The 71,595-nt window shown below is 40.4% G+C and overlaps 3 protein-coding genes across 7 annotated transcripts; 1 reads left to right on the top strand and 2 right to left on the bottom strand.

Annotated features, from left to right (window-relative positions):
* The first annotated feature begins 11,603 nt into the window (after positions 1-11,603).
* LOC114573730 (reticulon-4-interacting protein 1 homolog, mitochondrial) lies at positions 11,604-21,558 on the top strand. Of its 2 annotated transcripts, XR_003694932.1 has the most exons (10): positions 11,604-12,232; positions 12,318-12,475; positions 14,222-14,290; positions 14,548-14,672; positions 15,125-15,173; positions 15,298-15,434; positions 15,960-16,143; positions 17,819-17,914; positions 18,390-18,567; positions 19,004-19,090. XR_003694932.1 is itself a non-coding variant. In XM_028606052.1 (9 exons), the coding sequence occupies exons 1-9, from the start codon at positions 11,935-11,937 to the stop codon at positions 19,205-19,207; spliced, it is 1,320 nt and encodes a 439-aa protein (XP_028461853.1). In that variant the 5' UTR covers positions 11,604-11,934; the 3' UTR covers positions 19,208-21,558. The 2 variants fall into 2 exon arrangements, 1 of the variants encoding a protein (XP_028461853.1); XM_028606052.1 differs by lacking the exon at positions 18,390-18,567 and having other exon boundaries at positions 19,004-21,558.
* On the bottom strand, positions 21,477-56,188 carry LOC114573729 (beta/gamma crystallin domain-containing protein 1). 4 transcript variants are annotated; one of them, XM_028606047.1, is made up of 23 exons: positions 53,407-53,585; positions 53,170-53,241; positions 51,462-52,882; positions 47,538-50,976; positions 47,055-47,234; positions 45,922-45,960; positions 45,064-45,182; positions 43,882-44,038; positions 43,491-43,630; positions 41,883-42,009; positions 40,582-40,617; positions 39,753-39,910; positions 39,453-39,576; positions 38,228-38,373; positions 36,857-36,983; positions 35,358-35,387; positions 35,116-35,228; positions 27,385-27,517; positions 26,530-26,669; positions 24,546-24,669; positions 23,772-23,930; positions 22,905-23,067; positions 21,477-22,093 (listed from the first exon to the last, which is right to left on the bottom strand). In XM_028606047.1, exons 2-23 carry the CDS (start codon positions 53,215-53,217, stop codon positions 22,005-22,007), a joined length of 7,212 nt encoding a protein of 2,403 aa, XP_028461848.1. In that variant the 5' UTR covers positions 53,218-53,241; positions 53,407-53,585; the 3' UTR covers positions 21,477-22,004. The 4 variants fall into 4 exon arrangements, with proteins under 4 accessions (XP_028461848.1, XP_028461849.1, XP_028461851.1 ...); XM_028606048.1 differs by lacking the exons at positions 53,170-53,241; positions 53,407-53,585 and adding an exon at positions 55,838-56,188; XM_028606050.1 differs by lacking the exon at positions 47,055-47,234.
* A 4,689-nt stretch (positions 56,189-60,877) lies between these two features.
* LOC114573731 (melanocortin-2 receptor accessory protein 2A) lies at positions 60,878-63,660 on the bottom strand. The gene is made up of 5 exons (XM_028606053.1): positions 63,583-63,660; positions 63,430-63,463; positions 63,204-63,341; positions 62,794-62,893; positions 60,878-62,198 (listed from the first exon to the last, which is right to left on the bottom strand). Exons 1-5 carry the CDS (start codon positions 63,583-63,585, stop codon positions 61,718-61,720), a joined length of 756 nt encoding a protein of 251 aa, XP_028461854.1. The 5' UTR covers positions 63,586-63,660; the 3' UTR covers positions 60,878-61,717.
* Between the last annotated feature and the right edge of the window lie 7,935 nt (positions 63,661-71,595).

The raw sequence follows: 71,595 nt of genomic DNA, 5'->3' as shown, positions 1-71,595 counted from the left end.
TTCCCTTTTGGCTTGCGTTTCCATAGTTACATCATCACATTTTGGAGATGCTCAGGGCTGTGGTTCTCATGTCTCATGTCTTAATTGAAATGTGGACCACTTGAGTGTACAGAGGTTCTTTTTGTGGCACCTGGCAATCAATATCAGAATGGTTTTTGTCTGTTAAGTTAAGTTTGGCACATACAGTAGGGGATTTAAAATGCAAAAAGTGTAAGCCAGATGACATTTAGTTGGGTTCTTTCATAATTTGGTTCTCCAGTCTTTTTATTAGAAATGTCAAAGAGATGTATGTAGCAAATACGTTGGCACAACACTTGTGTCAGTTTTGCCTTGTAATTTTTAAAGAGTTGTGGTCTTTTACAATGAGGGTTTGATTTACACCTTTCCCCTCTTCATACATGGGTTAGACCCAGGAAATGACTGTATGTGTAACCATATGGGAAGGCTTGATGTTAGATTTATATTTCCCCCTTATAGTTTATATTTTGTATAAATGGAAATGTTGTACTGTTTATTGGGTATAATGGAAGAAATGACAATGTACAATAAATTATGAAAAATTATGACAACTGTAATTGTTTCTTTGATTCCCATTTTGTTAAACTTGTGCTTAAATGTTTCTTTTCTGTGGAAGCGGCACTTACATTTTAGTATTTAATCTTTGATACATTTACACTCGGAATTTGCATGCATTAATTGATTTAAAGGGTGTGGTGATGTTGAATTCATCATTACTGAGCTGCCAGGCAGTCTAGACGGGCAGCTGCTGAGCCACAAGCCAGAGATAGACTCAGCATTCCCTGATGCCCCCACTGATCTCCTCTGGATTAGTGCCAGAGCAGCACTGACTGGATATAAAACAGTATCAGCCTCTATGGTATTCTAGTGATGTACAAAGTCTAAACAATCATGCGTACAACATAGATTATGATTCTTCATTTTGAGTCGAGAGGTAAAAGGTGTTAGCTTTCAAAAACCTGTTATTTCAGTCAAGATTTTGAATAGCATTATGTAGCCTTTATCCCTTGACTGGAAGAATAAATATTAGTTTAAAGAAACCCTCAGGGAATGCAATGCCATATTCAATTAGGTGGTTAAACAAGTTTGGCTTTTCGCTGTTACTCAAGACTGTCTAATCCTGTCTGTCTTCCAATAGCTGCAGAGCATGTGAAATATCTGTAGAAACAAACACCAATAGCATTAGGTTTAGTATGAATTTTAAATGAAATAACTTTGAAATATACATACTGGGAGAAGAGTTCATCTTAAAATGGAATTTGCCCCATTAGGAAAAAGTTTTATGTAGTAATTTGCCAGTATGAAAGTATGATATGTATTATAAAAAAAGCCAACTATTTTAAGATTTTTACATGTAGAGTAATACAGCGGAATGAGTTTTGCGCAGTACTCAGTTCATTCAACAGATTTTGTAGCATTTTGGAACAAATTTCTTCCCATTTATACCTTCACAGGGCACACATTTTAAACATTACTTTATTTATTTTTTTACCACTGATATGGCAAGCAGTCAAGTTAAAGTATCTAAACTATTCAACAGAAGCAAAACTACCAAAAACACTACTGTACGTGTGTTTTGGGTGATCACTGTGATAGCAGAGTGAGCATAGCATGCAGCTCGGAAATGCCTCAGCACCAGTAAAGCCAGACTCATGACTCATTAGCCCAGCCTATTGTCTCTCAATCCTCTCTGCACTGTTAACCTCTCCCCACACAACGCCATCTCTCCACCATCTCCCCACCATCTCCCTGCCATCTCCCCTCCCTTTTAACATCCCTTTTCCAGATCTATCCATTTACTATTCTCCATCAGTCTGGTCTGCAGGGACTGTATAGATATGGGTTCTCAAAAATGACAAAGGGTTTTCTTTTCCTAAGCCCTGTTGAAAAAAAAATGTTGTTGCAAGTATCTCACTTTTATGAGAAAACTATTGTGTAGTAGGTTTAATTACAACCTTTAATACACACTGATGCTCCTGGCCTTCTTTTTTAAACAGTTGCGGAGCTTACAGACATTGAGAAAAACACAAATATATTTGCATAACTGAAAACACTCTACAATCACCAATTCAACATAATTAATTACAACATTATGCAAAGGCAGTGCTTCAGGTCATGATGCCATTTACTCCAGGTATATAGAGCACAAAATCTAAAAGCAGCCTTTCCTGCATTACTGCCAACCTGACAAATCTGGAGCACCAGCCAGTCCTGGGAGAGGTCTGGTAAAACTTCAATTCCATTCAAAAAGAAACTCAAATTCAAATTTTCTTTGCGGAATTACTTCACTAAAACCCCTTTCTTTATACTTCATGAATAAAAATGGTCAGTCAACTCACTCTGTGGTATACAATGGATTGGACAAATGCAACATTTCTGGTAATACAGTAAGTCTCTAAAAACAGTCAACATGACATTTAGGGGCTTAAGTGCGTAGGTGGCTGCATGTGTACATCAAACAGAAGGAAAGGCTTCTTTGTTCAGCACTCAGTGTACAGAACGTACTGAAATAGCTTTAATACCATTTATATGAAATGCAAATGGGTGATACAGCATGTTTGCTCAGAGTTTCTCTTGCTATGAGCTGACATTTAGAGAGGTAATATTTGAGTCCTTTCAATTATTGGGAGATGGGCATGCACACCTACACACTATATTACATGCCTGATTCTATCAGATAATTCTTGATTGAAGTCTATTGCAGTTTTTGAAGCCATTACAAGTAGTGGTGTTGTTTTATTGCATTGTAGCTGCCCATGGTCCATTGTTCCCTGTAAATACAGTACAGTACATAGCTGAGTCTTTTCTATGGAACAGACTCAGCTATGTACTGTACTGTAGTGTACTGTACTGTATTCTGAGAGTCAAAATGACAAGTAAAACATCTTTTATTAAACTTTCATCCACAAGATTCTCAGTTTATCAGTTTTGATCACAGATTGCTGAAACCTCCACTTAAAGCACTTCCCATCAGTTGAAAGATGTTGATGAAGTTGTAAAGCGCTTGTCTTTTTCTGTTTATCTAATGCATGTATACCCTTTTGATAGTTCTGAATAAGCCAGAGTTGCTGCTTCCACTAACATTAGAAGCAATACTTCCTGTTTGCCAGAGTTTTTTTTTTTCCTGGAAAGGCCCATTAGACACAGGCTGTTAGCAAGGACAGCAACCATGTAAGCTTTCATTATGTAGGTACGGGTTAAGTCGCTATTATGTAACATCAACTAACAATAAAAAGTCAAAAAACTGGAACAAGTATATCAAACAATAAGTGGAATGTTTCACACTATGTGATCAATAATGGAAGTTAACTAGCGTTTATTGAAAGAAAAAAGGAAAAGACTATCTTATACTATTTCCCAGTATATTTCCCTGTAAGTTTGACTTACTTTCTCTTCTACTATATCTTGACTGTCAGTCTACCTCAACATCCATATATGTCCATAATCCTGATGACAAACAGTGACCTCTATTCTAGTGTGATGTGTGACACCCAGCAGACCTTTAATCATTGATTGGCTTTATGAATTATTCAGACAGCCGCCAGTGTTGCAGGGGACAACGTCACACGGACATGTAATGCTCTACTCCCAACCCACATGGACACTGCTCTCGTCAGGGCCTTTCATACATTTCTTTGTGTAAATGCAAGTGGTGTGATTAAATGGTCATTATTCATACATCGTGCTGTGAAATGGGAGAGAAGTATGTGCGTATTCACCATCGCTCTGTGAATGTTTTAACCTGTTTGTGTGGCAGTAACGTAACTGATACAAGATACAGTATTCACGTTTCTTTCATTAAGGGCCCCCCTGGCTTGTGTCAAGTTTCAGGACTATAGTAAGACAACTCACTAGAGGGTTGCTTAGGAACAATAAAGTAGCTTTTTAGATAACAAATCTATATGTTTCACCAATATGTGCTCTAAACTCCACTTGCAAATTTAGCTTTTGTTACCCTTGATGTCCGCTGTATGGGAAAGTTTATAGCTTCCATTCTATCCAAAAAATACTGAGTCCTGCTGTGTACTGTACACACAGGAGCTTTAGTGCCTCAGAGTACATCATTATATAATGGCACCACTTTATCTTTTGTCATTCTTTACAGAGCGTTTATAAGTTGTAACTAATGGTTTTAATAGTTAAATTATGATCTACTAATTCCTTATAGAATAACATTTCTAAGTCACTAATAAGAACAACATTTGGGTTGCCAGGTTGTGAAAATATCCTCTGGATCAATTTGGTTCTGATTTGCTTAAAAAAAATGCTCATGTGTTTCTGGCAGTTTATGGGAATACAGTAAATTGAATTCTGTTGAAGAATAAAAAAAAAAGCTCAAAACCTACATACAACATGGAGAACTCAAGGAGGTGAAGTGAAGGTGTTTTAATATAAAACCAAAAGCCCTTCAAATCCCAGTCTAAGTCCTGCTGCTGAAGAACCAAATATGTTAGCAACCAACAGCGTATCACACACCCAAGAAAGGACCTTCTTATGCTTACCCGTGGACCAAGACAATTTACACAAATTTACATTCTTGCAAACCTCTCTCAAGGTTTCCATTTCATGAACATGGACTTTAATAAAGTTTAAGCAACCTAAATATGTTACTGTCAAATAAACAATTAATTGAAAAGTAGATTGTAATTCTAGTTGTGTTTTTCTGATTAGGAACTATGCACTTTTGTGTAAACCACACATCAAAAGTAAATGCATTTAGTGAATATGATGATGGAAAAAGAAGCTGAATATTTGAAATGTAATGTTAAATTAGGTGGAGCTCTGACACATTTATTAAAAGCTTTCTGTAAAAGCTGGAAGTAACCTAACCTTAATATTTATTGTGACTATTTGGGTAAACACATGCCTACCCACATCATTATACACATACTGTCCATCAATCAATCATTACATTTGCTCTAAACCGATTTTCATTGAAATGCTCTGTGGTTTTCAGGGCTCTAACAGTGATATATTCTGTGGTGATTAAATTGTCTTCTACCCTGTTTATGCAAATCATCTCTTCCTGTCAGCATTTGACTTTCACGATTAGAACAAGCTGTTGCCGTTCATGTCTGTGAGGACATTTTCTCATCTGTCTAGTCTCTCTACAGACAGCTTCAAAAAGAGAAAGCTATTTACAGCCAGTGAGTCCATAGAAATTACATTTCTTTGATTTATTGTCCTTACCAATAAACTGTTTAAACAAGTACAAATTAGTTTCCTTGGTTATTAATCTTAAAATTGCTAGGTTAGGCTGACTAGGCTGCAATCGACCATTAATTACATAAACTATATTTTGTAATATTTCCTTGTTGTAAAGTCTGTATGTTTGAACAGTAGAATTTGTCTCGATTTACAGAAAGGCTTAAGACTGTGGTGATTAATCAATCACTTGCAAAAAACACAAAGCCAACCTTAGTAAGTTACACAATAAAACACAATAATAGAGACATTTCTCAGCAAAAACTACAACACAACGAATTGTCACATCATTCAGATGGAACAACATTAGTTGATAGAAGAGACAAGCATTAAACAGCTAAAGATAGATAGAGTAATTGAAGTGATCTCATCACTGCAATACACACAGCTTGTGCTAATGGGTGAATTAGATTTTAAATGTATTTTTATTGCAGCACCAGACTCATCCCTGACCATGGATGACATAAACCGCTGCGCTGCTTCCTTCTTCACCGCCTCTGTGGAAGCTTTCTGTTGTTCCTCAACCCTAAGAGTAACCTTCTTACCCAAAACTCTTCATTTTCATTTCTTTTTATTGATTGAGCTGCCAAACAGGACCCAAGTGCAGAGGGACAAAACTGGCTCAGTGTAAATCTGTAATAAAACAAGGTCGTCACTTTTGTCTTCAGAATTAATTTTTCAACAAAATAACATCCGTCATGACTAATAGTTTACACATAATCACAATTTTATTGCCTTCATTTGAAAATGTTTTAATACAGCTTTTAACAATTCTGCTGCTACATTGTTGACTGATTGGTGCCTGCGGTTATTTATTTGATTAATGCTGATTAAAGCGTCGCTGGAAACCATGCTGTGTACACAACATTGAAATGTCAAAAACTAAACAGCAGAAAACATTGCTTTCAAAAAAATGTTCTCTGATGTTTAAAATGAGAATCAATTGTAAATTAATCTTAAAAAGGACTACAGGAACATTTCAGTAACATTATGCCCTTAATGACTTGAACAGAGGAAGGAAAAAGGAAAAGGCTGTAAACCCGCTGAAAGGTCCTTCCTGCCAGATGGTCAGCTGTACACTTCTTTCTGCCCTACCCCAGTTAGGAAGCTTGTTGCTTTTTAGACACAATGAGGCTACCCATTTGCTGTACCAACAGAGAGCTAAAGTGGATCAATTAGCAAAGAGGGAGACAGACCTCTATAAAGCTGTTTGGTTTCTCCCATTTTCCCTAATCACATGTAGCTTGTCAATTAGGTGCATAAATGGATCCTCTGTTGCTGTCTGCAGTTTCAGTGGTTCATATCCAGAGGGTGCGGTCGTCATGGAAACCAAACATCAGAAAGATGTTTGACACCAATCCAGGAAAACTGTTCTGCTGGGTAAATGTGCACTTGCTAAGTCAGACCCAGATGAAGAGTATTTGTCATTTCTCTTTGCTTTAACAACGCTTGACACACTCAATGGTCTCTGTGTGATCAGACAGGTGGGGCTTTAATTGAGTACACTTCACATGCAATCTGACAACATAAATTAACATTCACTCTGCTGTCATGCAAAGTTTTATCTTTTTGTGAGTCTTGCATGTGATCTGTTTAGCATGACATGAGTGAAGCGCCCACAGAGCTTACCTAATTTCCTATTCAAGCAAATGAGGTTGTATCCCACATTTACAGCACCACTGTCCCTGCTGTCGCTTCCCACTAAACTCAGAATGTCCTCTGAGAGCAGCTCTGATCTAACTAACTGTATGCCTACAGTATATCTAGGGCAAACTCCCCTCTCTGTCTAACCTTTTGGAAGGATACCTGATGCCACATGATGCCACCTGTTTTCTGGGAATAGCTTACACCCACTCTGTGTGGAAAGGAGGCTATACGAGAAGCCCCAGCCAGAAACCTACAATGTACACGCACTAATCCTGCACACAATGACTGTTGAATACACTGATGCGTGAGAGTCTGCATGTCTCAGTACCATCTGGTCTATGAGGCAACAGATAATCAATGTGTTTTCTTTAAGTTACACTCGCCTGTCAGAAACAGCCAGGAATCTCTGATGGAGTCTGATGTTTTATTGTTTAATGTTTGTCAAATTTAGATGTTTAGGCTTTTTGAATTTCAGCTGTGTGTAGCTGAGAAAAAAATTGACCACCACATATGTTTAAAGACCAATGCCAACAGCTTTTAAATTTGAACATTTTGACCAAAGCTCAGAATTTAGAGCTATTCATTTCAATCATGTTGGCAGAATCTAAGTAAAAACAAATATGCAGCAACTTTTGGCCAATTATTTTTACGAAAGTCATACCAATGGAGGATTTATTTGTAGCAAAGTGATTTACAAGATCCTCTGACATATATTCTATATGTTAAACTGCCACCCACAGTGCGTTATTCATCCTCTTTTCTTCAACTTCATTAGTTATGGTCAACTTCACTCAGCGCTGCACCACCATGTGATATCTGAAGTAAAGTGACATCCCCTGAACAAGAAACAAAGGGAATCTTTTCCATAACAGCTATGTCCAAATGTCCAAAGCAGAGGCCAACAGGAAAATTTGGCAAAAGAGCTGCTGACTCTGCTGTTGGATGAAGTGATGATGTTCACTTCCCACAAAGCTTGTTTATTTGATATTGAACATCTATTAACTCTTTCGTACATTTTATTTTTTTTACGGTCAGCATTTTATTATGGTCAGATTTGCACAGAAAACGTGAAACTGTTGATCACTTAATTGATTCAAGTTCATTTTACAATGTCTCAAACCAGGATGCATCCCGTCTCTGATGTGTACCTTGAATGTATACTTCACTGGATACACAACTAGTTGAGCTTAGAGCTGATCAAGACTTTTCTTTTATATCTTAAACCCTTTAGACTTATTCAGGTGTGTGCCCTGCAAGGTCCTGCTAATTTTTCTTTTAAAATGTTTGATGTAATGGCAGCTTTTAAAATTGGTTTCATGGGTTTAAAGGAATAGTTTGACATGTTGGGAAAAACACTTTCTACGTTTTCTCGTCAAAAGTTAAATGAGAAGATCGATATCACTCTCCAGACAGAGTTACTCATCTATCTCTCTGCAAGAAAGTATACCTGTATATCCAAAATAAAGACCTATTGCGGTCTAAAGATTACAGTGTATACTTACCAACTGCTATTAAATATATAAGATATTGTATATATCCTTAGGCCACAAAAGCACAGTGTGACAAGCGGCTAATGTGTGGTGCTTTCCACAAATGTTTTTCTACTCAGCTTGTGTGTCACTATTGAGTTACACATCATGTTTACATGAATATATTCTCTGCCATGCTTTTTAGCCAAGGTAAATGCTGTTGAAAACATTTTGTCACAGTGATCTATTCTTTTCTGACAATAACAAAAAAATTTCAGCTTAAAATGGATATCAGATAAGGCCTTACTTTCTGTTCCCAAAAACATATCACACCGACCGCTGCATTGCAAATGTAATGAATGTCATGAGTGAATTTGAATAGCAAAATGAATGAAATATTTAAACATTGTTGAAATGTTTTTGTGAAGGATAGAGGTTGACCCTGTTCAACATGAAAATCTGCTGAAGATATGTAATGATGATGATGGAAATGGTTTACAGTTAAAAAAAAACATAACTCCGCAGTGTGCCTCATTATATCATACTCCCAACTACTATGTTAGAAATTGGGCCTCTTAGTTGCCTGGTATCTCATTAGCAGCCTGTCAGCTTGACTCACAGCCCCTCCGCACCTCCCAGCGCTCTCTTCTTCCTACACTCCAACAGCAGGCACTGACATTTGTATAATGAATGTGGTTTATTTCATCAGACGGTTTCCCAATTAGGTGTTAGACACCATGGACTGTGGAGAAACTTTAATTGTATTTGTGTAAGTGCAATGTTCTCTTGCAAAAGACCTGTCTGGATTACATTTAGTCCCTGCAGGTGTAAAGTATGTTGAAATAATTCATTTGTGAACCAGACTGAATAAACCATGTATGCGTGCATGCGTGTGTAGACACCTTAAGAATATAGGACATAGTCATACAGTATGTTGCGTCATTTTTTTTTTTTTATTGGGAAGCCTGTGACCTGATAATATGATCTACAAAGTGCCACAAATGGCAACATAGCATTTATATATAAATTGTACATGTTAAAATCTTTTATTATGTATGTTTTAGTAATAGGTACAGACCTGCAGGTCTAGCTGATTAAACACACATTCTTCTGCTAACACAACAAGGATGTGTTTATCTCACAGGCCATTCATTTGACAACATTTTAGAATCATGTAAAACCATATATAAAATAGCATAAAGAAGCCTTTCTCTACACCACAGTCAGCATCCACCGTACTTGTGTCTGACCTATTCAAGAAAAAAATGGGGCAGTTACCAAGGAGAGAAACCAATCGTTCATTCTAAAAATATAATCTCAGAGCCCAGCTAGTGAGAGGTGCACACTGCACGGTCCTCCTCTCTTTCTCTCTGTGGTGGGTCACAAGAAGCTGTATATAATAAACAAGGCTTGTGTGATCATCTGAGCAGTGAGTGGCCATTCATGGCCAACCTCACCAGAGGTGTCAAGCTGTGTTGTGCCAAGCATCTGGAGATTTGTCTGCTAATTGGTTTGTTTGGCACTGGGAAGAACTTTAAAGAAGAGGGATAACTGGTAAAAGAAATATGAAAATGAACAGGTGGGAAAGATGCAAATACAAAAGAACTATCACTATGCCATGGCATATTTAATATTTTCTTAGCGCATGAGAAGTAGGTGACCTGATGGGCTGATGGGTTGAAGTCTCCTTAATCAGATGTTGACGGCCCTTTTTGACCACTAAATTAAATTAGATCAAAGCTGTATTTTTTATTAGAGCAGCCATGTGATTTGGGCCACAGGTCCCAAGATGGAAAGGATGCCTAAAAAAGCTACACATGGTGTTTCTGGAAAAGAATGACCCTCCTAAACACCTATTAAAGACAGATGCTGCTCTCACAGTCTGACCCATTCTTGTTTTGTGTAGCTGGTCAACTTTTTAAATAGTGGTTATTTTTATCACGGTGCTGCCTAAAAGATGACACACTCTACACTCAGCAACATAGAATTGAAGTTTTTTGGAGCCGCAGCCAGGGGTATAATTCATTAGACAGACCCACTGTAATGAGCCAGCATGGACAAAGCACCCAATTTCCAGTGTGCCCTCATTCCCCTGGGAGTTGTGATCATAATGACAGTGCTGTTTGTTGCCAGATTTCATGCTGAATCATTACACAGCCACAGGCCCCTCTTCTCTTCCTTTTCTCACTTCTCTCCCTTTCTGTCTCTTGAAAAGACAACATCGATTCATCTTGCTGTCATTTGTCATTTGCATGAGACAAGAGTGATTTGTTTTATTTAATTAATTCACCAGTCTATAATTAGAATAACATGAAGTGACTGAGCTGCTTCCTTAGCTTACTTTTCATGCCTCATGAGATCTTCTGATGGGAGGTCATATAGCTTTTGCAGCAGTGATCTATAATGGTCAACAGCAGAGCAGCTGTTTTGGTTTGTGACCACATTCCCCAAATGGATCTTTAAGACATGATACGCTAAAGCCATGTCATAACTGTAAAGCATCATGTAAACATTAAAACAAATGCAATCCCCTGTGTATTGTTCAGACATAAACAGATAATGTTTTCTGTCCATTTGCCTTTGGTTTTCTTCGCTGAAATTGTGCTACGCATGTATTTCAGCCCTTTGGCTCCAGCTGATGGCACACTCAGCAGTCACTTTACTGTTGAGTGAACCTCTCAAGCATATTGGGTTATAATTTTCTCATGTACACTTTTTTATGATAATAGGAAATTGTTGCAACATAATGGATTTTTGTGTTTGAGTGTTACTGGAGCCAGTGCAATTCAAGTCTTTCTCCTCTATTAGGGTTTAGGTGCGTTGATGCTTTTGGTTTGCTACTGTACAGCATGTCATTATACAAAGTGTTTATTATAATTTTCATATTATATCATATTACTGTATATATCAAATGTATCATTATAAAATGTATTATCATTGCTATTTTTTGTAAAAAACAAACTACAACAACATTACAGGCAATAGAATATATTATTACATTCATTACACCATTGCACCAGAAGTCTCTTCTATTTATAATAAAATTAAATACAAATAATAACTTAGGCTTTGCAAACAGAATGTAGGCCTATAGGGTTTACATACAAGACAAATCGTATATATACATATATGTATTAAAGTTATGTCATTTTACTTTCATTAGATCTCATAGATTATATTTGAGATTATTATTATTTTTATTATTATTATTATTTATACGTCAGAGTCATTCTCTTACTCTATTGGCCAGTGTTTTAGCTACAGAATTCTGATTGGCTATCGTTGTGAGTTCAAGGGTTAGCTTGTTATGTAGCTAGAGAGGAGTGTGCTATCTGCTGAATTAACAGTTGTTCTTACTTCAGTTTAATGTAACACTCGATAGCGTGCACAACGGCCTCGTCGCTTACTTATTTGACCTATAATGTACATTTATGCGTTTGCTTTGAGCGCTGACGACGTGGACATGCTAGCATTAGCTGAGTAGCTTAATGTTACCTAGCTAGCTAACGTTAGCTAAGGTAGTGACAAGTGCTCTTCCAAATCACTTATTGTTTCAAAAGCTGACCTTGTTAACACAGCCAGGTGAAAGACAAAAATGTCTTCTGTCAGAGCTATGGCATCAACCAGGTTTGTGTCGTTGTTCAACGCGAAAGCAGCAGACTCGACCAAAACATTGGCCAGGGCAGGTTGGAGTGTGTGCTTCAGGAGAAATTTCAGCACTGCACCTTCAAGACTGCAGAGCTGTATGTCAGCCTGGGTCATTGATCAGTATGGTACTAATGGGGTTTTGAAGTTCGCGGAAGAAATCACCGTCCCCACTGTCAATTCTCCCAGTGAGGTGATGATTAAAGTCCATGCGGCTAGTCTCAACCCTCTTGATATCTCTATGAGGGGTAAGTATTGGACAAAGGTTTGTGAACAACATGTTTAATGATATGTAAGTTTTTTTTCTAACCTGCTCGCTGTCTCCATTTCCAGGTGGTTATGGAGCTAAATTGCTTAAATTAAGAAGGGATCCAATGTCTGTGATGGACAACAACAATGATAGTGAGTTTCCTCTGATTCTTGGTCGTGATGTGTCTGGTGTAGTGGTTGACTGTGGATCGGAGGTTACCCATTTTGTTCCAGGAGATGAGGTAGGAGCTACACTGCACACCCATCTTTTAGAAGATGTAACACTGTATAACTGTACTTGTAATTTGCAATGTTTCATCTAGAAAATCAATTGGGAAACTATTTTTTTATTGATAAGATAACTAGACAGAAATGTATTTTTTGTGGTTAATCAAGCAAATTGAATGCCCATGAAATCAAGGCCCTGCTTCATATAGATAGATAGAAGTCATATACAAATCCATTGTTGACATGAAACAGTCCTGCTCATTGATTTGCAACACTGCTCACAATGGTCTTAGCCTAGATGTTCCTCTAATCATTGCTTTTTTTCTTATAATTGTACCTCCTCTTGACTCTAAAAACATTAAGCATAAAACAGGTGTAAAGAAATCTTGTGTCATCCTGGTCATATCCCCATGGACATAATGGAACCTTTAATGAGAGGTCATAAGTAGACATTGCTTCATTTTAATGGGTCACAATCCGAAAAGGTTGGGAACCACTGGTTGAACACACCAAATAGTGGGGCAGCTAGGTTGAAATATCCAAAACAATTGTGAATTTTTATGATAAAGGCAACACATTTGGCAAATATGGCGCTAAATATGCCTGAATGTTGCAGAAAAATTATTTTATGACTTGATGATTGCCAAGCTGATCAGATCAAATGTCAGAACTAACAAAGCTGGACACTGTCACACCCAGTGTAAGCGTGGAACATTGGGAGTGCACGTGCCTTTTCAGATCCAAGGCCCTTTGAAATATCATGTGCTGCAAGGTATCTGAAATCTTTGCATGTTCCGAATGCAAGCCAAAGTTCTGTCCCTTCTTTAAGACTTTGCACCACAGAAACCAAAAGCATTACAACATGTGAATCAACAGTACTAATCAATATCGTCTGATGGCCATGAAGTGACATGCTACTATCAGCCTCCTTATGGCTGCATCGAGCGAGAGAGGACTAATCCTGGAGTGGTGGCTATTAGTCAACCATTTTGAAAAATGGCTGCCATGTCCCTCAGGGGCCCAATACCTATATTTCATGACATATAAGCCTACCTCTGTGTTAAATGTGTTGCTTTCATCGCAAAAAATTGTTATGCTTAACTACCCAAGTACAAGTATGTTATAAAAATAGCCACAATAATATAACAGTATAATGATTCAGTCCTCACCATCAAGTACCAAACCAAAGACAATTTTCATTTTTTTTTTACACGCAAAAAAGTAGAGAAGGTATTTTATTTTCTATTCTGTCCATAATGTTAAAGCAAAACACACTCATATTGTCTCACAGAATACATCATAATATTGCCCACCTCTATGCAAGCAACTCCATAGTCAAGTCATCCACAGTAATATTCTTGGAAGAAAGATTAAACTTTTTCTGCTTGGTCATCACGTGAATACTAATCAGAGACATCTAGTGTGCTGCCTCCCACATATCCACATTACTTCCTTGCTGCAGATATAAATGTAATTATGCAGTCCAACTTAAAGTGAATGTGATTAAATAATAGAGCAACACTTTAACATTTTCCACATATATTATTTTAGTAATCTTGTTCAACACTTTAACATTTTCCACATATATTATTTTAGTAATCTTGTTCCAACAGTTTAAAAACTATTTTTAGAAAACGAATGATAAGAACTGGAACTGCTGACTAAGGGCTTAATAGCCAATTAAACAGATTCAGAGACCGAGCGCAGGTGGTTAAATTGAGTTGTGTTCAGCATGTTAAATGTCATATTTGTGTTCCCAGGTGTGGGCTGCTGTTCCCCCATGGAAACAAGGCAGTCTGGCAGAATTTGTGACTCTAACCGAGTATGAGGTAAGCTACAGAGCCAGTAGTCAAGTAGAACTTTATTCTTCCCCAGAGGGGCAATTGGTTGTACAGCAGTTACAACAGTAATAACACAAGATCAATTAACCGTGGCAGAGATGTAATTGGACTTTTGTTTTCTTGCTGTATTGTACTAGCTAGCTGCCCTCACTCTGATGAGTAGACTGAGCTTTTGAATTGATAATTGAAAATATTGTTGACATGTTGTAATATTTCTCACACTTGACATTGGCTGTTTTTTGCAGGTTTCCCATAAACCAAAATTATTGAGTCACACGGAGGCAGCATCCATCCCCTATGTAGCCAACACTGCTCTGTCTGCATTTGTTAATGCAGGTGGTCTTTGCAGAGACAGCTCTTCAAATAAAAGGCAAGCACCAGCCTGATCCTGGATAACCTTGTTCTGAACCCCTCTACCCCCTCCCCATTTATACACGCTACAGAAGTGTAAGAGAAGTGTAAATCACAGTATCAGGAAAAAATTAATAAGTCCCTGAATAATATTACAAAAGGCCATCAAACCTTGAATTAATTCTACAAGGTCTTGGAGTTTCTAAATGTGCTCTTTGTCTGTTAAATCAGTCTAGTCATGCTGACCTATACTTTGACAAGAGACATATTATATATTCATTTCAGTGGGGAAAGTAGTCTTCTATTTCATTCTAATTGGCATCAAAAGGGTTTTAAAATCCTGGCTTTAACCTGATGTGTAATATAATGGAAATTTCATTCTCTCTTGGATGTAATAGTTTCCAATCCTGCAAATCCCCCCTTGCCTAAATGAGTCACACAGTAATTGTTGCTGTTTTCTTTTCCTCCTAGAGTTTTGATCACTGGAGGATCAGGAGGTGTTGGAACATTCTCTATTCAGGTAGGGCAAAGTGTATTCCACTAGCTATACCGAATCTATGTTTGACTCTTTTAAATGCATGAGTGTAAGGCCATTTGCTGCGTCTATGTGTATATTTCTGTTTTTTTCACTTGTGTGCCGGCAGTTATTAAAGGCCTGGGGTGCCCACGTAACTGTTACCTGCTCTCAGAACGCCGAAGGCCTTATTAGAGGGCTGGGGGCCGACGAGGTGGTGGACTACACAGCAGGAGATGCGCATGAACAGCTAGGAATGATGGAAAAGTATGTGTTGTTGCTGTGAAAAGTGTTTTTAAAAGTAACCAGACCATCAAATCATATAGTACATTATGTGTAAGGTGGTGGCATTGTATTGTTTTTATTTAAAAAAACAGATCAGAGCATAATGTTCATCACTAGCCCCTGGCCCGGACTCTAATGAAGTATTATTAGATTCAGTGCCTGTCCAATCAAGCAAACCCAGCGTGGTAAACATCTTACTGTCAGCATGGCATAAGTGCTCACTGACTTGCTTTCTAGTTTCCATGGAAACCAGAGCTCAAGGCCAGAGTGGATGCTCTACCCGCCCCCTGAAACAAAATTGGTAAATCCTGGCTTTAGCTTAAAGACAAAACAGTTATCTTTTCTGAGCATACGCTTTAAATCAGGGCTCTAGCAATATGTGAGATACTGACTTGAGATGATAAAACATAACCACTAACTTGCTATAAAGTGTGTATGTTTTTAGTATTTTAAGCCTTTTTCTAACAGGGTCCCTCTTAGTTTGACTGTGTGGGTTTGCACCCTCAGGTTTGACGTGATTTTGGACGGCGTGGGTGGGGAAACGGAGCAGTGGGCCATAGGCCTGCTGAAGCCCTGGTCTGGGGCAAAGTACATCACACTGGTAACACCTTTACTCTTCAACACCGATTCCATGGGCCTGTTGGGTGGGATGTTTCAAACTGGATTCACCCTGCACAGCAAGGCCACACAGGTAAGTTGAGCAAAGCAACATTTGGATTTCAAAACTGAATAAAACCGTGCTGATGTGAAAGATTATACTGCCGTTTATGGTCTGACATGCACATCCACTCGCCTAGCAAAGAACTTTTATTACTGTCCTGTTGTTTATTTTTGGTTGGTGTTCCTCAAAGCCATTAGCGTGCGTATGAACCACAGGCGCTCCCAAACTGAAATGAAATACTTAATCATCAGTGGCATGGAAAGACAACATTGTGCAATGGGTGTAGACCTGTTCCAGCTAGAAGACGTTTTTGTTTTATTTCCATTCAGTTAGGGATGCACCAATTTATCGACAGGACATCGGCATTGGCTGATATTCGCCTGGTTGACTGCCATCGGCCTATCCGCAAATAAGATGGCATTCACCAATGGTAGTGGCCGATGTTTGTGTTGTTTTTTTGCAGTCAGACTTGGACAACAGTCCGCTAGCATATGCTGCTACTGCAACTGCTGACTTGGGAGAAGAAGCCACTGACTGCAACAATAAAACACCGGTATCGACCAAGTTGTTATTATAAACATCGGCATTGACCCAGAATTTCAAAATCGGTGCATCCCTGCATTTAGTTGATCAGATGAATTGATGTTCAGTTGAAATGGGGATGGAAAAATCATGTTATAATTTGACTTAGCTTAATAGCATATTCTCTCTTTGCAAATGTTTATACTTGATCTGTAGAAATAAATTATATTATTTTTATTATTATAAATTGGACTGTGTGCAGGTGAAGAGAGAGTTTGAGTCCCTGCATGGGTGTAACCCTCGTGTTACTGCATGTCCCTTCAGCTGCTTCATTAGTAGAGTGTAAGTGTAATGTGTAACGAGGGTAGTGGATGAATAGGAGAGGACAGGGTAGAGCTGCTCAAGGGACTGAATCAAGTTGTCCTGGCCATTGGAGACAGCACGGCTGGCAGTTGGAGTTGGAGTCGGGTGTGCGTGTGTGGATGGGACTGTGTGTGTGTGTGTGTGGCCGTTAGTCTATGTGCAATGTGTGTGTGCGTGTGCATGTGTTTGCTGCTGAACCAGCAGTATTTGGTATTTGTGCAGATTGTAGCCGGCTATCTCCCCCCAGCAAATACCAGTGTTGGTGTGTTTCTTGCCAAGCCTCCGGGCCCCTTTGTCCACGGTCACAGCCAGCTGGTCAGTTTGGCGGGGCTCAGCCGCCGCAGTCACACCCTCACTGACAGCACGTCCTTTTCATCTGGGAGATCACAGCACAACTGAGCACTCTAGTGTTCAACTTCTTGTCAGCACTGACTGATTAGGAAGAATCTGTTGTTTTGTTCAAGCAAGCAAGGATACATAGGCTAAAGGGGTGTGGCAAAGTCATGTTACATAATGTAATATTAGGATCAAATAGTAAGGGTCTAATTTCAAGATTAGTACATGGGAGTTTATTTCTTCTCTCCTCGTGTTTTAGATGCTTAGTGCACCTTTTTATTGGGATTGTGTCAGCAATATTGTAATGTAATCCATGCTGTTACTTCTCACAGTATGTAGTAGTAGTAGGACACCTTGGGACCTTTTTGTATATAGAGTTCCTAATATTGTCCTACCCAGATAACCACTCTGTGGTGTTTTATAACCAGTGATGTGCATACCTGCCTGACTTGTAATTGTTGCCTCTGCTCGGTTTGCCTCTTAGAACATTATATCAAGTGGAGTCTTCTATCGGTGGGGATTTTATGCGCCAGATGGGCCTGCCCTGGACGAAGTCAGCAAGCTGGTGGATGCAGGGAAGGTACTGTCACGCCTTCATTACTAATATTATACATGCTGGCATACTTGTCATTCAGAACCACGTATACTGACTGATGGAAATCCTCTCATTTGCACACCAATCACCTGATAGTGAATCAGCCTGACAGTGAAATTCATGCAGGGATGGAGATCATACAAATTAAATATGAACATATCCGGGATCCCTGTATTCAAGGCTCCCCTGGGCTTTGTTAAGGAGTGAGCATTGCATTCCCGCTGTGCACAGTTGGCTTCTGGGCGATTGAGTCAGGCGCCAGGAGACGGTGAATGGATTTTTAAACAGTGCTGAGCAGCCATTCGCAAAAGCGTGTGGGACCTCTGTCCTTTTGTCTCGGGGCTTACAGTGAGCGGCAAAATCAGATCAGTGGCGGGAAGCTACGGACATGCACAGCCCCCCCGCACAAAACACACACATGCACACACTCTCTCTCTCTCTCTGCATGTCCTATTCTCAGTCAGAAGTGTGGATGGTTTCCAGTGTGACGCCACTGCGCTCCCCATTCATTGTTAACTACAAGAGATGCTGACCAGAATAACAAGCCCGCTGGCTGCTCGTGTTGTGGGACTAGCACAGGATTGTCCAGCCTCATCACATTCTGAACCCCTCCCTCACTCACAGCTATGAAAGCAGAGGTGATGTAGCATCAGCTTGTGGATATTTGCTTGTCTAAATTGAGTAAATATAACTACTATATTTTCCCAGTGGTGTGCATTTGGGAAAACCCATCTGTTCAGCTTAGATCTTGATCTTGAAGTATTATTGGAGATAGAGAAGGTATTAATTTTGTCTGGTTTAGAGCACTTAATGTGTGGAGTTTATCCAATGAGCACATTAGAAAGCATATGAAAATATATGTAATTGACTTAATCGTCAAACTGTCAACACTAATTCTGCTGTCTAATAAAGCAGTCCACCCATCCATTTCCCCAAGCCATTAAAACGAAAACAAAATACTATTTATCCCATGTCTGATATGCTAAATGTTTAAATTGCTTAATTGTTTCCTGACTTACTTCCTGATTGATTTTAAGCTCATATTCATGATATTTTTCTCCTGGTTCACTGCAGATCTTGCCAGTTGTGGAGGCCCAGTTTCCATTTACCCAGGTGCCCCAGGCTTTTCAGAAGTTGGAGCAAGGCCACGCCAGAGGGAAGACTGTAGTCAGGGTGGCTGAAGAGGACGAGAGACAGGCCGAAGAGTTGGTGCAGAACAGGCGCAAAGAGACCGCGGAGTCAGAGCAAGAAGTTCAAGAAATGGCCAAACAAAACTAGACAGTAAGCAAAAATGCCAAGAGAATTTAGCTTTGGGATTCTTCTCACCTTTACAAGGCTACTCCTGACAGACTGTATTATTGTACTGTGGTGCTGCTGTGGTGCAGCAGACTACGAGCGTGACCTGAGCTTGTAATGGGAGCGGGCCAAAGGCTGTTGCTCTTGCTAAAACTTCCACCTTCCTGTTCTGTCTTGAAGTCTTCACAAGGTGTTTAAGTTATGCTGCCTTCCTGTATCATTTAAGTTACTATAAATTATCAGCCTTGAACTAATAAAAACCATTCAGGTCAGCATCCAACTGGTACAACCAGGCTTTGGGGTATATTTTGATATAGATTACTGTAATGTATTCAATAAGGAGTCACATAATAAAATATGTCTGTTACGAACATAGTCAGCTGGAAATAAATGTGTTTATCCTCCAGCACCAGTTCAGCACAATAAGACATTTGCATTTGTTTGCATTTGTCCATGTCAAGGTTATTTGAGAACTACCCATGTCCTGTTGCATCTCACATTACATTGGTATGCAAAAGTTTGGGCACCCCTGTAAATTTTCATGATTTTCCTTTATAAATCATTGGTTGTCTGGATAAGAAATTTCAGTTAAATATATCATATAGAAGACACAGTGATATTTGAGAAGTGAAATAAAGTTTATGATTTATGGAAAGTGTGCAAGAATTATTTAAACTAAATTAGGCATGTGCATAAATCATTTTATTGATTTCAATAGCTTTAGCACTAATTATTAGAACTCAAAATTGGTTTGGTAACCTCAGTGACCCTTGACCTCCATACACAGGTGAATCCAATCATGAGAAAGGGTATTTAAGGAGGCCAATTGTAAGTATTTCTCCTCTTTGCATCTTCTCTGAAGAGTGGCAACATGGGAGCCTCAAAACAACTCTCAGATGACCTGAAAACAAAGATTGTTCAACATCATGGTTTAGGGGAAGGATACAGAAAGCTGTCTAAGAGATTTAAGCTCTCAGTTTCAACTGTGAGAAATTGGAAGACCAGAGGCACAGTTCTAGTTAAGGCCCGAAGTGGCAGACCAAGAAAAATCTCAGATAAGCAGAGGCGCAGGATGGTGAGAACAGTCACAGTCAACCCACAGACCAGCTCCAAAGACCTACAACATCATCTTGGTGCAGATGGTGTCACTGTGAATCGTTCAACTATTCAGCGCACTTTACACAAGGAGATGCTTCATGGACGAGTAATGCAGAAAAAGCCTTTTCTCTGCACACGCCACAAACGGTGTCGCTTGAGGTATGCTAAAGCACATTTGGACAAGCCAGCTTAATTTTGGAATAAGGTGCTGTGGACTGATGAAACTAAAATAGTTATTTGGGCAAAACAAGGGGCGTTATGCATGGCAGAAAAAGAACACAGCATTCTAAGAAAACCACTTGCTACCTACAGTAAAATGTGGTGGCGGCTCCATCATGCGGTGGGGCTGTGTGGCCAGTGCAGGGACTGGGAATCTTGTTAAAGTTGAGGGTCGCATGGATTCCACTCATTATCAGCAGATTCTGGAGAACAATGTCCAGGAATCAGTGACAAAGTTGAAGTTGCGCAAGGGCTGGATCTTTCAACAACCCTAAACACTGCTCAAATTCTACTAAGGCATTCATGCAGAGGAACAAGTACAACGTTCTGGAATGGCCATCTCAGTCCCCAGACCTGAATATTATTGAAAATTTGTGGTGTGATTTAAAGCGGGCTGTCCATGCTCGGAAACCATCAAACCTGACTGAACTGGAGATGTTTTGTAAAGAAGAATGGTCCAAAATACCTTCCGCCAGAATCCAGACTCTAATTGGAAGATATAGAAAGCGTTTAGAGGCTGTTATTTATGCAAAAGGAGGATGCACAAAATATTGAATTAATTATTCTTTTGTGGTGCCTAAATTTATGCACATGCCTAATTTAGTTTAAATAATTCTTGCACACTTTCCATAAATCATATAAACTTTATTTCACTTCTCAAATATCACTGTGTTTGTCTCCTATATGATATATTTAACTGAAATTTCTTATCCAGACAACCAATTATTTATAAAGGAAAATCATGAAAATTTACATGGGTGCCCAAACTTTTGCACACCACTGTATGTGAGTGTAGCTTACAGTAAGTAAGCTGAACAAAAGTTAACCATTCAAAATTTGGGCAGAAACAAAAAGAAATCTGTAGCATTTTGCCTTTTAGTACATTGTTGTAAACCAAGTGCAACCGTATGTGCTGTACAATGTATTAAAGAAATGTATTGACAAAAATACTTTTATTACCATTCTGAAAACAAAGGTTTGCTGTATCATTTTGATTAAACAAAGAAAAAAAGACATTTCAAGAGAAACTGTATTTTTGTTTCCTCATGTAGCAATGTAGCATGCAGCTGGAAAATAAGACTCTATATCGTGTGTGTGTATATATACGTATATAAAATGACGTTGCATAAAAAGTGTTAACACTGTTTAAGTTAATTAATATCAAGTGAACAGATTCATTCAATGAAAAGACAAAAAATAAGAGCCAATATATTACTGGTTAAGTGTAAATTATGAAGTATTTAAAGTTCAGACTCCGCTCTGAATAGGAATACATTCTTATGGATTTATCCACCGCTCTTCATGTTGACTTCCTCATTGGAAATGTTTGTAGTCCTGCAGCAGCAGAGGTTGAGCATCTCTAATGGCGTACCTCGCCCTTTTGCACTGGTCCTGCAGCTGCATAACAGAGCTGTTCCTCTGATAATAATATTCAGGATCCAGTCCAGCAGCTCATATGTTTTCATATAAGCTCCACATCCCACCTTTGTTGTAGTTTACTTGGATCAAGTGTTTGTAGAATCACTTGGTTTTTATCATAGTTATGGCCCCCTGAAACAGAAATGTTTTCTCATTAATTATATCATAAATTATAATTCTTGGTATTCAAGTGTTATTCTTTTTGAAGTGGGTGTTTAATTTACTGCAGCTGGGATAAGTTTGTGTTTCGTAATATAATATTAAACTATATATTACTAAAGATAGATCACACTCATATATAATCCCTTGGATAGTAAGGCATTTGTCTAAGGTCTATTTATATGTATAGTCAGATATGTATAAATGTATAGAATACTATGCATCTTAGTGCAGTGGATGGTACTTTGTACACTAACATGATTTAGTCCACAAGGTGTCACTAATCGACAGTGATGCAAACAAAAACCCTGACATTAAAATACCCAGTTTTCAGTTTAAGTAAAACTCCAATAACAGAAAGTTAGATTCAGGGTGACTATTCTTACAGTGTAATCAAGGCAAAAAAAATGTATTAACTAATGTACAGAAGATAGATTCTAAGTAATGAATGGAATGAGGAAAATGAATGCATCTTGCACTTAAAACAAACTCGGGACAAAGACTCTTTGAAAATAATGCTAGAATTATCTTTAACCAGAACATGCATGTATTTAAGTTTGACTAACACTGAAGTTCCTATACCTTTGAAATACTTCACAGTCATCATTAAAACGTTCGGACATTTGGATCCTGGGTGGCAAGCTCATCCCAGCTCCTGCTAATAGTACTAACTATCCAAAGTCTTCTATGTAAATCATTTATACTACTGTGTTTTGTAATATTAAAGAGAAATTGATTTCTTGAAAAGGTACATGTCATGAGTCATCACATATGGATGACTCACCTTTGATGTCCAGGACCAGATCAGAGGTGGGGGTGTAGGCGATAAAGCCCTCAGGGGTGATGCTCCACAGGTGGATTTGGTTGTCGGGCTCTGGAGTGAGACCCACGCGGCTTCCTGCTATCGTTACACTACCACTGGGACTCAGGCAGCACTCCTCCAGCAGCTGGAAACACAGGGAGAGGTGCTCAGTACTTTTTTTTTTTTTTTTTTTTTTTAGTATGGATTGGCCAGTGTTTAACATTTAATCTAACAGTCTATTATTTAATCGTGGGGTATAAACTTTATACCGATAAATAGACCAGTGTTAAAGGGATATGCTACCGTTTGTTGAAATAGGGCTTATCAAGGTCTCCCCTAGCTGTAGATAAGTGGGCCAACGCATTTCTTGTCTCAGTGCAAGTAATTAGGTTGTTTTTTACTCACAGCACAACATGCTAACCGGCAACATAGGATTCCATTCACTACGCTAAGCTAACTAGTGGTGGCGCTGCCGGTGTTGCACCGGACTAAAACAATGCGTGCACAAAAAAATGCGTTGGCCCACCTATCTACAGCTAGGGGAGACCGTGATAAGCCCTATTTCAACAAACGGTGGCGTATCCCTTTAAGTATGATATGGGAGGTTTGTGCCTAAAAATAGTGTTGAGTATCCTTTTGTTTGAACCTCAGTAATATTTATTTTGTTATAGTTTGAGTCTGTAGTATTAGTCGTTTGTTTGACAAATTCTGATTAGATTTATGAATTTGTGTGTCTAGAGACTGCAGCACTTTTTGTACCTGTTGATCACCTCTGCTTTAAACAAAGCTTGCTCATTCATAACACTGTTCACAGGCTTTGTAGTAGTATAATGATGGCGGCAGCAGTACCTTGCAGTGGAGATGTCCATTCTGGTAGAACCAGATCTGCTCAAATTCACCAGTCTCTTCTGCTTCTTGGATCCGCAGCAGTTTGACATCATCCAAATCGCCGGTCACTGACATCATGAGCCCCGTTTGTCTGTTCCTTAAACGGAAGTGCACTCGCTTCTACTCAGAAAATACACATGACCAAACGCTCAGTGCTTCAGCTCCGTGAATAACAGGGTTCATAATTCTTAAAGAGATGTTAACGTACAAAATCTATTTGTGTCATTTTCTAAACTAAGTTTGAGCTTTACAGAATGAAAACCATGCTTTAAAATGCATCTAAATTCAGCTCCACACAAACTGACAAAAATCTAAATTCAAGGTGAGTAATTTTGAAAGTAAGAAATTATGTTCTCCACCATATAATTACATTTTGATTATGCCTCAATAATGACTACCAGCTGCTGCAAAGGTCCTAACTATAATAATGTTACATTTAGCTACGATAAGTAGGCTGTTGAGGCTTGCACTGTGTAGCATGTTCAGTCATATCCATCAAATGACAGCTGCCTTTTTTAGTGAGTACTGTTTGAACAGGAAATTAATTAAATTGTTTTTGTTCCTTCCAGTCAAGACAACCTGACACAGCTGTTCAAACTGAAAGTAGATCACGGTAGGTCCGATGTACATGTACAAAACATTTAGAAGTGTAATAATACTTCCGCTATTGTGGTGTACAGACTTTCTAATGCATACAAGTGAAAGATCTGCCCATTGTGTAGCGCCCGAATGTACCTGTAAAAGAGGGCGGAGGGATCCAATTTTCTGCCAGCTGCTGAACTTGCGCCAATCAGGCACCTCCCCAGGTTTTAGCAAAATCTGAGGACCCCGATAGTTGATTCCCTCATATAATACCCACCTGGTGATAGAGAAAAGACAAAAACACAGTCAAGTTTTACATCAGCTAAAAAGTAGTCTATATACTTGACGTTCCACTTCCGGGATTGCTCCGATGCCGCAGTAAATTCCGCCGGATGCATTTGTTTTCAGTTTCCTTCCGCTTTCTTTGTGTTGGATGTTTAAACTCTGGTGGATCTGTGAGGACTATGGTTAACTGCTCCTCAGAGCTCTGCATGGTAAATGGAGACAGCTAGCTAGACTATCTGTCCAATCTGAGTTTTTTCTCGCACGACTATTTTGCAGCGGCTCCGTGCGGAGCTTAGAGCCCCCCAATGACGATTGGGACTGGTTTGAATGAAACCAGGACTACTTCCTACTCACCTTTTCTCAGTTCAGTCAAATATATATACTGTTTAAAAGTGTCCTGTTTCCTATATATAGAATTTGGGCTATTTTGGTTTTTAAATTCATGTATTATTTTTCATTTTAACAATCTGCATGGACAAGGAGAACAATGCCTTTCATGTTAATTTCTTTCATTCCTCTTCTTGGCCTTTATTTTCATAGGACAGATGAAGACATGAAGGGGGAGGGTGAGAGGGGGAACAACGTGCAGCAAAAGGCCGCGGGTCGGAGTCGAACCCGTAGCCGCTGTGTCGAGGAGTAAACCTCTATATATGGGCACCTGCTCTACCAGGTGAGCTACCCAGGCGCACAAGCAAATTTCAACTGTAGAAAAGATGTTGATCAAATAAAGGTAAAATAAAAAAAGAAATACATCTAAATACTCATTATATAAACCCAGGCTACTGGTATCGCAATGCTGTTAGGAAGTTAAAACAAAGTCTTTTGACTTGCAGTTATGTTTACGAGACCTCTCTTCCATGAAGCACTGTGCCAAAGGTAATCTTCTAAAATGTGTCAACTTCACGACCATCAATTTCTCTGTGACACTATGAAATGTTGCTTTTAACTCTCAATGGCCCTGTTGTTTGGCTGATTGCCCGTCTCTCCTGCAGTGGGAATGTGCCACTGCAGAGACAGCTCTGGCTCACTGTGAACCCTTTATTTCCTCAGCATCGGTTCACACCTCCAGTCTGAATCTCACACATCAGCAGCAGGTTTCCATCATTACTCCATCTGTCAGTACTGTCATACAAAAGATTTACGGACGCTGCACTCAGCATCCATTTAATTTGAATCTATAAAACACCATGCCTGAGCATACATGCCAAAACTGCAGCCTATACAGTCTTAAACAAAAAATAAGTCCAGGAAGCCAGCTTCACTACCTGGATAACACACTTGCTTAGACAGACAACCTCAGCGTTGCTTCTTTTATTATCTCTGAATCCTTTATCTTTAAGTTTAAGTACCTTGCTTTGTCTGTTGAGATTAATCTCTCTTTAAAACGCCTAACTGTGAGTCATTAGTGGCACACTACATGGGTGTGGTTTGCCACAAACAAAGAAATAAGTTTGTTTTGGCACATCGACTTGGCAGTTGATAACTTTGGAATTTGAAAGAAATTAAAAAGAGATTAAAAGACAACAGGGATTTATCAGGGAGAATCAATAGGGGGTAAAATTAAGGATATTATTCTTTTTCACATGTTCCTAGCAGAGACCATGGTTTTTACAGCACAGACACAGACACAGACACACACACACACACACACACACACACACACACACACACACACACACACACACACACACACACACACACACACACACACACACACACACACACACACACACACACACACACAGTTATGCATGAACCTGTCAAACTCACACCAAGAGGAGAACTTGGTGACAGCCGAGTAGCTGCTTTTCCTACAGAGCAAGTTACCACAGAGCAGATGTAATGTACTCACATGCCTCCTTCCACCAGCACAGACTGGACTCTGGTGCAGCCTCCAGCCAGCTGGAGGTTGACTGATCCATCTGTCAGAACCACCCTCTTCCCCCACAGACCACACCGCTCAAACAGAGTGATGGATGGCAGTGAAAACTCCTGCCGAGCATGAGGGAAAGAGAGAGAGAGATAGTGTATTAAGGAATGGGGTGGGCGGAGAGTTGCAGGTTATGTCAGGTTGAAGTTATTTTGAGTTCCCATGGAAACGGACTGCACTCACACTTTTGTGCTTCATGCCATTTGTTTCCATCTGTAACAGCTGGGTTGTTTTCTAAATGGACACTCATGTTGTAGATCAGCATCAGTGACTTATTTTAACTTTTACTTTTTATGATTTACCTTGCATTGTCTAAAATTAGAGAGGCTACTTGCCTGGAAAGAGTTGTCGGTTACAACACTAAATAAAGTTTTATTAATATTAACATGTATCAATAAATTAGACTTTTATCGACCAAAAATTGTCTCTTTATTCAAAGAACGCCATTCCATAAAAGTACAGTCAGTTGTGTTGCAATGTGGGTAATATAGGCGCCAGGTTTTAACAAGGAAGAAGAATGTAGGGAACAAAAAATATATATGTGGTTCTACTGAATCAATTTTGATCCGTTTCGAACTGTCTATAAGTCCAAAAATGTTATAGGGTTAGGTTTCCCTACCTTTAAATCAGTCTGGCAGTCCAACATTGTAATACATCTTTAAAAAAAGTTAATGTCCAAATTCAAGGGTCTAATGACCAAAAATTGTGATGGACCAACCTCTAAGAGAGACTGGGCTTTAAAAGTGTTAAAATAGTTAAAACAGAAAATAAACTTACAAAGCCAACAGTCTGTAGTGACAGGATGGAGCAGCTCGCATTAACACATCCCATTGCTCTCAGGTCTGGGTAGCTCCCCACTTCTAACACATACATCCTTCCAGTGAAGTCCTGGCCCTCAAATGCCAGCCAGCTGAAATCACACACACGCACGCACACACACACACACACACACACACACACACACACACACACACACACAAACACACAAATACACAAGGAGCAAAGACGAGACTCGTGTTCTAGATTAATGAAGAAATATGATCAACATTTAAAATTATTTGCATAATGTAGGTGCCACATTTTTAATTACATGCTGGCACAGCAAGTTTCAATGTTCTGGTTGTCAACATCGACAACAGGCTGAACTGGAAAATCAACAGCACTGCTGTTTACAAGAAGAGGATGAGCAGACTCTATTTTCTGAGGAAACTGAGATCCTTCAACGTGCACAGCATAATGTTGGAGATGTTCTACCAGTCTGTTGTGGCCAGCGCTCTGTTCTCCTCCGCCATCTGCTGGGGCAGCAGCATCGGAGCCAGCGACACAAATACAAACTGAAAAAACTGATCAGGAAGGCTGGCTCCGGAATTAGTTGCATTTTAAGCTGTGGTGGAGGGGAGGTCACTGAACAAATGGTTATCTATCACAGATAACCCCGACCACCCCCCCCCCCACTGGTCCAACATAGGAGCACCTTCTCCAAGAGGCTCCAACAGCTTCGTTGTCGCATGGACCGCTACAAGAAATCATTCCTACCACAGGCAATAAAACTTTTTAACACCTCATCACTGGGTGCTAGATAAGACTCTTAGACATCACATCTGCGTGCAACTTGCACAATAGGTTTATCTTTATCATTACTAGTTAAGCAGTTGTACATTTTGTATTCCCAACTTGTATATATTTTAAATATTTGTTCTTGTATTCTATCTATTATTATTTCATGTATATTGTATCCTAGTAATTCAGGTATATTCTGTGCTGTGTGGCTGATATTTTGCTGCTGTAACACTTTAATTTCCCATTTTTGGGATCAATATCTATCTATCTATCTATCTATCTATCTATCTATCTATCTATCTATCTATCTATAAAACTTTATTGCAGACCCAGGTCCATACAAACACACAATACAGCATAAAAACATAAAAGAGATACAAAAATACACAACAACTACACATCAACCCATAGGATATACAGGCTATTGCACCAATGCTGTCTTAACCTGGAAGTGTATCTATATCAGCTTTTCACAGGGCTGACTAAAGCTTCAATTATGTGGTTCTCTGACTTGTCCAGTCGACACATGAAACTAAACATCAGCTGTCTTAAGAGTGCCTCACAGGTTGGCACTCTAGTGGACACAAACAAATGACTGGCACTATGCCACCTAGGGACACGGAGCAGCAGCCTCATTGCATCATTGTATGCTACCTTAAGCCTCTTCATACTTTTTTTCTTATAGTTAGACCACAATTGAGCAGTGTATAGCGGTGTGATGTAAGTTCTAAACAAAGAACACTTCACAGAATCAGAGCATATGGAAAACTTCCTTATAAGCATGTTAGCTTGAGAGTACAGCGCTGTCGGTAAAGGTCTTTGTCATCTGTCCAGTCATCAGATATGACATGACCTAAATATTTAATTTCCTCACACACAGTAAGAGGACTACCTGACAAATAAAAGGTCGGAAAAATTGATTTCCTGTCCTCATCACTTCTAACTATCATAGGGGCACCTCTATCTAGCAATCGATAATTGTCAATACTATTGACCTTACCAACCTTGTCTTTAAGCACAGGTACTAACATTACAGACATTATAGCATTTGGCAGAACACCATGAACCAGACAACCATTAAAGTAGAGATGTTCCGATACCCCTCTCCGTGAACCATCACCTTATCGTGGTGGAGAGGTTTGTGTGTCTCTGTGAACCTGAGGGCTGTGTTGTCTGGAGCTTTGTGCTCCTGGTAGGGTCTCCCAAGGCAAAGTGGTCTCAGGTGAGGGGCCAGACAAAGAATGGTTCAAAAACCCCAATGAAAAAGCTAAGCAGAGATGGAGTGACCCTGCCCGGAGGAAGCCCGGGGCCCCGCCTGGAGCCAGGCCCAGACGGTGGGCTCGTCGGCGAGCGCCTGGTGGCCGGGTTGCCACGGGAGCCCGCCGGGCACAGCCCGAACAAGCTACGTGGCAACTCCCTCTCCATCCCATGGGCCCACCACCTGTGGGAGGAACCGTTGGGGTCGGGTGCGATGCCACATGGGTGGCAGTGAAGGTCAGGGGCCTCGACGGACCAGACCCGGGCAGCAGACGCTGGCTCTGGGGACGTGGAACGTCACCTCTCTGTGGGGAAGGAGCCGGAACTGGTGCGGGAGGTGGAGCGCTACCGGTTAGATCTGGTGGGGCTTACCTCACGCACAGTCTTGGTTCTGGAACCATACTCCTGGATAGGGGTTGGACTCTTTTCTTCTCCGGAGTTGCCCAGGGTGTGAGGCGCCGGGCGGGTGTGGGGATACTCACAAGCCCCGGCTGAGCGCCGCTGTGTTGGAGTTTACCCCGTGGGACGAGAGGGTCGCCTCCCACGCCTGCGGGTTGTGGGGGAAAACTCTGACTGTTGTTTGTGCATATGCACCAAACAGGAGTTCGGAGTATTCGGCCTTCTTGAGACCTTGACTGGAGTCCTGCATGGGGCTCCAGTGGGGGACTCCATTGTTCTGCTGGGGGACTTCAACGCACACGTGGGCAATGATGGAGACACCTGGAGGCGTGATTGGGAGGAACGGCCTCCCTGATCTAAACCAGAGTGGTTGTTTGTTGTTGGACTTCTGTGCAAGTCATGGATTGTCTATAACGAACACCATGTTCGAACATAGGGATGCTCATAAGTGTACCTGGTACCAGAGCACCCTAGGCCAAGGTCAATGATCGATTTCATAATCGTTTCATCTGATCTGAGGCCGTATGTTTTGGACACTCGGGTGAAGAGAGGGGCAGAGCTGTCAACCGATCACCATCTGGTGGTGAGTTGGGTCAGAGGGTGGGGAAGACTCTGGACAGACCTGGTAAGCCCAAACGTGTAGTGCGGGTAAATTGGGAACGTCTGGAGGAGGCCCCTGTCCAACAGACTTTCAACTCACACCTCCGGGCGGAGCTTTTCGCATCCCTGTGGAGGCTGGGGGCATTGAACCCGAGTGGACAATGTTCAAAGTTTCCATTGCTGAAGCTGCAGCGAGGAGCTGTGGTCTTAGGGTCTTAGGTGCCTCAAGGGGCGGTAACCCACGAACACCGTGGTGGACAACGGTGGTCAGGGAAGCCGTCCGACTGAAGAAGGAGTCTTTCCGGGATATGTTATCCCGGAGGACTCGGAGGCAGTTGCAGGGTACCGAAGGGGCCGAAGGGCTGCAGCCTCTGCCGTGAAAGAGGCAAAGCAGCGGGTGTGGGAGAAGTTTGGAGAAGACATGGAGAAGGACTTTCGGTCGGCACCAAAGTGCTTCTGGAAAACTGTTCGCCACCTCAGGAGGGGAAGGGGGAACCATCCAAGCTGTGTACAGTAAGGATGGGACACTGTTGACCTCAACTGAGGAGGTAATAGGGCGGTGGAAGGAGCACTTTGAGGAACTCCTGAATCCGACTAATACGCCCTCTATGTTAGAGGCAGAGCTGGAGGATAATGGGGGATTGTCGTTGATTTCCCAGGCGGAAGTCACTGATGTAGTCAAACAACTACACAGTGGCAAAGCCCCGGGGATTGATGAGATCCGTCCAGAAATGCTCAAGGCTCTGGGTGTGGAGGGGCTGTCCTGGTTGACACGCCTTTTCAACATTGCGTGGAAGTCTGGGACGGTGCCAAAGGAGTGGCAGACTGGGGTGGTGGTTCCCCTTTTTAAAAAGGGGGACCAGAGGGTGTGTGCCAATTATAGGGGTATCACACTTCTCAGCCTCCCTGGTAAAGTCTACTCCAAGGTGCTGGAAAGGAGGGTTCGCCAATAGTCGAACCTCGGGTTGAGGAGGAACAATGCGGATTCCGTCCTGGTCGTGGAACAACGGACCAGCTCTTCACTCGCAAGGATCCTGGAGGGAGCCTGGGAGTATGCCCAACCGGGTCTACATGTGTTTTGTGGATTTGGAGAAGGCGTGGCGACCGGGTCCCCGGGAGATACTGTGGGAGGTGCTGCGGGAGTATGGGGTGAGGGGGTCTCTTCTCAGGGCCATCCAATCTCTGTACAACCAAAGCGAGAGCTGTGTCCGGGTTCTCGGTAGTAAGTCGGACTCGTTTCAGGTGAGGGTTGGCCTCCGCCAGGGCTGCGCTTTGTCACCAATCCTGTTTGTAGTATTTATGGACAGGATATCGAGGCGTAGTCGGGTGGGGAGGGGTTGCAGTTTGGTGGGCTGGGGATCTCATCGCTGCTCTTTGCAGATGATGTGGTCCTGATGGCATCATCGGCCTGCGACCTTCAGCACTCACTGGATCGGTTCGCAACCGAGTGTGAAGCGGTTGGGATGAGGATCAGCACCTCTAAATCTGAGGCCATGGTTCTCAGCAGGAAACCGATGGAATGCCTTCTCCAGGTAGGGAATGAGTCCTTACCCCAAGTGAAGGAGTTCAAGTACCTTGGGGTTGTGTTCGCGAGTGAGGGACAATGGAGCGGGAGATTGGTCGGAGAATCGGGCGCAGCGGGTGCGGTATTGCATTCAATCTATCGCACCGCTGTGACGAAAAGAGAGCTTAGCCAGAAGGCAAAGCTCTCGATCTACCGGGTCAGTTTTCGTTCCTACCCTCACCTATGGTCATGAAGGCTGGGTCATGACCGAAAGAACGAGATCCAGGGTACAAGCGGCTGAAATGGGTTTCCTCAGGAGGGTGGCTGGCGTCTCCCTTAGAGATAGGGGTGAGAAGCTCACTCATCCGTGAGGAGCTCGGAGTAGAGCCGCTGCTCCTTTGCGTCGAAAGGAGCCAGTTGAGGTGGTTCGGGCATCTGGTAAGGATGCCCCCTGGGCGCCTCCCTAGGGAGGTGTTCCAGGCACGTCCAGCTGGGAGGAGGCCTCGGGGAAGACCCAGGACTAGGTGGAGGGATTATATCTCCAACCTGGCCTGGGAACGCCGATCCCCAGTCGGAGCTGGTTAATGTTGCTCGGGAAAGGGAAGTTTGGGGTCCCCTGCTGGAGCTGCTCCCCCCGCGACCCGACACCGGATAAGCGGACGAAGATGGATGGATGGGATGGATGTTCCGATACCGATACCAGTATCGGTATCGGCTCAGATACTGCCTAAAACGCTGGTATCGGTATCGGGAAGTACTGGAGTTTATGCACCGATCCGATACCACGTAATAAAGCCCTAAAGAAAATCTACATTAAAGTAGTTTATTTATGTTCTTTTTCCGTTGACTGACTGTCAAACTGGAGAATAAAAGAAAGTTCTGGGGCATTCATTGTTTGTGTTTGTTCATGTTTCACAAAGAGTTTAACCTGAGCCAGACCGACAACAAAGATAGAAATCATATCACATCCATACAGGGATAGTAGTATACAGTTGTTAAAACATAATGAAATATATGACACTCTGGTATCGGATCGGTACTCGGTATCGGCTGATACGCAAGTTCAGGTATCGGAATCGGTATCGGGAAGCAAAAAAGTGGTATCGGGCAATCTCTACATTAAAGCACATGGAAAGCAGAGGGCAGAGCTTATGGCTGGCATATTTTAGATGTTCTGCAGTAATACAATCCATACCGCAGGCTTTATTGTTATCCAACATATGAATAGCATCATAAATGTCTAATGCCCTAACAATCATATCTGCTGAGAAATCAATATGTTCATGATTGATTTTAACTGAATTACTTTTAAGACAATTAAAAAGGTCACTGTAGTGCTTACGCCAAAGCTCAGCTATTTTTTCTGGGCCACCAACCCCTTCAATATCAACCGGTAAGGTTGTTTTATTATTATTCATTACTTTAACCTCCTTCCAAAAGTCATCAAGGTTATTATTCTGTAGCTTTCTAGCTAACGAGTCTGCGCTCATCGTGTTTTCATTTTTCTTAATAAAACGGAGTGCATACTTAACTTTAGCATTTGTCAATTTTTTCCTATCCAACAATACCCCATTTCTAGGCCTACCTGCCTCTGACCAGAGTCTAAAGGCCTCTCTTGCCTCAGCATACTGCTCAGCCACAAACTCATTGCACCCAGGTCTGATGTTAAGTACCTTACATTTACCTTTACAAAAGGGTTCACTAGAAGCATTAAGACATTTCACAATAACATCATACATGGCACAAAGTTTTTCAGCATGTTGCACATCCTTACAATTCATATCTGAACACATTAGGGCCTCATGAGGCAGGGCAATATTATTTAAGAGACTTTCCGTTTGCAGTGAATATCCAGCCACCACCTCTTTGCTCAGTTTTGACCAGTCCAGTTTATTTCTGGACAGCAAAGGAACATTCTCAACATCTATCAGTGCAGCAATAGGTATGTGATCAGAGGTAGCAAGTTCATAACAAATCTCTACATTACTCAGTGAGGCATGCGCATCAACTGTGGTCACAATATGGTCCAGCCAAGATGTTGTGTGCCACGCTTCACTAACGTAGGTAAAACTTGTGTCAGGCAACTGAGCTTTACTTGATAAAATTAATTTAGACTCATTACAAAACTTCTGCAGGTGTGCTGCAAATAAGGATTTGCTATCAGACATGTCAGCATTAAAATCACCCATAACATAGACACAGGATGAGCTGTTATCCTCTATGAATGAATGAATAAAAGCTAACCTGTTCAGAAATTCATCCTCATGCTCATATGATTCATACGGTGTATAAATATTTAAAATAATACATTTCTTTTCATTACAATTACATTCTAGTCCAACTGCCCAGTCAACATTTAGACGCACCACCTTCACCATTGAGTCATATTTGATGTTCCACAGTATGGCTACACCACCAGCTATCCTACCTCGAGCCAGCCTCATACTGAGGTCGGTAGTGGACTCTCCAGCCCCATGGAAGTTCATGTGTATAGTGTTCAACTTATCTAAATCTTGTTTTGCCAGCCAGGTTTCTTGCAGGCATAGAATATCACATTCATCCAGCAATGTGTCCACAACCAGACGCCTTGATCTATCAGTAGCAGTTTGTCCTACTCGCAGTCCGCGAGTGTTGTATGAAACAACACGCATTTAATGTTTTTATTTGCTCCCAACGGAGCAGCTGGCCTTCATCCCATCCTCGCCCACACATCCATCCATCTATCTATCTATCTATCTATCTATCTATCTATCTATCTATCTATCTATCTATCTATCTATCCATCCATCCATCTATCTATCTATACTATGTTAGGTCCTATGTTTGAGGTTGAACAGCATACTGTGTTAACATATGCACAGAACTTAGCAATATATCAAATGAATATACCACATCATCAAAAATATAAGATGCACAGTGAATGACTAACTGCTGCCATATGGGACATTTTCTAAGTAAGTGGAGCAGTGACAGCCTGTAGCAGATCCTGAGTTCCAGAGATTCTTTTGTAATATGAGCAACATGCAGCTACAATTTTATCAAATTACTTTTGGGAAATCCAACCGGGGCTATTCCTAAAATCTGCTCTTGCAGAATGGTGCGGTCTTTCAAGCATCAATAATTCAACATCTATCATCACTCACATCAACCGCAGCAATATTTTGTCCATAGTGTGCAATATTACTAACCTTCCAGCCAGAACCTTGCACGAGGCCACAGAAACACCATCCTGCAGGGAGGCCACACTGTCCTCCAGAGGGAGGACAGAGCCTTGAAAACCTGGTTCAGAGAAAAGCTGCACCTGGGGAACACACAGCAAGACAATAGGCCTGAAACATTGAACTCTGAGTCTCTCACACACTTCATCAGATACGACGGACACTATCTCAGCAAGAATAGATGTGTTCTTTCATCCTTGTCAATCGCCTACCTTAAACTTGACTGTGTTCTCAAAATCATCCTGAAACCACACACAAAAGAAAGTAATCAGAAAATGGCATTATTACATATTACTATAAAACAATGACAAAAATGACCATTATTTCTTTGCTTTATAATTTAAGATAATTTATGAACTGTATTATTGGTCTTTTAAGACAGGATTTTATTTTACTGCATTTAGCCACTTAACTCAAATGTAGCTGCAACACTGCAGTAGACCTTGCATGGAATCTAGAGTCTGTTTGTCATCATCTGATTTGAAATCCAAGTGGCCTCATGATGACTCACCTTTGTGATTTAAGATGTTTTCACTTTAAGTCTTATGATTCTCCGCACGGATACATGTACTCTTCCTTTGCCTGTGACTCATTCTCGCAAAGATTATCTAATGTATAAAGGTCTGTCTGTCCCCCCAGAGATTCCTGCTGTCCATGTTAAATTTTGATTTGGTCACAAGCATGAGCGTTGTGACTGGTCACATGCAATGGAAGCACTTGGTTAACCAAACTGGGACTATCAGGGGAAGTGAGAATAAAGGCAAACACTTTGATATTGCAAAATTGCACAATTATGAATTAGGGCTGGGCGATATGGACCAAAAGTCATATCCCGATATATTTTGGCTGAATATCGATTTACGATATATATCCCGATATTTTTTCCGCAAAGTGAGAGCAAATGTTCAGTCAAAGTCAAAGCCAAATATGACATGTCACATGTAGTTTCATAGAAACCCGCTATTTCTGTGAACAGTTGCAAAATCAAATGAATAAATAATAAACAGGTTTCTTCACCTGGTTCAATGCTCAGCTGTTCAAATAATAAAATGTGAAAATAAATACTGTATAACAACAGGAGTACCCTTTTTGAAATCAAAGCTCCATAAGGTTTGTTTTAGTTTTTTTCAACGTTTTAAATTGTTAAATTTTTCTTCTACACATTTTCAGCGCTTATTTCTACGTCCCATATTTTCTAATATAGGGCTGGGCGATATAGAGAAAATCAGATATTATGATATTCTTGACCAAATACCTCAATATCGATATTGCGGCAATATATTCTTGAGTTGACAGTTGGTGCTCTCGCAAAATATCTTCACACTTATATTTTAGATAAATAATCATTAATAATAAAACAGCTAGAACAGTCTGGTAAGTTCAGAAAAGTACATCCCTTCACTGTAATGCAGCCTTTAAAACCAGGAAAAGACACTTATGTCATATCACGATATTACGATATCCAAAATCTAAGACGATATCTAGTCTCATATCACGATATCGATATAATATCGATATATCGCCCAGCCCTATTATGAATCATAGAATGGTAAAATGACAATTATTGTGATTATCTGAAGCTAATTGTGCAGCTCAAATGTTGGATGCTGCACTGATTGAACATAAAATATCACAGGTTCAAGACAATCTGTCTGATAGCTAGAGCAAAACAGCAGGTTTTTATAACTTTTGTCTGAGTCATTGTTCTTACCAGCACGACAGGCATTGCTGAGGCAACTCTGGGCTTTAGCGCCCCCCAGTCCTCTGGGCTTCCATACAGGCCTTTCTCCAGGATGTAGCACTCACCACAAAAGCCCGGCTCCTCAAACACAACCCAGCTGAGAGAGAAAACAGAAGGAGGAGAAGCATAATTACCATTTCAGACAGACATTTCAGAATTGTGTTTTCTCTGTTTCATATATTCAAATACATTCACACTGTGACACAATCAAAGTGACATTTGTCACAGTCATTTATCATGCATGTGTGTCAACAATTCTTGGTCAGAGTCCAAGTTGATAATGGCCTCCCACATGATAGTATCTCAGCAGTTATGTACTCTCTTGGCAAATTGGGCATGTCTTGAGTGGCTGTGCTAGTGTTGTTGTGGATGCCTTGGGTATTTCTAAGACAGACAGGCGCTGTGTGTCTGCATTTGTGGGCTTGTGTGTGCCACACTACAAAAAAGTCTCTCAGCAATGCAAAAACACTCTGAGCCAATCAGAGGCTCAGAAGGACGGCAGCACGACATGGGCGAGGCTGTGCAATCTAATGACAGGCTAGCAGCACAGCATGAATAACCCCTCCATGTTGCGAGAGTCCTGCCTCCTAAAGAAGGACGAAATGTTCTACTCCACATAATTTACCATTTTGTTAGCCTCTCCCATGGGTAGCAATGATCAGCATGCTTTGCATTTCATTAGTCTAATCTGAGTAATTATTCTTTTTGATTTGCTTCTGGTTTTATTTACTTCTGCATTTTTTTCAGCTGATCAAAGCACAAAGAAACGGAAATAGGGAAAATAGCCACTACTTGGAACTTCTACTTTCATATGTAATGTTACAGACGATGAGACAAAACACCATCTAAATATAAATGACATTCTTTCTTAACAGTATTCAGGGTTCTAGAAACTCCTCCACACCCAGCACTAATTTCACATTCGTTCCCAATGCGAAAGGGTGTGAGACAGCATGCTCCAAAACCAACTTACTGACAGGAAATGAGGTGTGGCAGATTGAACATTATAATGAACTAGCTTATCTGTCTCGACCTGTCAGCATGGGCGCGGCACCGTTACCTTTCTGAACAACGGCAATAAACCGCACAAGACCTCAGTGGGAATGTAGCCTGAAGTAATAATCAGGTTGAAGCATACTGTAGGAATGCATGCACTGTTCTGTTAGTTGTCCTCTGTAGAAACATACCTTACATCTAGCAATGGAAAGACAGCTCAGGAATTCGAGAATGATTCTCTTTAGCAGGAGAACTATCCATTATCTCCATTACTGCTCACACTGCAGTGAAGGTTACATATATTTATTTACATATACCCATGTAAGTATAATGTTTGTCACTTACACGCCTCCCATGACATCAATTGACTGCGTCTTCATGCCATAGCCTGTGTCATCCATGTTAATCACGGGCACTGTGAGGTCAATGTTGACGCCCAGCTCACCGAATTGTATGTCGCTGAACATTTTGAGGTGCGAAGACATGAAATCCTGCAGAGAGATTTAAAGCATAGGATGAGCATCACACCAAGATACATCACAAATGAGCAAAGTCAAACTCAACATACTTTATGGTAGTGGCTCTCAACCTTCTTTTAGTCATCCCCCCTTTGGAAGCGTCATGCCCAGTATTCCACTATAAACCAATTCCATTTTGATCAACCATTACCATAACAAAACAAGTCAAGTTGAACATTATATATACTATTATCAAAACAATGAGCTGCATGTTTCCTTTCACCCACATTTCAAGGTAAATGTTGCACAAACTACCAGAGTTTTCCAATATAAAAAAAGTCAAATCCGCCACTCTGAAAGCGAACCCTTTTTTACTGTCTGAATAAATCTTAATAACCTGGATACTTTCGCAAGTGTAAAATAACTTGTTTCTTTGTTTGGCCCACATGAATTTGATTAATTGAACTCAATTTATTATTTAAACTTAATTTTAAATTTTTCAACTTAGATGTGTGTGCCATCCTCTGTAATGGCTCAGTGCACTGTCAGAGGGTCCTGTGCCACAGTTTGAGAACCACAGGTTGGGCTAGTAAATCTATTTACCCCAAAAATTAAGCTGATATTGATTGGTTTATGAATGACTGGGCTTTTCCAAAAGTCAGCAGTGCCCACTGCTAATAATGTGAGGTTTATTCCCTTCAAAATCACAGCTTCAAAAAACAACTTTAATGCCTTTGTACATTTTTTTTTTTACTTTTATTCAACTCCATTTTTATGAATCAATTAGAAAACCTCAGAGTTTTCTCTGGTATTTACAGTAAATAAGGTCTGCTGGCTTGCTAACTATGTACACAGTCAAAAGTGTGAGTTTATGTAGAAAGTTTTGGCCTGAATTTTGCTGCTTTTACATGGATTTTCCATTCTGACAAGAATAAACTTTTATAGGAGCAACACAGAATACTTTCCATTTTTGATGACTAATTCTAACCTTCACAAACCCATGGGAGTCGAACCATAATTTAAACATTACACCACAGCTATTTCTCGTCACATACTGGTGTATTTTGAGCTTACTTTGGTCACACAAAGGTGTAGCCCAGCATGGTACTCACAGCCAGTATTGGTCGCAGTGACAGGAGCTGCTCTGAGCCTCCCCAGTCACTGCAGTCCAGGTACTCTCCTTCCTCCAGGATGTGCTGCTGGCCCTCAAACCCAGGCTCGCTGTAGCCCACCCAACTGCAAGGAAAGAAGTGCAGCCGTGTTGTTGGTTAGAGCTGTATTTATGAATCAGGACTGCATTACTTAACCTCAAATCTGGCAGCAAAGCTAATCCTGAATAAACTTTTCTCCAAGTCAAGATTACAACTTAACTTGATCCTGCGTAAGCACAGATAATTAACTGTAAGACTCACAGTCCTCCGATGATCTTTAAAGAACCCACAGAGTTCAGTTTTGTTGAGTCAAAGTTTGCTCCATCTGCAGCAACGGCGTCACTTTCACAAAAGCTGAAAATGTCACTGTCAATTTCCAAACAAGAGCCCTCAAAGCCAGGCTTCTCATACACCACAGCCTGTAATAGAGAAAGGACAAGGCTTACATCAAACATCACTCATCATTTGGTTGAGTAGACAAACTGCTATTCAATTCAGCTCTGTCCTTGTTACTATCTACCTTTTTTGAGTCTTTGTTCTCTCTGTATTTTTGTTCCAATGCACTTTTTATTCATTGAATGACACTTGATCCAAGATAGCAGGTTAACTAAAGAATAAACAAGGTTAACACTTCTTTCTAAATATACACAGTAAGTTTGAGTAATGTTAATGAATTTCTTACTGAGGTGAAAAACTCATCCTTGCATACTTCGTCTATTGAACTTTTGTGAGCACATTAGGAATGTTTCCACTAGAGTGATTTTCACTAATTGTTGATTGAGAATTCAAAACGTTAAAACTTAAAAAAAGGGCTTTAAATCTTTTATTCTGAGGTCTGAAAATGTCTGTTGCCATAAAACGCTGTGATTACACTGGGAATTCTTTGATGTTGCATCTATTTTTGTCTTGAAGTAAGATGAAAACAACACTTGACAGAAAAATTTGCCAAGGATGCAATGCACAATGCCTTTTATAAAATAGTAAGAGTTAATCATTTGGTTACTTTATAATTTGCAGATTTAAAATAATATGATATTAACATTAAGCATGTGCAAGTTAAGTAAAATGTAGACTGGTATGTCAATCCTACCTTCACTTCATTGGGATTTTCCACTTTGAAACCACCCTGGAACAGAGACATCATTATTACTAAGCATTATCTTCTCTAATTAAATGTACATTGTAAAAAAAGCGAGTCAGTCAGCTACTACGCAAATGGTTCTATTTTTATGGAAATTATGTTAATTCTGTTAAACAGTGATAGGGAGCAAAGAAAATAAATAGAATACACTAAACATGCTGACATGATCTTTTGTTCCAGTGGATAACTAATTACTGCTAGTTCTTACATTGACTGCCTATTTACAATGCAAGAGAGAGGCTAATCACATAAAGGAAACTGTCATTACAAAGTCACAATAGTGAATTATAGAATCAGGAAAATCATGAAAGCTAATTGTATCATATTAATTATACTGTGTCTTAGCAAGCATAAAGTCACTGACAGAATATGGAAAAGGAAGAGTTGAATGGAAACAAGAATAAGAGTCTAAAGTCATGGCAATTATAACTGCTAACTTTATACCTGCTACACATAAAAACTGTTTAAGGTGTTCATCTTAGGATCGGGAGTTAGCATGTGTTATTGAGCACAAAACACAAAGTACAGCTGAGGCTGGAATTTCATTAGTTGTGCACGTATTTTGGTCATAAACCAAATTACTACATACTATTTTCTTCTTCTTTTTTTTTAAGATATTTTTTGGGCATTTTAGGCCTTCATTTTCATAGGACAGCTGAAGAGATGAAGGGGGAGGGAGAGAGGGGGAATGACATGCAGCAAAAGGCCTCAGGTCGGAGTCAAACCCGCGGCCGCTGCGTCGAGGAGTAAACCTCTACATATGGGCTCTACCAGGTGAGCTACCCAGGCGCCCACTAATTAAAATCTTGACCTGATGATGGCACAACATAAGAAGTCAAGGGACTTCCAAGGTAATTACATGAATTTGTGACCAAATATGGCAATCTGTATACAGCTGTTAAGACATTTCATTGAAGCCACAAATGTGAACCTCACGGTGGTAATAGAGGAAATGTCAGGATTTTAAGATGTATCCTCTGGACACTATGAACCAAATTTTCTCTCAATCTGGTAAATGTTAAGATATTTCTAATAATAATAATAATAATAATATTAATTAATATTATATTTCCCAGGATAAGTGACTCTTTTGACCTGCTGGTGGCACTATATGGAAAATCTGAGTACCAATGTAAAGTACAAAATGTACAGAACCACGCAACTAGTGTGGCTAGAAGTAGCAAATTAACATATCTCATTCTTCAACTATCCTCTGCAGTGTACATTCGATGTTGCACAGAAATACCAACCATTTTAAGTGGTCTAAGAGATCCAACAAATGGTGATGGGAAGCCCCAGGTCTCAGGAAAAGGGTACTCTCCTGTCTCCAGCACAGCTATCATGCCTTGGAACCCCGGGTCACTGAACACCAGCCACCTGAAGGAAAGAGGGACACCCACATTGCTTGTTAATTAAAAAAAAGTCCCTCCATATTATGCCTCTTGGTGGTTTTCAAAGAAATGTGAGTCATGACCTTGCATGACTTGTTGCTTTTAAATGAATTGTCATAAAAAAGAACAAACTCACAGATACTTCTAGTTTTTCCACATAGAAATCAGCAGGTATGTTTGGTAATTTTGCTCAGTACATTAAGTATTAATAGGTCAGGGCAGTGTTCTAATGAGGTATTTTGTATTTATGTCAGACATGAGTCATCCAACTACAGCAGACAACAAAAGCTAGTTAATTTAGAATACAATATCTTTGAATGGCATGCTTCAGTTCAACGCATTTTCTTTTACAATTCATTTTTAGCGTGGACAGCCTTTGTCTGAACTGTGCCCCTACTGTACCTCTGGCATTTCGATCCATTATGTAGTGCAACACCATGCCTCATATCAATCACCACATGTCAGCCTCTGGCAGAAAAAATTAACCCAGCTTATTCAGTCAGTATCAGACAGGAAGCGATACCAAGAACTGATGCCCAACGTATGGTGCAGAAAGATATATGATAACTGGAGCCAAAAAGTCAGTTAAATCAGTGAACACAACTGAGCTAGGTGCATGTTACAGTGAATTTGCTAAACACAAAACTACATCTGCTGAACAGTTGCCCCACTTGTCACAGAGCAAACGCCATCGGGGGAGCTGCTGAAGCATCATTATTTGTAGCTGAGCAAAGATGAGCTGGCATTTGACAGCTCGAGTTGTCTAGAAATACTGGAACAATCTCCAAAATGTCAGGTTTCTACCAAAGGTGCCAAGGTAAAACTACAAAAATAGCTATAACTTCTACCATCATTAACTTCCTCAGGGGCAGGGCACAAAATGTCCTGAATGCTGAAACCTCAAACTTGAAAAAAACATTCACTCATTTGCCAAATTCTCTCCACACCTTTGTCTGTTTCTCTGCATAAATCTCCACCTCTCCACTCTGCTGTGCCCACACTTTCCCTATTTTCTAACATGCAACAGCAGGAAGACATTCCTGAAGAGGCAAACAAGTGAGAGTCAAACCAAAGACAGAAAGGAACGTAGCCATAATTATTATCTCGCAAAGCCAAACACCGGAAACATCCCATTAAAAATACTTTAGGCTTTATGTTAAGCACAGCAGGCAAGATGTCCAAAGTCTACTCTTCTGCTGGGTCTTCCAGTCATTAGCAATAGAAAACTCATTGCAGAGCATGGGGGTTTCTCATTAGCTACTCAAAGCAATGACACTAGTTCTTCGTTCTTTAGCGCCTAAATGTATTGCTTTCAAATAAAATCTAATCTCCAGATAACTACCTATAATTAATCACAATAAGTAGACCATGTGTCTTGCTAATGATTTGATTTTGTCAGCCTGTTCAATATTGTCACACCCAAGCTTTACCAGTCAATTGTTGTTTTGCTAAATCAGCCACACTTACACCCCAGAGTGCACTTGGATGGAAGCAGTGCTCAGTGGGATGCCAAACGAGCCCGTCTCTATTGTGTCATCATGGTAAGGCGTTACTCTGCCGTGGCCTTCCGGTTCAGTAAACAGATCAATATGGGGGAGGCTGTAATCCTATAGGGGGAAACAAACACAGCAATTATCCGCAGCGGCCCATACTAGTCCTTAAGTCATTCTTTTGCAATGTGACCAAGTCAAATCTTAATTAAGCGCACCTATTCTGTTCTTACGGAGTCTGGACTGAATATACATGAAGCAATATCACACATTAGCTATGTTTCAGGGGGCCATACGAGGTGACGATGAGGTCAATAGTGCTATGCTAAAGGTCAAATGAGGTGGATGTATTTAACTGGTGGACTCACCCAGACAGCAAGTCGAATTGAGCCAATCAGCATTGATGGGTTGTTCTGTGGTTCTGTCTCCAGCCCAGGCTCTGCCCACTCATTTGTCAATTCATTGCCTCCCTCCTCCAAAGCAATGGAGCGTCCCTGGAAGTCAGGCTTCTCGTAGAGCACCCAGCTGTAGTGAGAACAAAAAACATGTAATCATATGGCCAGTAACAGCTAATTATATGTTGGAAAAAAAGAAGGAAGGGCCAGGATAAATGTATGTGGTACAAAAAGCTAAATGAGAAGACCGACACCACTCTATCTGTCCCATAAATATGAAGCTACAGCTACCACCACTAGTTTAGCAACCCCAGCACATAATCCCCCTAAACCCAAACATGTCGACTTTACACGGTTTTTTTGTGATTCAACAAATGATATATATAACTAGTTTATTAGTGATCTTTGGAGGTGCTGTTAGGTGGATGTTGTTACCTTTGGACAGAGCCAGTCAGTAACTAATGACCACATAATTATAAGGACATTTCTTTGCTGAGGTTATTCAAATATACTGTATAAATATGCAAGAAATTATGTAACTATCCCTTTTGCTATTTTTGGGAGAGCAACATGGAGATCAAACTTAGATGTGGAGTTTTTGACGGAGCAAATTTGGGATCCCTGTATCATCCACTTGTCCCTAGTTTGTTCTTGTGCACATGCAGAAGAATGCACATACATGCACATGAGCATGTTGTACACATTCCTTCCAATGGTTTTACACTAATCCACTGATCTAAAGGTGGCAGTAACGCGTAAAAAAACGCAGCAATATTCCAGCAAAGGCAGGGAAGAAGAAGCAAGTCAACATGGATGTTAACAATTCAAAAACAAAAGGAGAGGGATGGACATGCATTTCACACATTTGCCAGGCCTCAAGGATTCACAAACTTTCTGGTGAGTAAATGTGAACAGAAATCTTGTTTGTTTACCATTAACGCATTTCAAAGAGAAAGTGTGAAAGTGGATATATAATTACGGTTAACATTAAGTACGGAACTCTTAATCCCAATATTTCATTAAATTCATGGAACATCCAGGAGCCTTATCAGGTCACACTGGCATCTCAAAACCACTTGACACTAATTAGAAGTACACTTCAGTGCAGATTTTCTTTTCATCGTCTGAAAGTTCCAGTTGAATTTCACTACTTACCATCCTCTAACAACCTTCACAGAAATGAGAGGTGATAGCTGCAAAGAAGTAGCATCTGCTACATCCCTGTAAATCTCATGCGCCTTGCCACTGAACTGAGCTTTCTCAAACAGCACCATCTGTTTAGAGACATGAAGGGTAGTTTAAAAAAAAAATATCACACTTATTTCCTCAACACATTAAATTAATATTAATACATTACAAATTAATAATAAATGGCAGATTACTCCATTACATTAAATCATGATTCACAGAGTGCTAAGACCTAATAGCGTGGAACTTTCCTTAGTTTCTCTTTTATGCTACAGTAAAAGCATATTTATATTTACTTAAACCACCAGATCGCACTGTGAATGTAATGCATTACTTTAATATAAAAGTTACACTTCTGTTCATAATGAATTACAAAGACTGTCTGCTCTGGAGACTCTGTAGTCAATAACACTGTGTAAGTTTTATTCTAAAAACCCTTATCAAATCTGCTCTAAAATCATTTCATGTACCTTTTTTTGTTTTGTTAATACCAGAGGATCCCCAGCACAGCTAAAGCTGAAGGTAGACTGAATTAAAGCAATGTGAGGGCAAGAAACGGCAGGGGTATAGCTCTTATTCTAACAACTACTAATGAAGTTCTACAATAATGCAAAACCACAAGTTTTGCACTGCATTGGCAGCACTGAATTCCATTATTGTAATCACATCCAGCTGAGCATTTGCAGTAGACAGTTTTTTTTAAGTACTTTGTTTACCCCCAAGAACACCATATGAAAAGCAGATGTTTTCACAGAACAGAGAGTTGCCTGTCCAGATTCCTCTCTCCATTTTGTTTTTACAGTATGTGGGCAAAATTGTGCCTACCTTTCCAGGGCGCTTGTGAAATCCCTTGGCAGTTCTTATCTGGAATGCAAAAACACTGAATTATCATTGTGTCAAAGACTGCAGACCATTGCAAACATATATAAAGTGCTAGAAAAGCTAATCTGCATTTGTTTGTCCAGCAGCTCTGTGCCTGTTGAATGCCCCGACCTTTCAGTTTACTTCCAGGGACACAGTGGGTCCATGGAGACTGCACTGCCTTGAATTTGCATTCAAGCGTCACACTGGTAAGCCAAAAGGAAAAAAAGTGATGCTAAATCCAGCACCAGTTGCAAAAAGGCAACAGAAAAAACTACTGACACCATAAAGCTTGTATCATCAAGTCGGTAACAAGTCCCAAACATTCCCTTTACACATGAGTATTTGATTGTTTTCTTCATCTTCTTTGATAGTCAACCAAATAGGATTTTGGATTGTTAGCCGGACAAAACAAGCAGTTTAGGGGAAATCATGATGAGACTTTTCACTGACTAAACAGTTAATTGATTAATTGGCAGATCAGTAATTTCAGAGTTTTTTGGAAAGATCTATGTTATTTGGTATTAATAATTGGAAATACGAGGCATGTTCAATCAGTAAACCTCTAGTTAAATTATTCTAACCAATAGCTTGCAACTGAACAGGCAAACATACAATTCAACATATATGGAGAACAAAAATGTACAATCATGAATTGCTATTGATCAAATATTTACTTGGGTTTAATTTGCGCTATCCTTTTTAAGGAAACCCATTTTCCCTATAATTAGTACCAAATTACATAGTTCTTTCCAGGAATTTGGAAATGATTAGGAAATTAAGGACATGTAAAATAAAGCATTGCAGAAATAATCACAAGTTGCACCCCTAAATTGTTTGGGACTAGCAAGACAAAAGATCCACTGTCACTAAAAATGATCCTAAAACGCAAATAGGTTTGAAAAGAAACAGGTGGATTTTTCCATAAAAACAGTTGATAGTGCAGCTCTAAAGGAAATGAAGCATATACATAGTTTCTAGCTCACCTCCCAGTGCAGCAAGCAGTGTAAGCCGATACACTTCAAAGAGATGTGCAGCTTTAATTTGTAATACTAACTATTAGGTATCCTCTAATAGAATGTATGCCGCACACTTACATTTTCACTAAGTCTTCCCTGTTGCTGAGCCAAAGGCTGCTTAAGCTCAGGGAGTGTAGATTGTGTGATTGAAGGAATCTCAGGAAAACATGGAGGTACAGCATCAGGAAGAACCGGACCTGGTTTCACAGCCAGATCTGTTTCACCTCCGGAGGCTGGAGTTGCCATTTTTTCAATAACCTGATGCATAAACCGAAAACCATCAAGTATCTATGCTAAGTTATTCCTTATATCGCTAGGGAACTTATAGAAATAACAGAATGATGTTTGTTGTTATTTAGAGACATGTTAAAATCGAGCACTTGGTTCTATGAGTCATTTCCTTTCATTAGACAATGAATACACTTTGAGTGTAGATGTTTTTATAGCTTTGCTTACTTCAACTTGTGCTTGCAAGATGCATGTTGACTGTGAAATCTCTGTGTTATGAGGACAACTTATTTAAATTCATATAATTTTTAGGTGAAAATAACATTAACTAACCTTAGTTTTGAATTGCTGCGGTCCTTGTATACTCTGCACTGGTTTCACTGGTTCTCGGGGGAGGTACTTCTCTAAATAGTCCGGCAGCTTGATGTCGTTAAAGGAGGGAAGTGGAGGGCCTGAGTCACTGACCACAGCCTGGGCTTCCTCTCTGTTGCTCAGGGCCAGTGTGTCTTTGAGTGGAGCTGTGGCAGTTGGGCTTTGTGGGGGTGGCTGGGTTAAAGGTGGAGGGCTTAGCTGGGAGGCTTCACTAGGTGACACATCCCCAGAATTGGTGCCTTCTGCCTGCGTTTGAACTCCATTCCTCTTCCCTCTTAAGATGGAGGAGGTGAGGCTGCTGAGGACACAGCTCCCCTCCAAGCGAGACTTCACCTTGAGCTGGTCATCTTTCTCTTCCTTGACATCTTCCTCATCTTTGACAGAGGTCTTGTCCCTGAGGCGAGAGTGAGTGTCCAGGCTACTGAGCAACATGCTCCTGTCTGCCAAACTAGCCCTGGCAGGCTTCAGGCCAGATTTTGTCTCCTTGTTCTGGAGCTTGGCCAAAAGGCCTGGGGTTGTGTCTACGGTGAATTGATTTTTCTTTCTCAGGCCAAACTTAAACTCCTCGGGGTCAAACGTCTTCTCAAAGCGGTCCTCCCTGATGGCAGGCATGGCGAATGGCGGCTGAGGTTGCCGGAGTTGGTTGTGTTTACGGGGCGGGAGGGAGAACGGGGAGCAAAGCTTCTTGATTTTCTCAACAAAATCATCATCATCTAGTTCACCAGAGGTGTCCAGAAGATTGCTCTCACTTCCAGAAGAGCTCAGTTTGGGCACCGGGACTTTAAGCCTCCGTTTAGGAAAGTCCACATCCAGCCAGCTTGAGGGGGCGTCTTGTCGTGTTGCAGAATCATCTTTGCTTAGTCCCCGTGGCAAATGGAGTTTCTTCATGGTTGAACGCTGGGTTGAGTCTGGGATCGGCTTATTAGCCTGTGGGGAAGTGGGTGCTTTTAAAGTTTGACTTGGCTTGTTATTGACCAGTTCCTTTTTGACAGTGTGTAGTTGTTGATGTGGGACAATATCACCATTAGCAACAGGTGAAAGTTCATCTATTGGTGAATGGAATGTTTTCTCAGCTGTCTTCTTGACCACATTAACTGTGGGGCTAGAAGCAGCACTATCAGAGGGGCTCTGTGCTATTATTTTCAAGCCCTTGAGTGGAGTGATGTCACTTGTGCTCTTTGTTTTTCTTAATTCCTCACACTGTGGAGCTAGTTTCATTACATCTCCGGAGACGTTGACTTCCGAGGGCACTAATTTGCCAGTTTCTTTCCCATCATCTTGCCCTGCTCCAGAAATAAGAGTAGACTGTTCAACAGATAATTCTTTCTCTGACATATTATCTGTCTGTGCAGTTATCAACGCTGGAGTGCCACCAGCGGCTTTTACAGTCACGTTCTCAGCTGCTGTAGTTGCTTTGGTAATAGACGTTGAGCTGGAGAACTGAGCATCATTTGCTCCATGTGCACATGAGTCATCTGGTGAATTCTCTGTTTTTTCCACAGAATGAGGCTGTGGTTCTTCTGCAATCACTACTGGCCCTGTGTCGGTTCCAGGGCTTTCTGCAGCCTTTGTTTGCAACTCAGGAGGCCCATTAGTTGCTTTTTCTTCCTTTGACGGCCCTTTCTCACTCTTAGACACACACACAGCCTCATTAGTCTGGGTGACGGCACAAACAGCAGCCTTTTCGGGATGTGTAGTCTTCGTATTTCCAACATGTTGTTTTTGAGCAGAAAGGTCTGACGTTACACCGGTCTTTTCTGAGGACTGAGAGACTTGTTTGACTTGGTTTGTTTCTGGTTTGGTTGTGGCTTTGACCAGCTGTGTCTCATCTTTTCTTTCAGCATTTTTTCTTTCATCATCCCTTGCTGCTCTACCCTCTGTCCCCGAGATACCTTGTCTGCTGTCTGAAACCTTGGCCTTTGTGGTAATTTTTTCTGAATGCAGGAGCTGTGGTTTTTCTTTGCTTTTCCCCTCTGCCTGATTAGTTTTTTCTCCCTCTACCTTTTCTAATTTACCCAAATCTTTATTCTCTGCCTGATTTGTTAGTTCTATGTCTTTGTTTCGGGGTTGCGGTGTTTGCCCAGTGTCTTTTTTATTCGCTTCACTCGCTTCACTTTTAGATTCAGATTGCATCGACAATTCTTTATCTAATTTAGGATGTTCAACAGGAGGCTCTTGCTCCATCAAAGACGTCTCAGTAGGTTGTTCAACCGCAGGGGAGGGGGAGGGGGAGGAGGCTGATGTTTCTCTGCGATCCTTGGAGGCCTTGTCTCTCTTCTGTGTGAATAAGGGACTGTGTCCCCCTGCCTTTTCCTCCTTTTGGGGTAAAATACCAGGATCTTTGTCAATAGGCGTCTTTGTTTCGCTGCTATGAGCAGCAGTATCAGGTTCATCTTTGTTGACAGATGGCTCAGGCAATCCCTCCTGTCTGCTGACCGGTTTGTCGATATTCTCCTTTTTAAATGAAGAATCTAACTGTTTCTTCTGTATGTCCAACACCTCTAATTCCTTCTTAAATGCTTTCCGTTTGGTTTCAGTTTCAGTTATCTGTTTGTCTGATGCATTTCCTTGGGCTTTTTTAGATGGTAATGAGACCTGTTTGGAGGCAGAAGCACTCTCCTCTGTATCATCCACCTGTTGTTTTATAGCAGTGAGCTCTGGCTTCTTTGTAAAGCAATCTGGTTTGTTTTCACTATTTGGGCTGATGGGACTGGTTGGTTCCCGACCTTTTCTTCTTTTAGAGCGGGAGCCTGTTCTGCTCGGGCCTTTGGACTGTGGGCTAATGCTATTGGTCAGTTCTGCAGAATCACCCAGCCCTTTAGATGAAACATCAGTTTCAACACGGTTAGGTTTTGTACCCTGATCTGCAGTTTTCGAGGCCACGGTGTCGTTTGTTTTGGAGCTCGTTGGTTGTTCTTTAGATATGGAAATCTTTACCCCTACAGAGCTGGTATCTTGTCCATCTGGTTTCAATGTTATCTCTGACTTTGCTTCCTGTATTTGCTCTTTAGTATCCAGTCTACCCTGATGATCCAGTTTTAGTGACTTTGATGCATCAACTGCAACAGACAATGATGATTTGTCAGACATTCCTTTCATAGCTGGTGTTTGAGGCAGCCCTGCCATGTCCTCTGTTTTAGATGCCTCTGTGAAGTTCCTCGCTCGCTCCTTGATCGTCATCAGCTTCTCCCTGGTGGGCGACGCAGAGCTGGACCTGGCCATGCCGCAACGTTCAGCTGAACCTGATCTCTGGTCTGACAACACAAAATCTGCACTCCTCTGGGTTTGGAAGGTCTGCTTGCTGACCCTCGCTGCTGGGCGCTCAAAGAGGCTGATTTTATCCGCAAGGCGGCCAACGACTGGCTTAGGGTCCTCATTAATTTTCTTCAGCTTGTGTAGTCTGTGTATGAAAAGAGGTTAAGTTTTGAATCCAAACATACATTTTATATTTTGCAAAATTTTAAACATTTAAAGTTGATTTTGACTTGTGTATTAAACTTGTACAACTAGTTTAGTGTTAGGCTGAGTTTAATCTGACCTATTTTCCATCTGGTCTGTACTGTATAGTGACAATCTTATAGCACAGGGCTGTACTTTGTTCTGACTCACACCACTGTTTGACTGTGGATACACCTGTGATATTCCACCCATAGCAGCACACAATCTTTGACAGCAATGCCACAAAGCTTGACAGGTGGGTTACAATGTCTGTAAACTAAACATGTATTCCTAACATATAGTTTATGTTAAGTGGAATACATTATTGGAAGACTTTTCTATATACGCTGCAGTATATGAAAATGCGATCGGTCACTGTTTCAGTCATTTACAAATCACAAACTGCTCTCTTTATACTTTACTAATCACATTTAGGTGAGAACTTACCTGGCATCAATCTCTGTCTTGGGCTTATCCTTTGCTTCATCTTTGTTATTCTTAAACGCTGCCTTAAGTTCCTGTGTGTCTCCTGTTGGATTTTGCTTTGGATTCAAAGGCACATATTTTGTAAAAAGCTTCACCTCACTTCGAGAAACCTTCATACTCCTGCGTTTGGACTCTGGTGTCTCTGTCCTCCTTTCAACCTTGTAAAGACTGTCGTCGTCTGCCATGTCTGCGCCCCCATCAACACATGCCAGAGTGGCTGCAATGACTGAGTTTGAATCCTGGAAGTTGTCCAACTGCTGAACTGTATCGGAAGAGGAAGTCTTACTCTCTGCTCCTTCAGGTGGAGCCTGAGAGGTGGGGTTGTGCTTGGAGGAGGAGTTTACAGATGACTCTCCCATGTCAGTCTTTGGACTTTTGCCCTGAGGATCTGTCACTGAGTTATCTGATGTTGAGATTCCCTCTGGGACAGGTTGGGCACTGGGAGGCACCTTCTCCTGGGAGTTGTCCGCTCCATCTTCCTGAGAGTTCTTCCTTGATTTTCTTCTGGCTGTGTTTTTACGCCCCATGCTGTCAGCCTCTGTTTGTTCTTCAGGTTCAGGCTCTGACTGCGAGTGCTTGCGTGATTTTAGTGACACTCCCACTAGGGCACTGTTATAACTCTGTGCCTCAACAGCAGGCCTCACATCTGTCCTTTTGTTCTCTGCACTTGTTGAACTTAAGTTCAAATCAAAACCCGGTGATGACTTAGCTTTGCCGAGGACCTTTAGGTTCTTTTTTGTGACTTTGGTTTGGACAACTTCCTGTCCAGAATGGCTGTTTTGGCCGCAGTGAATCACGCTGGTCTCCTCCAGGTACACATGGAGCCTCCTGCCTGTCTGGGCCTGTGCTTGTCTCCGGGCCGGAGGTTGGGTGTGGGCCCCCTCAGAGTCCCATACCACTCCCTGCTCAGAAGAGGAAGAGAAATGTGTCAGATGACTGGCATTCTTCTCAAGATTCCCGCTCGCTGAAGTACCGTTACTGATCTCCTCCCTCTCCTTGCCCTGCCCAACTCTCTTCTTCCTGCACTCCACAAACTCCTCCTTCTTTGGACCTCCTTCTGCTGTCTCAGTTCTGCTCACAACAGCGCCGTCTCTGTGGGCAGACTGCGTGGCGTCCTCCTCTTCACAGGGGAAAATATCTCTGGGGAGACAGAGTGGGTTGGGATTGGAGCTCTGTTCCTTCTTCTCCTCCCACTGTTGTTCCCCGGGCTGGAGTCTCACAGAATCCTCACTCTCCTCCTCTCCTTCTGACATAACAGCCTGATCGCTGGTTGGGGGGGCATTTTCAGTGGGACTTTTCGGACCTTTTACCCTCCATGGAGAAAGCCAGCTCCCAATACGACCCAAGACCCCAGTGCTCTGCTGCTCCTCAGGGCTCTCAGACTAAATCAAAGAAGAGAATAACTCACATAAATGTCTGTATACACATGCAGTGGCAGTTAATAAACATGCATATTTCCAATGAATATGCGCAAACTCTAGCTGAGCTGAGTAGTTGTACGTGGTAGTGCAAATATCATAAACTTGCCAATGAACAAAGGAAGGGAGTGCAGGCTTGGGATCTAAAGTAAATATTATTAGAGGTTTGTTCATTGCCATTTTTAGTATTTGGCCATGCATCTCTTAGCATAGCAAATACATGCAGGAGTGCTTATAACCTGTAAGCTTACCGTAGAAAATACCATATCATTCAGATTCTTTATGTAGGTTGTGAACATGATTTTGCTTTAGATCAAAAACTCCTAAAGAGCATTAAACAAAAACAAAATCAATCCGACAGGATACAAAATAGCAGTGTGAAAAAGCAGAAAATGATCACAAAAAAAGATATTTTGCCTTAGTAAAGTGATAGATCCATCCTTAACTCTAACTTTGAGCAATTCCTTTTAGTTTCAAGTTCAACTCACCCTTAATTAGACATAGAAGAAAAGTTTTCGGCTCACTCCAACATATAAACCGCTGTCAGTTTGTGCATAAAAGGATCTGCACTAATATGCATGTCTAACTGATGGAAATGTTGTGTTTAGTCCTCCTTGTATCCAGTAAAGCATCCACAACTGGGCAGACTGCGGAATCGCAGATATGGGCGCTGTGAAAGTTCTGCCCCTGGCGGAGCGCACGCAGCCAGGTGGTTAAACGATGCCTTCACGTGCTCCTCGTAAATTTCTGAGACGAGTGTCACTAAATGAAGCTGGTTATTCAACATTATCCCGCCCATCTGACCGCAGTTTCATTTAGCTGATGAGTGTAAAAAGTGTAAAAGCAGGCTTGACTAGCTGTCATCAGCAATGACTGTGAATATTTAAATAGACAAGTTGAAAAAACCTTTTAAAACTTTAAACTACACCTTTAATACTAACAACTCCCAGCCAGTCGCATTAAAACCACTGCAATATATACTTTTAGCAGTGGTGGAATGTAACTTAGTAGGCCTACATTTACTCAAGTACTGCACTTAGGTACAAATTCGTGGTCAATACTTTACTCAAGTATTTACGGTGGCCCTGAGAGGCCACAGCACGCGAACAATAAGACAACACGTGCAAATAAACCACAGCACGCACTAATAAGACAACACGTGCAAATAAACCACAGCACGCACTACATCTCAGAGGCAATGTAGCCTACTTTTACTTCCAGTCCAGTCCAGTGAAAACAAAACCAGTTTGTTTCTGACAAACTGGTCAAAAGGGTTAAAAGGTCAAATGTAATTTTGGTGTATTACCTGTTCTCCCGTGTTAAACATTTTAAAATGGCAAGGAGCAGGGTTATGTTTTCTGTTAACTGCTGTTATTTTTGTCATTACAGTAGAAAGATATAGTTTGAATTGTTTGTCCATTCAGTATCATGTCATAGTTACTAATTCACATTTTTGGAATAATAAATGCTTAGAGTGGATTGTAATGGAGGTGTTTGGTACACATCAAAAAAGCCATGTCCCAACTTCTGAAACATATGTCTTATTTGAAATACAATGTGTTGTATGTTTCTATATGTGCATTTCATATTGTGTTACTGTTGTGTGTCTCTGTAGGCCTATACATATTCATTTGGTGTATTGTATTTGTTGTTCTGCTTTTGAAACTAAGCTGCACAGATAGCTTTCCTCCATCACAGCAGGAGAATAAAGAACAGGTTTGTGATAGCCTACATACATTCATTACGGTACTTACTTTATTTAATATAATAAAATAATAGAAATGGGATCTACAATTCTAATTATTTCCACAGAATGCTAAACAAGTATGCATAGGGATATCTGATGGTTGGCACCTCGCAGCTCTGCACTTCAAGTATCAAAGTATCACTTGGCTGTCAAATATGTGAGATACTTGTGAGACCTAAGGGAGTCCAAATTTGATCTTGTAGCAAAGACCAATAAATAAATAATAAAGTACAGTAATTTGGAAGCCATGTTTTAATGAACAAAAGCAACATGAGAAGTCTCCAAAGTGGTCCAAAATAGTTGTGTCTAACATTAGGTGCATAAACAAGTTTAAACATTACAGTTTGAAATTAGATGCAATGACTCTGGTTTAGTAAAGTCACACTGCTGTCCTGTATTTGCTGAAGCACCTCGTCCGGGTCGACGATGTGTTCTCAAAATTACTACATTATTTTCAGCAATTGAAGGCAGCAAGAGGCCGTGTCCAAACAAACTTTTCCAGGGGAAATGACGCACTGACTGTGTGGGTTTCAGAGTTGAATTCGGTTTTTGGTTTTCCAAACCTGTGTGCCCTTGTTTCATTTGGCGGGCAGCTCAAGTCAGTCTTTCCATGCTGCTTGGCCGAGGAATTTAACCCTTTAATCACTTTTTGTCTCTAAATTACATTACATTATTTCGACTTTTCTTTTTAAATAAATAAAGAAAACGTGACATGACAAACGTTTGAATTACGGACTACTTTCCCCTCTACCCCCAAATTTCTAGTTTGTCACATACCTATCCAGGCTGTCTTAGGTGTGGGAGTGGCGCTGGTATGCTAATTGTCGGTTTAAAAAAACCTTACCTATTATTTTAGACCTTTAAAAAGGTCCTATTTGGCCTATTATGACGAGTTATTAACGTTTCACACCTATGTTTCCTGATTTTTGCAGATATACCCTGAAGTGTTAAAGTATGAAATAAAACTGTTACAGAGATATCATTTCGCTTACTAATCTCTCTTTGTAAAACGTTTTGACAGCACAATCCTGAAGAAGGTCAAACAGGTTTGTAGGCCGACAGAAACTGTTACTCCAGGAAACCAAAACAGTGGCCCTCAAATAGTCCGTCGACCGAACGAGCCCCAGTTCATTTCATCACAAACACACCAGAGACATAGAGTGAGATCTTACCATTGTTAGGCTACAGGGTTTCTCCCTTCTCCTGCCTTCTCGGTTGTCTCAGGGAGGAACCGTTCAAATGCAACCCGCTGCAAAAGCCTTCTTAAAGAATGAAGCCTTTTCAGTGCGTCCGCCGCTGTGAGGTAACCTGTCCCTCTTCACACATGAACAGGGGAATCTGCGCTGCCTGCCTAATTAATATTTAGTGCGGTTTAAAATGAGAAAATATCACTCTTGTCCTGGAGTATGCCAGATAGATGTCATTGTGAATGCAGCTTTAGAAGTGTGTTTTTGCTGTTTTTCTAATAAGGGCTGAGGTAACACACCCCGAGGCATTGAGCACCGTGACACAGCAGGCAGATAGGCCGGTTTATTGTGGAAGGCTGCAAGCAAATAGACAACAGGTAGTCTGGGATTGTAGACGCACAGGGTGGTACGATATTCCCATAGACACAGGATATTACTTGTATTGCCCAAATCAAATAGGCCTACTCAGCATATTCCCACTGGTTGTCTATCTAATTATGCTGTTCACATATCATGGGCCATTCTGTAACAAATGTTTTACTATGTATCCTGATTTTGCAGGGCACCTCTCAGAATAACGTTTATCTGGCCCAAGATCCCACTTTTAAAGGATATTCTTACACGTCCACAAACCTTTTATTCACACACACACACACACACACACACTCACACACCTCTGACATGCTTCACATTCACAAACACATGCAAATACATTGCAAATACATTCTATCTGCGTGTCTCCCTTTCTCTGTGTCTTTTCTATGACTTATTCATGTGCCAGAAGCTGAAACCTGTCTCGTTATCCACCCTATGAAAAATTTAGACATGCCTTTTTCTTTTCTCATAGCAAACCGCGGGGGTTGGGACGAAAATTCATAGGCTTGTATCCCTAGTGATATCTCTTTAGAGGTATGATTTTTACTTTAAGATAACGGTAATTGCTCTGGGTTTTTTATTTTATATTTATGCATTTGCACTATACCAAGTGTTGGTGTGCTCAACTGTGCCAATGTTTGGAGGCAATATACACATGTCCCTTATCACAACTATCACACAGAGGAGTGGAAGTCTAGTTTGTTTCTGGTTTGGAGTTAATTAAACAAGCAGATGATGAAAACAATACAGACATGTTAGAAAGAAAAAAACTGGGAAAAATTCTATGTGTCTTCACCAGTGCTAACTCCAATAATTGACCTGAATTAGCTCTAGAGCTTGTTATACACTGAGACTGCAAATGTGTGAGGAGAGTCACACAGAGCAACTTTCATTGACTCCAATTATAATATGCAGTGTAATAAGAGGTTAGTTTTTTAGGCATTGGTTCATCCATGAGCTTTACAGCATTGTGCCAAGACTCGTTTTCAGTACGGCCCTGTGTTACATTCATACAGATACAGACATGCCTAGCTGGCAGCTGCTCACTGCAGGCGGTCTCCTTTTGTTACACAGAGCAGTCTGCTGCTTTGTTGTTGTTGAGGGAGAGAAAGTTACTCATTTTCTGTATCCACCCAGATTTTTTCCTGCTTGGCGAGAGATTTGAATCAGCGGTCAGCTGGGGCCAAAGTGCAATCATAGAATGAGAATACCCTTCTTTGTGCCATATGGCTCTTGGGTGCAGTTCTTTTAAGATCAGTCCCTCCCGTGTATGAGAAACATCTGCCGATCTTTCTTCTACAGACTTTTCAAATATAGGATTGTAACTGATGTAAGGGTTTGTCTTTTATAGCTGCCCACTTTAGAATGAATGATGTTAGGATGGCCACACATAGGCTCTGACACTATAAAGGATGACATTAGGCACATCATAGATACTGCATATGTAAAGAAAAAAAGTGACACGCCAAGTTTAAAAATACATTTTTGATTGGTTGGATACTATGACATTTTAAAGACACATGGATTATCTTAAGCTAGAAACATTAAGACATTTGAGGGTAAGAGATATGTGAGGTACTGAGCTGGCAGGCATGAGGAGTCACAGGTGGATTTTCAAAAAAGAGGGTTTTATTTGCCCATCAATGAAGCAAACCATTTACAAAATATGTAACAAAGATCTGCGCTCATTAAAGGGGTTACCTAAACAGAACTAAACTCAGGCTATAATAACATAAATGGAAGATGACTAAACAGACTAAACTGATTCCAAAAGCTGAACACATAGGGGAACATATATAATGGCTGATGAGACCATTTCTCAAACAAATGGGTAACACAAAGAACCACACTACACAATAAATTACAAATAAAATGAAACAGGGCAATTAGTCCATCAGTATTTCCAATATCCTATATTTAGTAATTAACCAAAACAAACATATACACAAACTAATATACTCTAAAGAAAGAAAGAAAATCTCTGAAATAGAATCTCACCTAACTCCCCGTGATGTGGCAGGCACTTGGTACATTCTGATTGGCCACTTCCTGTATTTAACCGCTCATTTAGGTGTGTTTATATACTGTCTATGTTTAGGTGGTGCATCTTTTGCTCTGGCCTGCCAAGATGTTGCTCCAGCAGCAACAACCAGCAGCACCATCAGCACTGGTGACTCAAAGAAATAGAAACTAGAATGGCTGAAGGCAAGTATATCTATTTAGTTAACTAAGTGTGTGCACTACAAATAGAAACTAAAGAACATCAATGTGTTCTATGAAACAAAATATTTGTGTCATCATGTATGTTTGCTGCTGTGCATTATGTTAAAAGGTCAAAATGAAATGAGGAGAAAATTAACTATTAAGTGTCCAATATAGAAAACTAAGATGTGCAGAAAGGTACCAATCAGCTGTGTGGCCAGCAGGATCCCTTTACTGTAGGTTTTTCCTCACAAAACCATAAGAAAGCCAAAACATATGTAAGAACAAGTTAAGTGTGTTCAAGCTTTTAGTTGTAATAAATGGCCTACATCTCCCCCCTACATGCTATTAAATACCTGGCTGCAGAAAGAGACATGAAGAGACGTTGAGCCTTGTGTGTACAGGTTGGTTCAGTGATTCCTCAGCGGTTCCATTCGTTGTGTCTTTTAGCCCACATTAGCCCAGTCTGCTGACTGATGAGAAGAAGCTGCACTTATTCTCAGACAACACATCCAGCTGTCATCTTGGTTGTTTAACCCTCTTAAACCCATACGGCTAAAAAAGCAGGGGTTAGTGTCGACTTGTAGATATTTTACAACCTTGCCCTTGCTCAGATCATAACAGCCTGAAATGTGTTGTGTCTTGTTTTCTTGCAACTAAAATATGTAATTAGGTTAGACTGACATTTTCCTTTGAACACCCGCCATCCCAGAGAATTTTCTGCTTCAACAAAACACTAATGTTTTCCCTTCTGCCTCCTCCCCCTCTCCCTCTCAGACATTTGTTGAAGCGTCATTGCAGTTCACCACCACGAGCCACAATGCCTACAGAGACCGCCTTGGGGCATTTAGAAAAAAGAGCAAATGGAAGACTTTCTGTGTTGAATTGATATAACTCCATTGCCCCCTCCCCTGGTTGTTGATGTTCACTACATCCTTGTAGGAATTGGGGGGGGGAAAACTTGTTTAGAGCTAAACTACTGAGGCATGTGGAGCCTGGTATCGACAGCATGTCATTCCTGCATGTGTCGACTGGGTGTGAATAAAGTTATGAGGCCACATTAAAGGAGAGCTAGACTGACAGTCCCACTGAGTTGGATGTACACACAGTTCCCTATTAAAAAGAAACTACAACCTGTCTCTTTGTCTTAGGGAACACACAGGGGACAGTTTGACTGAGCACCCCCTCATTCAGAAGATAAATAAGAATGTGATTCACTGCTGCTCCCTCTTCTATTGCCATGCCACTAAGTCCATCACCACAGCAACTATCTCTAATGATGTGTAAATCATTTTAGTTGCCATTTAAAAAAAATAAGGAGTAATGAATGTACCCTTTTCTGCAGTGTTATCCCACAGGTCTCCTTGGGTCTTTCAGCTTGTTTGAGGGTAACACACCCACCAGAAGAGGAATCTTACACATTTCACTTGTAGTCAGAAAGTCTACTTCACATGTGCTAATGTTTACATTACATAATCAGACATTCACCTGCTGTCTGCCCACTCTTATTTTACACTGTGTGAACTCTGCTGCTCCTCATTCAGCGCTAACTGCGCACTGAATGATGCTTGCGATTAATGGCGCTTGGATCCATTTTCCTCAGAGACAAAGGCATTAAATGCAGGAATATTTGTGAAGTAATGTATTTTGCACTTAGTAAGAGAAAAAGAGGAGAAAAAGGGTGAGGAAGAAAGGAAAATTTGGCATGACTTGTTTAATACCGTGTGAGTTTTATGACTGATCTCGAGCACTATTCCACATGTCCGCTGCCATGACATTTCATTGGTAAGAAAATAACTAATTGTAAAAATGTGTTATTTCAGAAAAATAAGAGCATATCATTTCCTTGTTGGTGCGCTTGGTACAGAAAAAAGAACTCTGACTAAATTGTGAAAGCCTTCCCTGCCAATATTTCTCAGTAACTAGCTAATCACATTTCAGCCTGTCCACCTGCCCACATTTTTAAGAACATGAGCTATGTCAGAGGACAGAAGACTGAGCTTGAACATTTATTTTCCCTGACACGTCCTGTTAATGGGCTGTGTTTTTCAAACAGCTGATTTGGTGGAGTCAGTGTAGCGTTAATGTTGATGGACTCTCTGGCATTCCCAGCACATCCCTCCCGTCAGCTAAATATATGTATCTCGGGCATTTGCTGATGAATGACAATAAGAGCTAGAATGTTCCTTTGCATAATCACCACCTGATGGCTCAAAATAATTTAATTTTGTTTTTACTGCAAATTTGATTTCTACATGAATTAAGACCCAGACTGGAGTGCAGCACTGCTTAGTACAACAGTTTGTATGTCTTATCCCCTATCTCAAATCTACCTAAACATTAAATATATTACCAACAAATAAGGACAATTCCAAGCATCACTTTAATTTAATCCTTTTACACAAGTGCTCATATAAATACAGATATTCTGCTACACTGTCTGAAGACTCCAACATGCATTCATTAATTGTTTGGCCACTTGAAACACCACATTGACATATTATCAACTTGAAGTTGACATGTATTAGCAAATACTTTCTTTACATATCCAGTAAATACGGAGCAATGTAAACATTTATTTTGAGTCATTACCTTTCAGCTCCAAGGAAATGTGTGGCTCTTTAGTTGCTATATCTCCCCACTATGTTCATAGTAATACAAAAGTATTATATCACATTGTCATCCAAGGTCTTGGGTTACCTACCCTGTAATGATACGTTTGATTTTGTGGTACTAATCCCACGGTTAAAGTACATTTCACCTTTTCTAATAGAGGGCACTTCATTTTAGAACAAACATTATTGAATTCCATGCTTTTAATCTGGCATCCGTGTCCTGCTGGGGAGATAATGTCCATTGTACGGAACTGAACAAGAAAGCAAGACAGCAATAATAGCAGAATGAATTGTACCAAGCATCTCTCCCTGGTGAGCCACTCCTCTTATTTTGTTTGGAAAGACATCTAGTCCAGGCACAATAAAGCTGCATCCATTTCAGAGTAACCTAGTACTCACAGTAAAGCGTACCATTTGAGAGGCAATTTTATATTCAGGAATAAATCTCATCTTATAACTGAGTTACACTTAGTATGGAATTGTGCCCTTTTGCTTGTTGATCTACATGTATGCTCCCTGAAAAGGCTAAAACTCTCCAAGTAGAGACACTTTTTTAGGAAAAAAGGTAGCTGTGTGTCAGGCGTGTGTGTGATTTCCCCATCAGATCACAAATGGCCATGTAATTTAACAATAACACTATGTCCATGCCTGTGATGTCTTCGTATAAACAGACTCAGTGGATGTCACGGTGAGCATCCTGAGATTGAGACTGGCGCTCCAGTATGACAGAGGGCTCATATAGCAGATCATCCTCTCCAAGTGTTGAACTGTGCTCCAAGTTCACAAAGTTAGGGATGTTGAAGTGGGAAAAGAAGGAACATTCTCTGTCTGCCTGACTCTCCTCTATTAGTCCCCTGAGAGGTTGGTGTCCCTCAGCTTCCTCAACATCCTCTTCCATCTCGTCCATCCCAGAGGAGCTGATACCTCTGGTCCGCTGCTGGGCTCGCACCCCGCTGTGCTTTCCAACTCTCTCGTCCTCTGGGTTTTGCTTCCCCTGAAGCTGATCCTCCTCGTTATTAATGTAGAAATGAAAATAAGAACGAGACTCCGTTAGCAACGGACGAGAGAAGGCTTTGTCATTTTCATCCTGAGGAGTGTGGATGTCTACTAGACAGCTGCTTGGTGGATGGCGCTTTTCAGCAGTGTCTGGGTTTCTGTTGAGAAAGAGAGATCGCAGCAGTGAAGTGAGATTGAAGCAGGAAAATGCTTTGAAAATATCTGGGGCTTTTATTGTCATTTTAGTCCTGTATAAACCTGTAATTTTTCTGTAGATTGCTTGTCTTTTCACAATTGTTGTCTGGTAATTAATATAAAACAATCCCAGCACCCTGTCCTTAAAAAGACAACAAAGGGAAAAGACGGCCAGCCATAAAATGTCCTATTTTTTCTTGGATTAACCTCAGTGGTGTACTCAATCTGACCTTTATCTAAGTATTTTCTCTCCAACTTCCACTGCTGATCTTAACATGTGAAGCACAATAAAGTCCTATATATGAGAACAACCACTGACCTACCCAAATTAAAATGCCTTACAATTTAATCTACCGTCAGAATAGCAAATGTGTCCCTGTAGCTCATTGCAGTCCTGTCTCTCTGCCTACGCAACAGGAGCTCACCCTCAGACATGAAAGCTGCCCCAGCTCTGAGATGAGATGAGAGCTGAAATGCTGGAGCTCTCCTTGGTGCTGAAACTATCCCCATGGGGCCAGATGGAAAATGGGCCTGATGTAGACCTGCTATTATACTCACTCTTGATGTGGCGCTCCTGTCTTTGAGAGCAGAGTGAGCACAAAGAACATGAAAATGACAAACACAGCAAGTCCAACCCAGAAGCCGATGACGATGGAGTCTGAAATGTCAGAGAAGAAAGGAAATCAGTTATCATTTGATGAGTAAACCATCTCTCTTCACCTCAAAATGCCAGTACACGTGCTGCATGAAAAATACTTCCATCATTTTGTTTGAGTAGCAGGTAGCGTGTGTCACCAGGTGCAGCAATAAAGATACCAAGGAGTGAAATGTGCAGGGGGTAATGAGTCATTACTAATTAACAGCAGTAAAGGTAAGCAACCGAGAGAGAGAGAGAGAGAGAGAGAGAGAGAGAGAGAGAGAGAGAGAGAGAGAGAGAGATGGTCTCAGTGCAGTTGTATTTAGCTTACATCTATGCGCTTTGAGTCCCTCAAAAGACACGGGCTCCTCGTCGTCATAATATTCATACTGCCACACGTAGTCACTGCGACTTGTGGTGGTTTGGCTTCGGTTGTTAAAGTCGGACATTTCAAACCGATTTTGCGTACCTTAACAGCAGAAAACAAATGAAATCAACCCAGCAAAAAAGACACTAGAAATGCACGATATTTCTGTAAAGCCATAAAGTTTACAAACCACAATCTCCAGGGATGTGAGCCTCTCCGTGCTGCTGAAAACAAGTATGCAGCCTGTGAATCCAGGGAATTCTGCAAACAACTCTCTATATTATGTCCGTCATCCACAACGCGCCAAAAAGGTTATGAAGAGCAGGGAAATCCGTCTCTTTACCATTACGCCAAAGCTCCATTGATCCTCATGTGAGCCCTGTTAGCGAAGCAGCAGCCTTTTGGTACGCATCCCCATCACCCAGCATCCTCTATACTATTGGCTCACTCACTCCCTGAGATACTGAGATTACACTGCAAAAAAAATAATAAATATCTTAACCAGTCACGGAGTGCGGTGTTGAGGGCGAAGATGCTGCATGGTTTCCTAAAGGCTGAATGAGGCTGAGTGTTTATTTGTATTGAAACCAAGTATAATACTTAATTTATACATAGCATCAGTTGATCTCTAGAGAAGACTACATTTGTATGAGAGTGTGCTTGGGTGTGTGAAATATTAATATAATTGTGTGCATGTAAATATTTTACATATTTACGCAAGAGTCTGAAAAATGTCAGAAAAATAAAAAAAATGTAAAAGCCATTTAGTTTGAGGCTACATCTAACCTTTCATTTTTAAATGGACTTTTGAAACAAAAACATCCGATAATGATCTCCTTCCATTTTATCACGTCCGACAACCACATTTGCATACAATCGGCATGCAGAAGCAGATTGTCTACCTTTTACTCTGCGGTTGAAAATCATGGATGTAGCCTAACTGCCAGATTGCCAGTCAGCCTATGATCCTATAAGTAGATAATACAAAAAATATTTTGGAGAAAGAACAACAACAGCGAAAAGTAAGACAAGGGATTTTGCTTGGAGCGACGATGAGGTGGAACTGCTACTGAACAGTATGTAAGCCCATCTAGCCAATAAGACTGAATGACATGCATTGTAGTTTTCAAAGGTCTTCGTTTTTGCCTGTCCAGACTACAGAGCGAGTTTTCAAACTTAAATCGGGTCGCCAGTTTTTTTCCAAATGTATTTGTTTTAGGGGCATAGAAATGTCGTAGTAGTGTGGACGGGAGGCATAAAAGTAGCAAAAGATATGCGTTTTCAAACGAAAACGTATTAGTGTGGATGTAGCCTGAGGATGTATTTGGGTTTGGTAATATAGTCACAGCTTTTCTTAATGCGGTTTCACTTGTTTCAAGAGTGTTCGACAAACATATCAATTACTCAATTAACCAACATTTATTTGTCATATTAAATCGTACGTGGTACAATTTCACTGAAATGTAATCCCATATGGTCAACATCTTAAAACATAATAGGCTAAAGGGGATTCAAGTATGCCTACTATCATTATTTCCTTTTTCATTAAAAATAATGAATAATATGATGAAATGCAGAGAAAGACACAAGTGCCTGAACCCAACCTGCCAATTGCCAATCAGAGGGAATGCCTACTTCTGTCAACCCTCCCACTTTTATCTCTACTCTCAAATCTGTATGGATAATAATAATAATACCATACATTATGCATATATTTTATCTTTTAAAAGACTATTTCTTCTTCTCACGTTCTCATCTCATATTTTACAATATGGCACACCACTTCATATGAGGAGACAAAAGCTAACTATGTACATAATAAAGAGTTAATCTGGAACGATTCATTAGTGGTGAGTGCCAGACTTACAGAATTTGAGGAACCAATGAGACACAGCTAAAATCAAGCAGCGTGATGTAAAATTAATTACCATGAATTTTATAATCCTTGATTTGGAAACACCTTGTTAGCTATTCATTCAGTCAGTTGCTTGACTTTGTTCCCTCCTCATTCCTTGGTAGCAGCCTCGGAGTACAAAATTGTGAAGTGTTACTGTGTCCACGATGTATGGTATGGACAGTATGGACAGTGCATTATTTTAAAGTTAACACACAAGAATACAATGTTTAAACAGATAACAATACAAGACGTACACCAATGGAAATAACCGCAATGCTGCCAATTTCTAATTTTAAAACTCCCCCAAAGCTAGCAGAATACATGAATCTATAATTAAAATATTCCACTTGTTTGATCTATTTCCCAAAATATGCCAGTGCTATCACACAAATGACATTAACACAGCACTTAGAAAAAGCCATTTTATTGTAACATTGTCCCAGCTTTGTTGAGAGATTTGGGGAAGTTATTGGGCACTGTAACAAAATCAGTTGGTGAATCTTTCACAGAATATTCAATCAACTATTGAACTGCTGTCGAGGGACAACCCAAGTCTGTTTTTGAGCAATCAATTGCAACATCTCTGTTGGGTTTAGTGGTAGGTTTTGTGAAAGCCCCCAAGAGCAGTTCTATAATTTGCCACCCACCAAGTCTCTTGAGGAAGCACTTTTCTAATTGGCCTGTCCTAAATTTTCATTTAAGCGACTGGCTTCATTAGTAGTCCTGCATTACTTATAATAATTATAATCTTTTGAAGTACCTCTTAAGCAGAGCCACTTCAGGCATCCATTCATTCACTGATGTGCCACCAAAATTACATTTCTCTGTCATAAAAATAATTCACCGTGAATGATCACAAATGCATACAATGCATTAAAATCTGGATGCTATGCGTGCCATGTGTATACTTTACTGTGTTCAAAATTATCTCAGTGTTAATATTGTATTTTTTCTTTGTAATATAGCTAGTTCTGTGTTGGTATCTTTGGCAAAAACCCACAAACGCATGTCTGAAAACTTCAGCTGCAAGGTGCCTTTTTTTTTAGCAGAGGTGATACTGTTGGTTATAACTATTTCATTAGCACCATCCATGGAGTTTTAAACACAGTCCTGTTGCAGATCCTTTAAATTAAAGCCACGCTGTGTAAGATTTAAAAATCCCTAATTTTGGCATCATCTGGTGGTAGTATTAAGAACGGCACTGTAGCAGAGCTATTGCCAGACTATTCTGCAAAACCTGCAAGATCGTTTTTTGTCTTTTTCTATGTCAACAGTTCCAAAATGATTTCTAAAATATCTGCATGTGGCAACTAGAGTATAGTTAATATTTGCTAAAGATTGTTATGGCAAATAAACTATGGTAAAACATTATGCTATCAGAAAGATGCTAATCCTGTAGCGTGCACATACATAAAAGTGGCTGCTTTACTCGGAGTACTGAGAATTAAAATGATGATGTCATCTAGTGAGGCTCTTTGATAATATTTGTTGAGTTATCAGATCCAAATTATTACACGTCTATGAATCAGTGTGCCTATACCTCTGTAAAATCAGTTTTTTCATAGACTCCTACTTTTTGTCTCCAGATGACATTGTCGCCGCTTTCTAGTCTCTGCTGCTCAGCTGAAGGAGAGATTTGCTCAAATTAAGCTGTAAAATACTACAGAAATAGCAAAGGCTATTGTAGTGAACTACAGCAGATATTTCCCCTTGAGGCCCAGAGCTTCACAAAAGAAAAGAAAATTGAAGTAATCAGATGAAAAAAGCGCCAAATATTGCTAGATTAATTTTATTAAAAGCTGGAATGGGTGGAAAAACTACATCAGAGCTTGCTGTCCGCTGTATTATGTCTCATATATATCTGCATGTTGTAATATTGTATATTTTAATGAAAGCAACCAGTTTCTAAAAGCTGTCCCATTGGGTGTGCATTGGTCTGTTGCTTTGTTCTTATCAAGCCATCTCGGTCATGTGGAGATGAAATGCTGTGCTGTTTTTATAGTAAACGTTGCGAAGGCTTTGATCTAAAGAAATATGTCCAGTGGTAGCTGGCAGCGAAATGTTCAAAGTACTTGTTAGAGAGGAGTGAAAACACAACTAATATGTGCTGAATGCAATTAGAATACCAAATGTAAAGAAGACCCCTCTGTATGCTGATCTTTTCCTGTGCACCTAGCCTTCTGTATATTTTGTTTATCAGGACTGAAATGAGTATTCCTTAATATCTGTATGCCAGCTCCTCATCTGCAGTTGGTCTCCAGTCAGAGAGATAGCCATAGAGATGGCAGCAAGGAATCTCGATCCCACACCAAACTTTGTTGTTTGAATGGTTGTATGAGAAGTTGTATGGTATCTGGAATAGAATACCACAGTAGTAGATAATGGTTAGTAACCAGCAACAGTAAAATTTATCAGTACAAAACCTTTATAAACCACCATACTAGCTCAGTGTAGCATTAACATGTTACATTAGCGGGTGTGCTAGGTTTAGTTTATCAGCACGTGTGGATGAAAACAGCAGTTTTGCTTAAACCTGCATAAATGATTTTTAGCCACTTGGGGGCAGTGGAAACTTTGTGAAAATGAACATTCACTCATTCATTTGTTAATTGCGTCCTAATTCCCTTATGTATCTGGTACTGGGTTCATTCTCAGTGTCAACCTCTGCAGGACAGTCTCTACAAGTTTACATTTATTTAGCCTGGGATACTGAGGCTTTCCCGTTGCACATCCCCTTTCACGTACAGGTAGCCTACAGCATTCAAGCACACACTTAAACTCGCAAACTTTCCATTTTCTCAGAAAGAACCAAAAAAGAGTGAGTAAAACAACGTTAACAATGCTTTTGTGGCATGCAAAACCATACCATTATCTTGTAAGTTGTATTATTGTGGATCCATGTTTCTTCAACTGAAAGCCATAAAAGCACAGCTGTATGTGCCATGGCACAGCCTCTTATTTTCAGAGTTATTGATTTATTCTGTCATGTGTTTGCATTTGAATTTACAGTATTTCTTTCAGTTTTTCTTATATTCTGTTTGCTTCTACTTGTCCATGTCAGATGGTTTCCAAGGGAACCCTCAGGACTTTGATTAAGTCTGGATGGTGAGTCTGGATCAGTCTGACCTTCATATCCTATTTTTGGATCACAACTCAAAGTTAATAGAAACTCATGAAACACACATAAACATGCACTGTGATACCTGAGATAAATGATGATAATACTAAATAAGTTTGATTAAACTGCCACTTAAGGATGGATGATGCACTATTTTTACTGCTGCTCCATTGTTAACTTTCTTCAAGCCCTATGCCTTAGTAATCATTGATCATTTGGTATTCTGCAGAATAAAGAAAACCAAGTGGACTTGAGACTTGTTGACTTGGACTCGAGTCAACTCAAGTCACCGTTTTAATGACTTGCGACTTGCCTTGACGAAAAATAAATGACTTAAGACTTGACTTGGACTTGTAAGTTAAAGACTCAGGACTTGACTTAAATTTAGGCATGATGACTCGGATGACTTTCGTGTATTCATAAGTTTGAATGTTAGCTGTTAAATATAAAATAATATAATTTAATGTTGTTAATATGTTTCTGTCTAACTATCAAGTATGCTATGCAGCGGCAGCAAAGCACACTTTGAATCATGATTGATGACTCAAAAAGCTCCTCAGTATGTGATTGTCATGATTGGGTGACTGGTGTCTTATTGATTGGTGTCTGTCAGTCAAACTCCTTGCTATGGCATCATGTAACATCAAAGAATGAAGCCTCATTAGTCGGACCAGACCACCTCAATGGCTGTGTCTGTGCCACGAGTAATCACTTTTGGATTTAAAAATTTCACGCAAGAATGAAAATCTTGCTGACTGCAAAACCTGATCATCAAAAATTTTGGTCAGCCAGACTACAGTACAACCTCAACTTTGTTCATCCTTTGGGGGACTCATTCTGATCAGACTAATACCTTTTTTTTTTTTTTTACAAAGACCGGATTCTCAAGTAAAAGTGCTTAATCTTGCATGTAAAAAAAAGTGACTTGATTTGGGACTTCACTTTTCTTAACTAAGGACTCGACCTTACTTGACATAACCTGTGACTTGACTTATTTATCTATATTTTGAGACTTGTAGCAAATGACTTGACACTTACTTGGGAGTTGGGACTTGAGCAAACATGACTTGGTCACAACACTGCTATTCTGTAAGGATAACTTATACAGGAAATGTTCTCTCCAGAATGCAAATACTGAATGGAAGATATGCAGTATCTCACAATATTGTGTATTTACAATGTCGGTATCTACATCTCAATGGAAGCTGAGGTGTGAAATGAATGATCTCTTGTGTGTAATCTAATCTGCATGATTACCTCTGCTGAGAGTCCATTAGAGGAGAAGTTCGATTCCCAGGAATACATTTAACAAATAGTCTTGCATGACTAGAATATCTACACATTTGCACATTCCATCCTCTTCATTTTAAACGCTGTAAGACTTTTCTAAAAACAAATATATTTTGCAAATATGTTAGTGATTCTTTACTTTTTCTTTTTTAAACTACATTCCTTGCATGTGAAAACTTACTCGGCAATAAACCTGTTTCTGATTCTGATTTACCATATTACACACAGGGCACATGTTAGGGCTTCCTTTATCATCGCACGTTTATGGAGAATTTAAACATAGACCTAACGTATAGGTCTTAAAAGAGCATGACAACAATTATGTGTCAATGCAAAGTCAAAATCGTATTGCACCAGTTTATAAAAATGTTTTAATCCAGATGGCCGAAGCAAAACTACTTTAAACTTTACTGTACTGATGTCCATAGTCTGGGTTCTTGAGAAGTTATTTTGACTCCTCAGATTTGTATTTTTGTTGTCTTGGATTGCAACTTTAGTAAGTCCTCCAAGCTCCTCCAAATGAAATAAGGACAAATTAGGACTACCCAGCTGCTGCATGTTTGGAAACTGTTGGAGTGTGAATGCAGAGAGGAGCATAAACATCTCAACATGTTCTAATTAAAGAATGGAATGGATCGTGGCTGGGTTTTCTCAGTTGGTAGAGCAGGCACACATATATAGAGGTTTCCTCCTTGACACAGCGGTTTTTACTCTGACCTGCGGCCCTTTGCTGCATGTCATCGCCCCACCTCTCTTCTCTTTCATGTCTTCATCTGTCCTGTGGAAATAAAGGCCTAAAAATGCCCCCAAAAATAATCTTACTAAAAAGAATGGAATGGATTAAAGGAAGGTTTGTTTTCGAGATTCATAACGTATCGTTTCCAAGAATACAACAGGATCTTTCGCAACATTGTGTATTTTTTACCAGTGGCCCAGCACGAACCCTACCTACTAAAGTCCAAGGATAATATCAAGATCCCAAACAATACTGCTGCTACTGGTGCATGACGTAAGAACATGTTTTTCATGCAGTGCAACACTTAATGTGAGTGCTTCCTAATATATCCACTCAGTTAAACCCCACCCCCCCAAAAAAACAATTTAAAACCTGAGCCCAGCACATGGATAATGGGTGAAACCACTCACACACACACTGGAAGCCGGACCATCAACCATGAAGGGTATCATTATTACATGTTAATATCTAGGCTGTATGGTAAACTTGATTTTTAGCTGATGGCTAAAGCTAATTAATTTTGGGAACACATTAAATTCTGTGTTTTAAAAAAGGCTTAGCTGAAGTATGAGATTCTTTGTAAGAGAGAAGTGTTAAATGACACGGGCAAAAAAAGAAGCAGCATGACCTATGAATAATAAGCAGAAAAAGAAAAAAGTGAAAGTGAGACAAAAGTGAAGCAATAGAAATAATGGAGGAGGTTTTATGAGGAAAAGCTATAGAGAAGTGGATGTGGAAAGGAGCAAATGGTGAACTATTCAGTCAGAAATAAAACACTGGATGTTAAAGACATCTATTTCTCTGATTTTGAGCTGCAGCTTCTTCTTTGTACAATCCAAATCTTCATATTTTGATCTCCATCTCATCCTTTGTTATTGGTTTATTTTAAAGTTTTTTTTTTTTCCTGTAGCGCTTTCCATAATAAGTGTCCTTAATATTTTGTGTGTGTGTGTGTGTATGTGTGTGTGTGTGTGTGTGTGTGTGTGTGTGTGTGTGTGTGTGTGTGTGTGTGTGTGTGTGTGTGTGTGTTTCATTCAGAGCTCAGACCTCGCATTTACTCTTCCTGCTCTTTTGTATTGTATTTTTTCTTTTACTTAGTCTATGACATACTTAGCGCTATCCTTTCAAAATACATCATGTGTTTTAAAGAGCTGTCCCTACATTATTAAAAACATATGAGATGCATCTTTGTGATGATCAGTATTGAAGAAAGCACCTGAAAACACTCATATGCTTATATGCTGACCTAGTTTTACTATATGGTAAAAATCAAAACAAGTACTGCATGACTCTTCCCATTTATGCATATGTGTTT

This window comes from Perca flavescens, chromosome 18 (assembly GCF_004354835.1).
Source record: "Perca flavescens isolate YP-PL-M2 chromosome 18, PFLA_1.0, whole genome shotgun sequence".
Taxonomy (NCBI): domain Eukaryota; kingdom Metazoa; phylum Chordata; class Actinopteri; order Perciformes; family Percidae; genus Perca; species Perca flavescens.
Note: the sequence above shows the minus strand (reverse complement) of the source record. Positions and strands in the feature narration are given on the sequence as shown.

What these genes read in the sequence shown, in the direction of transcription:
- LOC114573730 (XM_028606052.1), top strand. Translation starts at nt 11,935, where the DNA reads ATGTCTTCTGTCAGAGCTATGGCATCAACCAGGTTTGTGTCGTTGTTC. An exon ending in GACAGCTCTTCAAATAAAAG is followed by an intron (nt 14,673 to 15,124) that starts GCAAGCACCAGC and finishes TTTTCCTCCTAG; the next exon opens with AGTTTTGATCACTGGAGGAT. An exon ending in TTGGAACATTCTCTATTCAG is followed by an intron (nt 15,174 to 15,297) that starts GTAGGGCAAAGT and finishes GTGTGCCGGCAG; the next exon opens with TTATTAAAGGCCTGGGGTGC.
- LOC114573729 (XM_028606047.1), bottom strand. Translation starts at nt 53,217, where the DNA reads ATGTTCACAACCTACATAAAGAATCTGAATGATATGGTATTTTCTACG. An exon ending in GTGAAGGTTGTTAGAGGATG is followed by an intron (nt 44,039 to 45,063) that starts GTAAGTAGTGAA and finishes TTCTCACTACAG; the next exon opens with CTGGGTGCTCTACGAGAAGC. An exon ending in CAATTCGACTTGCTGTCTGG is followed by an intron (nt 43,631 to 43,881) that starts GTGAGTCCACCA and finishes TTCCCCCTATAG; the next exon opens with GATTACAGCCTCCCCCATAT.
- LOC114573731 (XM_028606053.1), bottom strand. An exon ending in TCACATCCCTGGAGATTGTG is followed by an intron (nt 63,342 to 63,429) that starts GTTTGTAAACTT and finishes TCTGCTGTTAAG; the next exon opens with GTACGCAAAATCGGTTTGAA. An exon ending in ACAGGAGCGCCACATCAAGA is followed by an intron (nt 62,199 to 62,793) that starts GTGAGTATAATA and finishes CTTTCTCAACAG; the next exon opens with AAACCCAGACACTGCTGAAA.